Genomic DNA, 72,089 nt, shown 5'->3' on the forward strand with positions numbered 1-72,089 from the left:
CATTTAAAAAAAAAAAAAGAAAAGAAATCAAGCCTCAAATAAGCAAAATAAAGGAAATATTAGAGCATAAAGCAATGAAGAGAAAAAAATAAAGAAAATCAATGAAACAAGAAGATGACTTTTTTAAGTGAATCAATAAAATTGATAAATCGCTAACCACACTAATCAGAAATAAAAGGAAAAACAATTTACCAGTATCAGAAATGGGAGGTTACTTTCCTACTAATTCTACAGATATTGAGAAAGGGATAGGAAGGAAGTATGAAGAGTTTACATCACTAAATTCAATAACTTAGATAAAACAAGCAAACTACGACAGAGACCCAAAAGACACGGAGTAAGGAATGAGCTTACAGCACCATATCTGCCTTTTTTCCCTACTGAAGTATAGCTAACATACAATGTTTTATTAGTTTCAGGTATACAACATAGCAATGAGGCAAATTTAACCCTTACGTGATGCTCATAATGATAAGTCACAGTGATGAAAAGTATAGCATAGAGAAATAGTGAATGGCACTGTAATAATGTTATATGGTGACACATCTGTTTACAAAAAAAACAAAAACAAAAACGTTTCATGATCATATCCTGCCAATCTCCTGAAAGAGATAAATTGCCCTTGTCAGAATGAACCTACTGCTTTGTTACTACTTTGAAGACAATTTCAACAAATGGGATTCTATGTGATTATAACTCAATGATCATCTAACTTAGAGCAACGCTCATGAGATTAAATATTATTTTAAAAAATGAGACACTAAAATATGTCCGTGTTTCTATTTCAGTAATGAAGAACATGCCAATTTTTTTCTCAAACTATCTTTGAAGGAGAATTCCACTCTCGTCAAGAGGATTACAATGGTAATAGTGCCAGCAGCGTGAAATGTTCTGACTCTAAAAATGAACTTGATAGAAACAAGCATCTTTTCCCAGGTAGGAGGCAGAGTGTGGAAATATGAATTAAATGACCAGAGATTTAACTTTGGCTATTAATACTCAGCTTGCGAGGATCTGAGCCCTAAGGATGAATGCTCATGTTCAATGTGGGAAAGTCATGGGAAGACACAGATACTTGGGTACTTGGTGTTCTTTCCAAGCCCCACATTTAAACTCTGACGTTGCCCCGTTAGAAAATAACACAACTACATCATTCAGCCACTTAAGATCTGTGAAAGACTCATCCTGAACTGACCAGCCTTGGGAAAAATATACCCCCTATGTAAACTAGCTAAAAGTTGATTGCAGGAGACTCCCATAATATTAAAGGAATAGAACAGAATTAGGAGTCCATGGCCCAACTCAGGCCTCAAGATTATAGAGTTGAAAAAAACAATGAGAAAAGAGACAATGAGTCAAAGATGAACAAGAAGGGAGCTTCAGTTGAGTAATTAGATTAGTATCCTTATTTTACATATATATATAGTAATATATAATATAGTATTATATATTATAAATAGCATAGTATATATAGTATATATATTATTATTTACTATCCTTACTTGATAAAAAAAAAGCTTTTGGGGACAAATTTGCAAAGATTACCAATTGTGATCTCTGCCAAAGGTAAGACCAAATATATCTATATCTATATCTATATCTATATCTATATCTATATCTATATCTATATCTATATATCTACAACTATAGATAGATATAGATATCTAGATAGATATGGATATCTAGGTATATAGATATATCTTCACCTAATTTACACCTAAAATGAGTATAGATCCTTATAAATATAAATGATCTGGTTCAGATGAGAACCTAGATTTAATTACATGGGGACCTTTTCAAGCCAGAGATAAAAGAAGTAAAAGTAAAAAATGAAACAGAGTTCAGCTGAATGTGAGATGGAAATCAGAAGAGAACAGAAAAACCAAGAAGAGGGAAACAGTTGTGAAATATATTATGTGGTCCCACAAGTTTTGAGTGTTTTATTAAAACTGATGTTTGCATTATTAGGTTTTATTACCTTTTTCTTTTTTGTTCATCTTAGTGAAGAAAACTGGTAAAAGAAATGATATGAAGAGTGTTTATGTAGACTTCCAAAGTACAAAGAGGAACTCAGCTGTGTTTTATGCAAAACATTCAAGGGATAACATTTTCCTTATCTTTGGTATTGGTAGCAAATAAAACTTGTGAGCAAGAGAAAGTTCAAATAATAGTGTTCAAAACTTATCACATCCATGAGTTGACTTCTATATTTTAAATTTGACTGTATGAAACATAATACCTGTATTACACATTCAACAGTTTTAAAAAATATTGAAATAGTTATTTAGATTGCCATCTGTTATTCATATGAACAGCTTATTTTTTATTCCACAGTTACTTTCACTTGTTTTTACGTAAGTTTTTTTTTACATTTATTTACTTTTGAGAGACAGAGAAGAAGTGGGGGAGGGGCAGAGTGAGAATGAGACACAGAATCGAAAGCAGGCTCCAGGCCCTGAGCTGTCAGCACAGAGTCTGACGCAGGCCTCGAACTCACAAACTATGAGATCATGACCTGAGCCCAAATCGGACACTTAACTGACTGAGCCACCCAGGCACCCCAAAATTACTTTTATTAATGTGACTTAATACATAGTAAGAAATTATCTTAAGGAATCTGTATTATATTGCACACAATTATGCAAATGTATGATTATGCTTCGAAGGTTAATCCAATGAAGATAGACATGTTGCATTGAAAGTTAATGCAATGATATCTTAACATATACCTGTTTATACTATAGAATAAAATTCTGAAATTCAGTTTTTTAAAGCATTGTACATGAGTAGTAAGAGCAAGAAATGTAGGGAGACGGAGGGAAATAAAGAGAACATAAACATAAGAGTCACGTAGCTGCTTATATATTGGAGTCCCATATAATTTAAAATGCATTTAAATGAAGAATGGCCTTCCAGACATCCTATTTATTCAGAGTTGTGGGTCTTGAAACCTATCCTTTTGCAAGACTCAGAATGAGCTGCAAATGTAGCATCCCAGGAGAGGGATCCTTCTATTGCCTTAGGATTCCACTGAAGACTGACATCAAACATAATTGGGTTCTTTCATCTCTAACTTTAGAAAGTGGTCAAATTTTCCTCATATGCGCCTTGAGAGAGGTTGACCTGTCTTTATGTATCTTTAATAGGAGAGTTACTTTGTGCAAAATACTACCCGCCAACTTTATAACTAAGCACCCAGAGAAGAATATGAAAGTTGTAATTAAATGAACACGACATATGATGATGGATGTTTGCTATGTTAGAAATTGCTTTTCAAATAAACCTTTAAACTAATTTTATTTTTCTATTGATGTTAATACCTAAAACAATATATACAGCTTAATTTTGAGAATAAAAATTCTATCTTTAATCCTACTCGGGATGGATAAATTTCAAGACCCATGGTTCTGAGACTTGTCCATTAAGGTAAATTTAGAATTTAAAAGTGAAGATGTCAAGAATTTTCAACTAGTGTTAACACTTCTTTGATTTGATTTTCCTACCCAGAGCAAGAACTGTACATATTCAATAATGTTTGGGTGCAAAATGGTGTATTTTCTAGGATTATTATGATAAATTTATGTAAACGATGCCTAAATTAATGATTTAAACCACAGGAAATGTATAAAACAAAGTGATATTTTACAAATAGCAATTCATAATGTATAAATATGTATGACTTTCAAACCTCAGTTAATAAAATAGGTCTATGAGGCTTCGAGTTTCTGTTAAAATAAAAAGCAAATGGAGTCAATCCTTGAAAATTCCCTGAGCAGACAAAACCAATTTAGGCACAAAAACAAAGCTTAATTTAGCTTCTTTTGCAAATACTAACTCCACCTGGGTCATTTCTTGCTTATGCCTCAAGAAACTATAAGCAAAACTTAAACAGTTTTCCAAAATTGATATGAGGTAACCACTAACCAATTCCCTATCACTTAATAAAATTCTAATATTGTAACCAATCACTGTGAAGAATAAGCAGTCACTGTCTCCCCTCTATATAAGCCTCTTTATAAAAAATTGGCCTCTTGGGCCTCATTGTATGTTTTGTTTGTTTGAACGCTCCCAGTTCATGAGCCGCCTTTTTGGTGTGTGCACCACAAACCTCTACTAATTTGCTATTAAACTTCAATACTTCTTTAGTTTCAAATCTGCTATTTCTGAAATTTCGACGTTTCCATACCACATAGAAGGACCTTGGAAATCTCCAGTTCATCGTAACAACAACAACAAAAAGCTGAACAGGCAGAAACATTTTTGATCCATCACAGAGTGGAAGACACAGGATAAACTTCTGCCCGCAAGATTAGAGAGAAAGACTGGCAAATACAAGGAGTCTCAACTTACCAGAGCAGAAACTCACGACCAGAAACCGCATCAGGAACCCATGCCGGAGATGAACTGTAATTCACAAATTGTAGAACATTCAGTGTGGACAAGTCTAAGAGTTAAAATCTCTGGGGGAGTCACTCATAGCGTTCCCACAATATTGTGAGATTTACCTCCATGAGCATAACCAGGTTTTCACAGTAAATATCGGAGGAAAACTCCCGAAGGCTTTGGCAGAGGAAGGGGAAAATGAACCATTTCGAAACACAGCCCCTTCTTCTGAATAAGTCCTGCACTCAGGTGAATTAGTTAACCAGGGCCTCACCTGCTGAGTTATTATCAGAGCCTAACTCACCTGGGGAAGGGAAAGACCAAATTTCAGCTCCCTCTAGCCCATTTAAGTAGGGAGAAAATAAATAAAAAAAAACACTTGTTAAGTTCACAGCCCAGAGGCATAGGCTCCCTAAAAGAATGAGACTTAATTACAGCTCATAGAATGCTTTCTTTCTCCCCACATCTCATATCACATTACTAAAGATCAATTTTGGACAATTTCCATACCCCATGCCAAGAAAAAATTACAAGGCATACCAAAAGGCAAAAAAAAAAAAAAAAAAAAAGGAACTTGATGAGATACAGCAAGCATCAAAACCAGACATGGCAAGGGTAATTATAATTACCACTCCAGGAATTTAAAACAGCAGAAGGTTCTAACGCCACAAGTAGACTGCATGCAAGACAGATGGGCAATGTAAGTAGAGAGATGGTGATTTAAATAAAGAACAAAAATAAAAAAAAAATGCTAGAAATCAAAACCACTGTAACAGACATACAGACTGTCTTTTATGATTATTAGTAATCTGGACACGGCTGAAGAAAAATACTCTGCACCTAGAGAATGTATCAATAGAGTCCTCAAAACCTGAAAAACAAAGAGAACAAACAGTGAAAAAAAAAAGAAAAGAAAAAAGAAAACAGACTATCCGGGAGCTGTGGGAAAACTACAAAAGGTGTACTATGTATAACGGGAACACCCATAGGAGAAAAAGGAAGAGGCCAAATAAATACACAAAATAAGAAAGACTGAAAAATACGAGGGTTCACATCTACCATATTCATTACCATTTTCCATTTGTTGTCTCTTGTACCTGTTTTTGTCTCCCACACTTTTTTCTGTCTTTGTGATTTTAACTATTTTTTAAGATTAACATCAGATATCAAACTAGACGTACAGTAATCTCAGGGAACACCAAACATAATAAATGCCCCACACTCACACACAGACACGAAACCACACACTCATCACAGCATATTTTCAAAACAAAGAAAAAATGTTGAAAGAAGCCCGAGAGTCGGGGGGCGGTGGGGGAAGTAGGGGAACACATTGCCTATAGAGGACCAAATATAAGAATGATATCTGAATCTCCTCAGAAACCATCTAAGCCAAAATAGAGTGGAGTAAAATATGTAAATTTTGAGAGAATTTGTTTTTTTTTTTAAATTTTTTTTTCAACGTTTATTTATTTTTGGGACAGAGAGAGACAGAGCATGAATGGGGGAGGGGCAGAGAGAGAGGGAGACACAGAATCGGAAACAGGCTCCAGGCTCTGAGCCATCAGCCCAGAGCCTGACGCGGGGCTCGAACTCACGGACCGCGAGGTTGTGACCTGAGCTGAAGTTGGACGCTTAACAGACTGAGCTACCCAGGCGCCCCGAGAATTTGTTTTTTAATATTTAAATGTTGAGAGAACAAAACCAACCAACCTAGAAATCTCTACCCAATAAAAACATCCACATGAGGGATAAATAAGGACACTTTCAGACACATGCAAATCGGGGGACTTGTTCTCAGTAGATCTGCCTTGCAAAAAAAATGTTAAAATAAGTTTTCTAGAGAGAAGGGAAATACTATGATCAAAAACTCAGATCTACATAGAGTGCCAAAGAAGGAATAAATAAAAATATAAAGTAAATAAATAAAAATAAATAAATAAAATAAAAAATAAATAAAGTAAAATAAAAACTTATTTTTATCATAACTGATCTAATAGATAACAGTTTGTTCAAAATAATAATATCACCAGCACATCAATTATATATACTTATCTATATGTCATATACATACGATGCTTATTTATGCTTATATATAAGCAAAATAAATGGTAGCAATGATAGAAAGAATAGGCTGGGGAGAATTAGGATAATTTTGTTAGTATAAGATACACTATCTATAAAGTGATAGAGTATTATTTGAAAGAGGACTTGCATTAATTGTGGATGTATATTGCAAACTCCAAGGTAGGTACCACAAAAAGTAAACAAATAGGGGCGCCTGGGTGGCGCAGTCGGTTAAGCGTCCGACTTCAGCCAGGTCACGATCTCGCGGTCCCTGAGTTCGAGCCCCGCGTCAGGCTCTGGGCTGACGGCTCAGAGCCTGGAGCCTGTTTCCGATTCTGTGTCTCCCTCTCTCTCTGCCCCTCCCCCGTTCATGCTCTGTCTCTCTCTGTCCCAAAAATAAATAAACGTTGAAAAAAAATTAAAAAAAAAAGTAAACAAATAAAAAAAAAGTATCCTATATGCTAAAAGAGGAGAAAAAAACATAATCTTAAAAAAAGTAGTTAAAACAAAGACAGAAAAAGTGTGGAAGACAAAAATAGGAACAAAAGACAACAAATAGAAAACAGTAACAAATGTGGTAGATATGAATCCAACTATATCAACAATCATTGTGAATGTCAATTGTCTAAATGGGCCAATTATTTTTTGAATGCACCAATTAAAAGACAAATTATCAGAGTGGATCAAAAGAGAAACCTAATTGTATGTTGTCTATAAGAAGCCCAATTTATTTTTTTATTTTTTTTTATATATGAAATTTATTGTCAAATTGGTTTCCATACAACACCCAGTGCTCATCCCAAAAGGTGCCCTCCTCAGTACCCATCACCCACCCTCTCCTCCCTCCCACCCCCCATCAACCCTTAGTTTGTTCTCAGTTCTCAACAGTCTCTTATGCTTTGGCTCTCTCCCACTCTAACCTCTTTTTTTTTTTTTTTGTTCCCCTCCCCCATGGGTTTCTCTTAAGTAAGAAGCCCAATTTAAAGATAAAGACATGCAGAGATTAAAAGTAAATGCAAGGAGAAAAATATTTTGTGCCAGCAGTAATCAAAAGAAAGCTGGAGTGGCTATATTGTTTTTAGACATGGCAATACAAGTTTTCAGGAATAAAGAAGGTACTACATAAAGGGGCCAGTTCTCTAAGAAGACATAACAATTCTGACTTTGTATGTGCCCTACCAGCAGAGAATCAAATTATGTGAGTCAAGGGGACCATGTCTTCATAATCCAACTTTGACCGACCATTGGGCATTAGGCTCCTATCCTGGAAGGTGCAGGTTTTTGGTCTATGCACCTCCCTCAAACTAAAGGCCATTATTCCCAGGAAAGGGCTCAGTTTTGAGTTGTCAGCCAGCAACATCAGCAGCTGGGTCACTGAAGGACCGAGTCCTGAAGGAGGAATCGTGCCTCCCTGCAGCCAACTCTATACGTATTCTTGATAAAGTAGTAGAACACATTCCTAAAGTAACTTCTCTATCAATATACAATGGTAATTTTCATGAGAAATTGGACTGTGGTCAAAGATAAAGAATTTGTTATTAAAATTAGATTTATTGATATGGCCGTTTTCTAGCTAGGTGTTCATTTGGACAGAAGGTAATAGCAGAAGGTCATCATTTCCTATTCTTCATTGAAATAAGATGCCACTTACGCAGGATGGCGAATGTGTATATAGGCGGAGCACCACCCTCAGCAGGAGGCAGGTGAAGCACCTTGGGGTGTGTGCTCTGCTGAGATTATTGCGAGTACTAATATTCTGGCACCGCTGTAGAAGCCTGTTAAAATGTTGTATTTGTCTTCTTTTTGAAAGCCGCAGCAGCACAGAACCCGCCGTGCACCGTAACTTGCCCCACCTTTAGTGCGACCATCAATAATTCTGTGTCCCAATAAATGTGGACAACTTCATTATATCATGAAGTATATTTTGCAGACATACCTGGGTTTTCAATTTTTTGAAAATTACTCAAACGTGTGCTGTTATAATATGAAATCATTTTCATTTCTGAAGTGTTTGTTATTTACATAAAATCAAATCTCTTGCTTTCAGATCCAAAGTAAATTAGTAGTTGTTTTTTACTTCATGTATATTTCAATGGAAATCAAATCTGTTGTCTTCATTTTACTGGTTATCTATTACTGTGTAACAAACAACCACAAAACTTAGTTACTTAAAAGCATAACTTTTTTTTTAATTTTTTATATCCTATACTTCCTTGGATCAATGATCTAACCCAAAGAATCGGATAATCAAATAAGACTTACAAATCTATGTGTTAATTGAACATGAGATTATTGTCTTTACTTTATTAGTGAATAAAGCACTAAAGTATTTACTTTACTTCAGAAATGAAGAAAGTCAGACAAAGCAGAGAGCAGCCTGGGTCATCAAGAACTGTTAACCTGATCAGTTGTTACCACCTTGGAGATGCATTTTCTAGTTAGAATAATAGATCTTGTTTCCAGGTGTTTCCTTGTGGCTGGTAACCTCACACAGCAGAAGGAGCAGTTACGTAATGAAGCATTCCAATTCCTATCTGGAGGAATTCTTTGTTTTACATGATGTTCTCTGAGATCTGTGCCTCATAAATCCTTAGATCCTAATTTATCTGCTATAAATAATTTAACCAGGATTATCTGTCTAAGGATTTTCCATATTTAGCCATTTTTCCTCTTATCAAATACCTTCTTTTCTTTCCAACTGTACATTATCCTCCTAGTACTGGGAGCGAATGGATCACAAGCCAACTACTTTAAACACTTCTTTTTTGAAATTATTTTTTTAATGTTTATTTATTTTTGAGAGAGACACAGAAACAGGGACAGAAATGGAGTGTGAGCAGGGGTGGAGCAGAGAGAGAGGGAGACAAAATCTGAAGCAGGATCCAGGCTCTGAGATGTCAGCACAGAGCCTGATGTGGGGCTCGAACCCACCAATTGTGAGATCATGAGCTGAGCTGAAGTCGGACCCCCAACTGACTGAGTCACCCAAGAGCCCCACAAGCCAACTACTTGAAATCTTTGTCTAGATTCAGGGGATCCAGTGCCTAGCATGGGTATCAAGCCACTTCTGTTATATTCTATCGGTCAAAACAATCACAGAGGACTCAACATTCAAGGAGAGGAAAAATTGACCTTGCCACTCAATGAGAGAAATGTCAATGAGTGACTTTAATTCACCATATTTATAATAAAAATGGGATGGAGTTAGCAATTTAAATGAAATTCTGATGAATAATCTTTGCTATACTAAACTTTGCTGGGGTGTTTTAAGTACATGTTTTAGATTAATGTTAGATGAGATATCTTTTAGGGCGATAATCTTTACAAGTAGGCATTGTAAATATTATAATTTTTAGATTCACTCTCAGGAAAGGCAAAATGTATTGTTTTTATACATTCTTTCATTTATCTGTTCATTTATTAAAAGAGTATTTTATGAGCAGCTACTTTATAACAGGAATTATGCTGAGCAGTGAAATGCATTCTATAATGAACAGAACACTGTACTTGTTGTCTGATAGCCTATCATAGGGAAGCCATTGAGCCAATGACATTCGTTATTCTATGTGATGTTTATCAGAACAGAGAAAAACACAAGATTTAAATAGGCAGGAGTAATATCTAACCTGACTTCTTTTTAAAAATTATTTTCAATGGGATTGGCTCAATTAACAGGTTTCCAATTTAAAGGGGCTGGAGCAACAAGAATATAGGATGAAACATTCATAACATACTTTATTCAGAACTGATTCAGAAGGATGAAAATACAGTGGCACACAGGTGAATGCAGACATCTATCTGAAACTGGAGAAATAAAAGATGGCAAGCCATGAAGACACAATTTGTAGTAATAGTAAAGAAGTTAGCGTTGGATGTCTAAGTCAACAAGGACTCCTAGAAGCACAGAAGCAGAGGAATGACTCCATCAAAGCTATGTTGTGCGAAACTTCCCCGGAGCTTTATCTTGGAGAATGGATAGTTGAGAGAGATGAATTGAGGTAAAAACAAAATGGAGACATTTGGCAGGTATTTTCTTACAACTCTGGTGAAAAGCAATAAATATCTGAATGGAGATGATTCTTGGGAGATACACACTTGAACATATATGAAAGATATTAAGAAGATAGACTTGACAGCTTCTGAGCGTTTCATTATTGATTAGGTGTAATGAGGAGGGAGAAGATGATTTTGAGAATTTGGGCTGGGACTCTAGGTTATTTTGTGATGGCTCATTCAGTTTAACATTTCTGGCAATACGTTTTATGATATTATATTTATTTTAGAGCTATTGGCACTGAAGTGCTGGTATAACATCTTGCAAGAGATTGTATAAATTATTTAGGCTATAGGGCAAACACTTGGTTGGAAGATACAGAAGAGCTATCAGCTATACAGAAGATGCAGACTGAATGGGCAGAAGTGGAAAAGAATGCATGGAAACTAAAGTCAGAGAAGGAAAGGACGATCAGATGCTGAGTCCCTGAAGACACTGATATTGGGGGATATGCTATGCCCCCAAAGGGCAGTAAGAACAATGTCTACAATGGTAGGATGCAAAATGGAGATATGTAGCACCAAGGAAATAAAGGAAGAAAGCATTTCAAATGTATACATTTTTTTCTTTTTGAATTAAAATTACTTAAAAACACTTAAATACTCATTGAAAAACTGGTAAGAGGAGCAAAAAGGTAATTAAGTAAGTGGAGGAATTTGTATCATGGCTAAACCCTTGGACAGAAAAAACAGCATCCCCTACTGGGTAAGACAAACAGGCTTAGGGGTGGAGCAGCTATTCTCATGTGGAAAATACCATATGGTGCTTTAAAATGTTTGTAAGAACCTTACCTGATAGGAATATTGCATAGGTAGCCAAAGAACGTAATATAGAGCATAAAGATGGAGGAAGAGTTATTTCCCCAGCGATTTAAGTAAGCAATGCTGGTGTCTATATAATTTGAGCAAAAGACACATTTCTACAGGCGCACCCACAAACTCAGACTTTTCCTTTGTTTTTGCTGTTTACCTCATTGAAATCAGAATATAATCATGTTTTAGAAAATTGCTTTTATTAGTAAGAAGAGATTATTGGTATATTCTACATTTTTATCTCCTTTTTTAAATTAGCTAAAATATGGATATAAAATCCTCTAAGTCAGCCATTTTCCTATTGCTCAGAATATTCAAATTATCACTTTTATAAATAAAATTGAACTGGTTAGAATCTTACATATACTTTGCACATATGTGTGGGCATTACTCTAGGGTAAATTCCTGAAAGCAATATTATGCAAATAGTAAGAAAGTTATATACCTATTAATACAACTATCAACACAGCAATAGTGTATCCAGGTATACATATACCCCTTCAAAAATAATGTATATATTTGGCGCTCCTGGGGCGCACAGTAAGTTGAGCGTCCGACTTCGGGTCAGGTCATGATCTTGCGGTTCATGAGTTCAAGCCCCGCGTGGGGCTCTGTGCTGACAGCTCAGTCTGGAGCCTGCTTTGGATTGTGTGTGTGTCTCTCTCTCTTCCCCTCCCTTACTCACACTCTGTCTCTCTCTCAAAAAATAAACATTAAAACATAATAACATATATTAAAAAATAATGTGTATATTAAAAATGGGGAACTCATTATTACATATCTCCATTCTCACAAGAATGGAATGATAAGGAACAAAATAGCTATGCATGGTTTAGATTTAGAGGAGAAGCAGGAGGGCGGGAGGGATGCTCATTCTCAGGTCGATGTCTTGAACTTTACCTGATTTAAGTCAAGGTACAGGAACTTGTCCAATCTTTGCTGTGACAAAAAATCACGATATTAATAAACAATGACACAAACACAAAGGAAAAAAACATGAGATGATTTGGATGTAATCACTCTTAAATTAAGCTTGAAATGAATCACAACTCAATTTAGACATGGAGTAGAGAGCTTCTCCTTAGGCTGCAGGTATACCTTGTAATTTTGAACAAAATTATTTTCTACTCACCTCGCATCTAACAGAGTTGAAAATTAAGTGAATTTCAAGTGAAGTCAGGTGAAGTCATTCCATATTCATGATTCAATGTCTACCAGACAGAAATAGGATTATTTAAATTAGGATTTTGAAGAGCGTAATGGGGAACTATATTAATGATTTGTGAAAAGTGGTCCAACAGTCTGAAAATGACACGAGTAAATAATGTCTAGTCAAAATTTGGTTCTCGTATGGATACTGCTATAGAAAATTATATTGACTTAAAATATAACCTGTGCTTAAAGAAAAGATTCGAGAAATGTAAAAGAAAGGTAATTAACCCATGCCAGCCAATTTATTTTAATTGCATTCATCTTTTCCAGTTTATAAATAAGTGCTTCTAAGATGCTTCTTTCATTTTAAATTAAAATCTTTGAGCATGCAGTATTATAAGGCATCCACTTTGCATTATTAACAGCTCAGTGACTTTATTTAATTTTTTTTCCTATTTTAAATGTATGGGAAGAAAGCATGAAACATTATACATGAAAAAAGTCATGGAAATACATTTATTGAGAGCTATCTCTCATATATACATGTATATCCCAAAGCAATTAAGTTTACACTTATATAATAAATGAAAGGTCAATAACATTAGTTCCAATATTTCATCAATCATCACTTCTCTTTTAACAGAAAACTACAAGATTTAACTCCTTTATTTCTGTTATGTGAAAATGAATCTTCTGGATTGACCTCATTTTATGTATTATCTGTTAAATTTTAGTGCAGTTTAAGAAAAATGGATCCAACACTTCATGTGAAATTTTATATATTTACATAATTTACATCCAATGAGGTCTTTATAAAGCCATTATTGAGAATTTGGAAAATACAAGTACTAGTATTTCCATTATGCAGCATCATTATGAAAACATCAGTTTGATGTTTTCCTTTCCAGGCTATATTTCTGAGAGTGTATGTGTTTGTGTAGGCATATAACTAATTAAATGAAATTGCATTCATTTTGAACAAATAATTTATGTACAATGCTGTTACTTGGAATTATATTCATTATATTTTTGCATCCTGTCAAATGTTGACTTGAAAGCATGCTTTTTTTCAACGTTTATTTATTTTTTTGGGACAGAGAGAGACAGAGCATGAACGGGGGAGGGGCAGAGAGAGAGGGAGACACAGAATTGGAAACAGGCTCCAGGCTCTGAGCCATCAGCCCAGAGCCTGACGCGGGGCTCGAACTCAAGGACCGCGAGATCGTGACCTGGCTGAAGTCGGACGCTTAACCGACTGCGCCACCCAGGCGCCCCTTGAAAACATGCTTTTAATAATTACATAGTATTGAAACACACGTGCAGGTCATAGAATATAGCATAACTAGATTGTAAATATTGTAGTTGTTCAGAAAAACTAGTAACAATCTAGATATTATGGAAACAAAGTGGTATAGTTGTGAGGGCAGAGATAACTCTAGGCTTGGAGAATTACACCTTTGCCAGTTAAAGTATTTACATTTTAAATTTAAATTTAGTGTTTACATTTAAAGTATTCACTTTTGAATAGCATGTTTTATTTTTACTAGGAATGATATTATTCATTGGAAATTATCTGTGTGCTTATCTTTCTTTTTTTTAACGTTTACTTATTTTTGATATGGAGACAGAGTGCAAGTGAGGAAAGGGCAGAGAGAGAGGGAGACCCAGAATCTGAAGCAGGCTCCAGGCTCTGAGCTGTCAGCAGAGAGCCCGATGCGGGGATCGAACTCACTAACTGTGAGATCATGACTTCAGCTGAAGTCCTACACTTAACCCACTGAGCCACCCAGGAGCCCCTGTATGCCTATCTTTCTAGAAAAGTATGGGATCCCTTAATGATGGAAATGATGTCTACATGGTTATTTCTCAACCCAAAGCAGAGAATTCAGCACATAAATATCATTTATTCATTGACTTTTTCCCCAGCTTTATTGAGATATAATTGATATATAACACTGGGTAGGGGTGTGTGTGTGTGTGTTTAAGTTTATTGACTAATTTTGAGAGAGAGGGAGGGAGAGAGTGACAGTGTGAGTGGGGGAGGTGCAGAGAGTGATAAGGAGAGAGAAAATCCCAAGCAGTCTCCACTCTGGTAAGCTGGTAATGCAGAGACCTGAAGCAGGGCTTGAACTCACGAAACCATGAGATCATGACCTGAGCTGAAACCAAGAGTTGGACTCTTAACCAACTGAGTCACCCAGCCACCTCAAGACTGCATAGGTTTAAGGTGTACAACCTGTTGATTTAATACATTTATATATTGCAATATGATAATCACTGTAGATTTAGCTAACACCTCCATTCCCCTCTTATAATTATCATTTCATTTTTGTGTGTGTGCTAAGAACATTTAAAATCTATTCTCCTAGCTACTTTCAAATATATAATGCAGCATTGTCAACCAAATCATCATGCTGTGCATGAGATCCCCAACCTTGTTTATCTTATAACAGAAAGACTTTCAAAATAATTCATTGAATCATTTATAAATCAATAAGTGATTAAAGTAAGACTCTCATCCTGTGCACTCTTGATGCAACTTATGTGTTGTCTAATATTTATCTTGTGTTAGGATAAAAATATGAATGGATTTTATATGTACGTATTAAGGATCTTATACAACTTCCTGGCTGGATGTGGGCAATTTCCAGGCAAGAGCAGTGCATTTTTTTTTTTCCTGATGTGTAAGGTAGTACAATGAATTGTCTCATGGGTCTTCTATAATACTTTATTGGTCACATTCATTTATTTAGTTATAAATCAATTTTGCGGGTGCCTGAATGGATCAGTCGGTTACAGTGTCTGACTCTTGATTTCGGCTCAGGTCATGATCTCATGTTTCATGAGATTGAGCCCCGCATCAGGCTTGTGCTGAAAGTACAGAGCCTGCTTAGGATTCTCTCTCTCCCTCTCTCTCCCTGCCTCTTGCTGGCGTGCATGCTCATTCTTTCTCTCTGTCTCTCAAAATAAATTTTAAAAAATCCTTTAAAAATTAAATAAGTAAATAAAATCACTTTTATAAGGTAAATGTAGTAAAGGCTACAGACAGTGTGATAGAATATCATGTTTTAAAAGGTAAAAATCAAATAACTACTTTTACTTCACACTTTGCCACATTATCTAATCCTTCAAACGTTGTGTCTTCACCCATGAGAATATGATAAGTAATATGTATCTACTTTACTTCACAGTGATTTTGTGGGGATCAGACAAGAAAATATCAATGACTATAACCATAAAATGTAATTTAGTATATAAATGAGTTATTGCATTTATTTATTAAATTCAGTGTTCAGTTTATGAAGAAGTAACACTTAAAACACTTTAAAGTAGATGAACTTTAAACTCTTTGTAATTCACCAAGGAATTAGCTTAATTTTTCAAGTGCAATGGGTAGGTTTTTATTTCTATCTAGCAAATACAATTAAATTGTTACTTCTGCATAGTTTATGACATTGGATACGTTGTATGATTTACACTTACAGGCACAAATTTTTTATCCAAACTCATGACTTTGGAAAGGCTTTGGGAACAGAAAGATGTGTTTTTGTTTTTGTTTTTGTTTTATTTCTCGATATGTTTGATGCCCAAAATTACTTACAGTGGCATGAAGGAACTCCTAGATCTCAGCATTCCTTCCAAGAGCAAATGCCTGTGCTAATTACTGATAAGTAGTTTATTGTTGCTCTTACTTTCCTTAATTATTCTGTGAAAATCTAAAAATGTGATAATGTACAAAATGTATAAAAATACTTGCATGGATAAAATCAGATGACAAGATGGTAGCTGTCAACATCAATATGTAAGAAATGGTTTAAAACATTGTGCTGTTGAGAATTTCTCCGGTGTCTCTTTGCATTATATGAGATGCAGACGTCATGAGGTACAGCTTGAAGAATCAGAGCAAAGTTACTGAAGTTTATCGTGAGAGCAATGACCAAGAACCAAGGAAAAACAGAGAAACATTCAGTGAGGTGGCAATGAAGGTCTTGACATTGTGTTACCTGAGAGACCACTCAGTGAGGAAGTGAACATGTCACTTAGCAGACAGGGTGTCATGAAATTATATAGATTATACCATGATGTCTCAAACTTTGAAAGTGAGTGTGGGTATTCAGGAGTCTGAATATGGAAAGTTGAAAATAATCATAGGGTATAAAACCAAAATTTATTGTGAAAAACTTCTGATCATGAAACAGCTGAAAATTATATTGAAAAATTTATCATTGAATATGTTAAAAATCTTCATTAAATATATTACAGAATCCTTAGTCCTGGAAAAAAAAATGCAGATTTATAACACTAGTCAAACAACTCTGGCCTAAGATTGTATCCTCCAAAACATGTAATTATTTCTGAGTAAATATTATAAAATATTGAAGGATACTAAACACACTATAATTGTTGTTGGTATGCAAATACTGATGACGCATAAATTAAAAAGTCATAGTTCATGTAGCAAACGCCAACACCTGAAATACTTAAAAGTATATGCAATTTAGATAAGCATATTTATTTTAAAAAACAGAATCACAGGTAACAAGTAAAATATTTTCTGACCCTTTTAATAATTACATTGCATCAGTAGCACAAACTGATTATAGGCAAGATGGGTGCGAATAAAAGTGTAAAGTTTTATTTTCCTGGCAAAACATCTCCACACATTACTTTCCAGGTGTGAAAAATGTAGTATTTTCAGCACTGATGTAAATCTGAACACAACTTTGGGAGCAAGGATACTTATCTTCCGTGAATAACACATATAATCGTTCTGATTGATTGATTGATTGATTGCTTTATTGTGTGCTTGCTAACAATCAACAGATTTCTCAGACTCGAAAGTTCATGAAAGTGGTTAAGAATGCTGTTTACCCAGTTGCTAATAACAGTTTGGTAAGCCACCATTAGTAAATGCCTGGTGCAGACCTTGGCATGCAATGATGTCTGAAAATGAGCTTTAAAAGGAAGACTTTAAAACAATTTGGGTTGCTAATGAGAAAAATCACCTCACACTCTGCTATATGTATGTCAACATTTATCAGCTGAAAGTATAAAATAAGTTAGAGAGAGCTGACATCCTAGACATGATACACATTGACTGGGAGGCACTGCTCATGCATTTCTTGAGAGAGTGAAATTGCTGAAATAGGGTTGAACAGAAAGACCCGAGACTAGTAGTGATGGTGTGCATGACATTGTGAACTATTTGAAAAGAAATAGCTTTTGGCATGACAAAAATATGTGCTCATGCAATGTTTGGTCTTAGGCTGCTGAGACAGAAATTTCTGTGAATGAGATTAATGAGTCAGACCCCAGTGGAAGAGGTCTTTATAAAGACTAGATACCCTGGTCAGCTTCGGTAATTGAGCACCTGGTATCCTTCTCATCATCAAACGTTCAACTCTAACATGATGGTGATGACAACAGTGATTTACCTTTCTTTCAAATATCCTCAAACGCCCAGAGTAATTAACATTTATTGCACGTGTCAAGTATTTATCTTGGTCTACGACTTATTACATACTGCTCTTAGAAATAATATATGCTAGGGGCGCCTGGGTGGCGCAGTCGGTTAAGCGTCCGACTTCAGCCAGGTCACGATCTCGCGGTCCGGGAGTTCGAGCCCCGCGTCAGGCTCTGGGCTGATGGCTCGGAGCCTGGAGCCTGTTTCCGATTCTGTGTCTCCCTCTCTCTCTGCCCCTCCCCCGTTCATGCTCTGTCTCTCTCTGTCGCAAAAATAAATGTTGAAAAAAAAAAATTAAATAAAAAAAAAAAAGAAATAATATATGCTATTCTAATTATATAACCAGGCCCTGGGGCGCCTGGGTGGTGCAGTCGGTTAAGCGTCCGACTTCAGCCAGGTCACGATCTCGCGGTCCGGGAGTTCGAGCCCCGCGTCAGGCTCTGGGCTGATGGCCAGTTTCCGATTCTGTGTCTCCCTCTCTCTCTGCCCCTCCCCCGTTCATGCTCTGTCTCTCTCTGTCGCAAAAATAAATAAACGTTGAAAAAAAAAATAAAAAAAAAATAAAAAAAAAAAAATATAACCAGGCCCTGACAGGTTGCCAAATTTGTAACCAAGTGCAAGCTTGTTCTTCCCGCTGCACAATATGCTATTAAGAGGCAAGATGTTGGGGCAAGGAAAGTGCCTTTATTCGGAGAGTCAGCTAACTGAAGAGATGGAAACCTACTGTACCAAACAACTGTCTCCCCTTGACGTTAAATCCAAACTTTTTGTTGTTGTTGTTGTTATCAAAAGGGAAAGTGAGAAACGGGTGGAGTCAAAAGTTGGCTGAAGTCTGTAGACATCCCAGGAAGGTCCTGTAACTTATCTGTCCTTTGTCAGTTGATTTTTACCTGTACGTATCTGGTCGTGTAATTCCTGTGAATCTTAATCATAGCATAGTCATTTCTGCACATACTTCCTTATCTCCTCGGGTGTAGTAGATTTCAGGTTAAAAGTAGTTTTTGCAAATCTTAGCTGTAATGTGCCTGTAGGCTGGGATAAGAGGAAGTTGTAAGCTATAGGTCACAGCAATAGAAGCAATATGGGGTCAGACATGCTAAGTTTCTCCCCATTATAATTATGGTCTAAAATTATCCTACAATTAAAACAGAACTGCTACTCAACAAATAAAGGTTAAGTGAACTTTAATAGTATTAATAGTCTTTTGGAAATCATATTAACTGTAAATATTAATTTGTATGACGCTGAAAAATGCTCCAAACCCCACTTGAGTTGTCAGTAATGCATGAAATATGCACTGCATAAAGTTATTTAATTAAAAAATCTGAATGCTGAAAAACATCTGATCTCAAATATATTGGGAAAGTTTCACGGGCCAGTTTTAAATAATTAATTAACTTATGCAAAGTAAATATTTGCTCAATAGTTATTTCTCTCAAACACTTGACATAACTATATATATTTCACATGGCAAACATAAAAAAATAAAAGAATGATGCCCTAATATTGTTAACCGGTAATCTAAAATAAAATACTTTCCAAAATATTTATGTTATCATTCAATTTACTACTTATTATTTATTCACTCATAAATAGGTATCTTCTTTCTTACATTGTTCCTAAAACTAAAATCTTTTATTTATTTATTTTTTTAATGTTTATTGGTTTTTGAGAGAGACAGAGCTTGAGCGGGGGAGGGGCAGAGAGAGGGAGACACAGAATTCGAAGCAGGCTCCAGGCTCTGAGCTGTCAGCACAGAGCCCCACGTGGGGCTCGAGCTCACCGACAGTGAGATCATGACCTGAGCCGAAGTCGGATGCCCAACCGACTGAGCCACCCAGGCACCCCAAAACTAAAATCTTTTCAAACCAATAGATTATGAATGTTAAATTCCTATGATAGGCTCAACAGCAGTGGTTCAGTAGAAATAACAGTAGACTAAGAGTATTGAATAATTTTTTCGTCATATCTTAAGTATATCATTCATTCTCTGATTCATACTTGAGTATTAAGGTCATGAAGGAGTATAAGGCTATACATAGAATTTAGTCATATTCTAGAACCTATGAGTCCAAACGCTGTAAAATCATATAAGAATGTATGAATCATATAAAAATATATAAGAATAATGCATAATATATAAGAATATGTAACATACCACGAGACTATTATAAGAACATAATACTGTTTTGTCTTCTTCTTTTAATATTACTGCTTTAAGGGCACCTGAGTGACTCAGTCAGTTGATCATCTGACTCTTGATTTCTGCTCTGGTCATGATCCCAGGATTGTGGGATCGAGCCCTGCTTCAGACTCCAGAACAGAGCCCGTTTAGGATTCTCTTTCTCTCCCTTTGCTCCTCCCTTCCACTCTGTCTCTCTCTCTAAAATAAAACAAAACAAACAAAAAACAAAAAAAGGAATCAATCAATCAATACTGCTTTAATAATCTGTACCATGTCTCAATTTATATGTTTTTCAAAATCTCTCAAATTGTAGCATTATCAGAAACATATTTAACATTTGTTGTGAGGCTTTTGTTTAATAATTCTTAAATGACTGCAATAAGTAAGTAGAATTGTTAAATATATTTTTTATATTTTTATCTATCTTATTTCTTGAATTTCAGGAGATTTAATGAACAATTTTATATTAGAAGAAACTCTTTACCCTGGCTTAAGACTTCTGGTGACTCCTAGAAAGTGGTCTCTCCTCCACCACCCGAATTGAAAACATTATCTACACAGAAAATATTTTTTTTTTAACGTATATTTATTTTTGACAGAGAGAGACAGAGCGTGAACAGGGGAGGAGCAGAGAGAGAGGGAGACACAGAATCGGAAGCAGGCTCCGGGCTCTGAGCTGTCAGCACAGAGCCCGACGGGGCTCAAACTCACAGACTGTGAGATTATGACCCAAGCCGAAGTCAGACGCTTAACCAACCAAGCCACCCAGGCGCCCCAGAAAGTAATTTTTTAAATGCATCTTTATAAGATACTATGTCATTCCTATTATGTGTATAGCCTGTGAGGCAAAGAGAGGCAATAATTACACTAGAATTCCTGGCCTCAGGATCTTATCAACCTTAGAAAAATACCTGGATTTGACTGTAATATAATAAACGTTTGCTGTCACAAAAATATCAGAAAATATTTAGGGAAAATAATGACGCGAGAGTTGCATGTAAGATAATAAAGGAAGGAAGCAATTAAAACTACCTCTTTTAGTCCATACATCATCTAGAGCTTCTTGTTTATACAAAAAAGAGCCTAACATTTTGCGCCTCATAATTCTAAAAATTCCTTGAAACCTTCAGGAGACAGAGAAGCCACTATGAACTCAAGTAAACGCATTTCAAGCAGGTATTTGGAAGAGAAAAGAGAGAAATGCCATTTGAAAAACAGATTCAAATATATTGTCGTAAAAGAGTGAAGTCACACTATTCGATTAGAATAATAAAAGTGTGATGATAAAAAGTTGTAAATAGATCAAAAGAGTAAACATTAAATTCTCTTTCTATGTCTGTGTGTCTTTTTCTGTCTCTGCCTCTATCTCTCCTGCCTCACGATCTCTTCATTGATATAATACAGCAATTCCTAGCGACCATTCCCCAAAGTTTATTTAACTGTGAAACCACATTAATGGATTATATTTTTAATTTACTTTTTAAAAAAATTATTTAAATCCAATTTAGCTAATGTATAGTGTGATAGTGGTTTTAGGAGTAGGATTTAGTGATTCGTCCCTTATAGATAACACCCAGTGCTCATCCCAACTAGTGCCCTCCTTGATGTCATCACCCATTTAGCCCCTACCCCACCCAACACTCCCTCCAGCAACCCTCAGTTTGTTCTCTGTATTGAAGATTCTCTTGGGGCGCCTGGGTGGCGCAGTCAGTTAAGCATCCGACTTCAGCCAGGTCACGATCTCGCGGTCTGTGAATTCGAGCCCCGCATCAGGCTCTGGGCTGATGGCTCAGAGCCTGGAGCCTGTTTCCGATTCTGTGTCTCCCTCTCTCTCTGCCCCTCCCCCATTCATGCTCTGTCTCTCTCTGTCCCAAAAATAAATAAACGTTGAAAAAAAAAATTAAAAAAAAAAAAAAAGATTCTCTTGTGGTTTGCCTGCCTCTTTGTTTTTATCTTATTTTTCCTTCCCTTCCCCTATGTCCATCTGTTTTGTTTCTTAAAATTCCACGTATGAGTGAAGAAATAGGATAATTATCTTTCTCTGACTGACTTATTTGCTTCGCATAATACAGTCTAGTTCCATCCACATTGTTGCAAATGGAAGATTTAATTTTATTTTATCACCAAGCAATATATACATTATATATATACATATATACACACATATATGTGTGTGTACATATACATATATATGTATATGTACACACACATACATATATATGTATATATATATATATATATACACATATATATGCATATATACCCACACACACATACACACACACACACACACATAAACACATACATATACAATATCTTCTTTATCCATTCATCAGTCAACGGACATTGGGCTCTTTCCATAATTTGGCTATTCTTGATTGTGCTGCTATAAACATTGGGGTGCATGTGCCCCTTCAAAACAGCATTTTTGTATCCTTTGGATAAATACCTAACAGTGCAATTGCTGGGTTCTAGGGTAGCTCTGTTTTGAATTTTTTGGTATTAATTTACTTTTAAGTTATGATCCTTGATAATATTGATAGATATACATAAACAAGTATAGAAAGAACAAATCATGGGTCATTTTCCCAAATTCAGAAATGTATTAATACTATAAAATCAATCATGTACATTATATATTCAATAATATGTATAAATTATTAATTATCCAAAAATTATATATATATAAATGAATATGATTTCATTTAGCTTCTTATATTTCATTTTATGTTGCCCTAAAAAAATAAGACAATAATCCACTGGTACACAGAAGTATACCTATCCAGAGTTTTAACAGCTGGCATGATTGTGTCCATATCTGTTTTGAAGTATGCCTCTGTACTAATTGACTGGTAAATGTTGTATATGTACCTGAAATCTTACAGCAAATAAATTGTCTAAAGTTGTCTACTTCAGATTTTATCAAAAATTGCCTCATTCATTACATCCATGATAACCACTTTTTTTTTTTTTGTAATCACACATACACATACACACTGTATTCTACTTATTTGCTTCCTCCAAATTCTTTTTCCCCAAAAAGTCCCAAAGTGTTTCAAACTCAAGTGGTTATCTATCTTATATTCAAAATAATGCTATGGTGAACATAGCCACTTATATTATTTAGAATTAGCAAAGTTTCAAAATAGAAATCTCCTATTAATATCTTTTGGTCTTCACATCTTCATATATATATATGTGTGTGTGTGTGTGTGTGTGTGTGTGTTTGCATTGTGTATACAAATGCTAAAGCAAAGTAATAAATACAATATTTCAAGAATTATTCCTACCTTTAGCAAGTTATTTTCATTTGCTGCTTGAATACAATAAGTGTGTTATAAATAATGTATTTTAAAGAGTTCAAGGAAGTTTTCATCATCTAATTTGAGTTCCTGATGACATATCTTTTTATAATCTAAATTCTCATCCAAATAAGGACAACGTGATAGAAAATGCAAAAAAAAAAATGTACACGTGTAATCATTTCTGCAAATCTTTATAGAATGTGGTGTTTTATTACTCTTGAAGACAAATAAAAATTTTACATGAAATTCTATTCAAAATAGCACTATTTAATTTAAGACTTTAATCATTTACCCCTGGAGGTCAAAAAATGGTAGTTAGCCAATTGTTTCTGTCACCAGCAATTTTATTCCTATGATTATGAGTAGTTGTGACACATTCATCCAGTATTGATTAGACTATGAAATGTCATTATGAAGTGGAGTTAATAATCTATAGAGGGTTTTTTTTTTTTTTAATCAAAGTGGAAAATTCAGAGGTGTTAAAGAAATAGAAGCACAGGATGTGAAAACAGTGTTTCGTAGTCAATGGGCATAATTTGGGTCGTTTTTATCTATATTTTTATATGTGAAGTGTCAAATGTCTGTTCAATTAAAAATAAACGAAATATACTTATATTAAAAGATGTTTTATATCTATCTAATCAATACAAATATGTTTTACTTGAACATTAAGCATTTTAATTTTACTGGATCTTCTGTGGGTGTGTGTGTTTCAATGTCTTCAGTTGAATAAAATAGTCTACTTGCATAATAATATCATATGTATCATATGCAGCAAGACCTCATATGATTCTAACAGTATTTGTAGAGTATGGAAAATATTTTGATATCTACATGGAAAATATGTACATTGATTATGACAGTAGGTAGGATTCTCAATTTTAATTAACACAAATTTATTGTTAAAATACTTAATATGAAAGTATTCATGTTGTCACAAAGGCTAAGCAAATAAAATGAAGAAAAAAACAACTAGGGTGTATACTTTTAAAATAACTTAGTAACAATATCTTATCCCTGAGATAAAATGTATCATGCATTTCTGTGTACGATTTCCACGTGAGTAGAGGTAAAGTGTTCAACTCTAAAAAGTTGCAAGGGATTTCTCTTTCTGACAGCCACAGTTTGGCTAGATAGTTTGAAAAGACTTTAGAAGGCAAAAAAAAAAAAAAAACAAAAACAAAAAACATGTTATATAAATTATCATTACCTTTATTTTTAAATGTTATTTAAGCTCACAGGAAATGAGGAATTTCCCAAAGGCAAGATAACAACAACAAACATAACTAAGAGACAAAAACAAATGGGAGAGCAAAATGTAGAACTAGGCTTCCTCACTGGGACCAAATGTCCATCCTAGGCAGATGATCGCTGTTAAGACCTATGCCGAAGGATGAGAAGTTTGACTTTGAGTCACTATAAGATGGGTAGGCAATTAAAATTGAGGCATAAAGGTTATTTGTTATAAATAAAAGAGAGATCTGAAAAAAAAAAATTAAAAAAACAACCTTTCAGAGAAAGACTCCAAGAATAAAATGTGCTTTTCTTTATTTTTTAATGTGTGATAGAAAGGCAATAATTACGTTTCCTGATAAAACCTAAGGTGAAAATTTAAAAGAATGCTCTCCAAATGTACAGGTAAATTATGGCATATTCATAGGATGGAATATTATACAGCCATGATCAAAAACAAATTGTCGATCTACACAGCACCATGATTGAATGGTATAAATCTTAAAAGAATAGGAGGTTATGATTTGTATCATACAGTTTTAGGGAATTTGAGCAATGTCAGACCATATTAGTGTTATTAATAGTCAGAAGAAGGGTTATCCTGGAAGTAGATAATGATTGGAAAGTTTCTGTTATGGGGCTCCTGGGTGGTTCAGTCAGTTAAGCATCCAATTTTCTCTCAGGTCATTATCTCACAGTTTGTGATTTTGAGTCCCATGTTGGGCTCTGTGCTGACAGCTCAGAGCCTGGAGCCCTGCCAGGATTCTGTATTTCCCTCTCTCTCTCCCCCTCCCCTACACACACTCTGTCTCTCTGTCTCTCTGTCTCGCTCTCAAAAAAATAAATAAACATTAAAAAAAGCTTCTGCTATGCTAAAAATATTACATTTCATTATTTGGATGCTGGCTGCCCAGGAAAGTTTAATTTAGGAAAATCCATCCGCATATACATTCATGATCTGCACACATTTCAGTACATATATAACTATTCTCTAAAGCTTTTGATTAAATAAAAAGGGAAGACTTCAATATAAATTATGGTGTAAAGGATTATATGTATTTGGTATGACACTACTGGATTCATTGATCATGGCTATATTTCCATTTATGGACTTCTACCATCCACTCTGCTCAATGGGCTGCAGAGGTTTGATTTCAGATTCACAATCAAATTTCTAACACAAAACAGGCATTCCCCTGCTGTAAGTTGACTTAGTATTTCCCAAGAATTTATTATAGGAAACAATGCAGCATTCAAAGTAACAGTATAACATAATTTTGAGACCCCCCCCAGGTGCAAATTTCAACTCTCTAACTTAACAGTTTGACGTGTGGTTGTGATAAATGAGGTAGAGTATTTGTCCACACTTATCAGTGATGGCTTGCCAGTTTTAAGCTGGTCAGAATGTACCCATTCATATAGCTTGAGCCAGGAGCTCACTTGATCACTCTTAATTTGATGAAACTGTCTTCCTGTCAAGGGTCACTGCTTGAGCATGGCCAGTTTCCTTGAAAATAGCTCCCTCTTGTGTCCTTATCTAAGTTAACAGGTTCTTATCATACCCAAGGTGACCCTCTAGAAAAATCCTTTCCATGTCCAGTCGATACCATTCCAGTTTCCAAAACTCTGAGAATATCCTACTACTTTGGGGTCAGTGATAGCTGGCTGAGTCATCAAAAGTGCCGAGTACGTTTGGTGATGGTGAAATTCAAGTAAATTATATGCATCAAGTGATGTGTCACATGGGCAATTGTCAACTGACCATATTTAGAGATATATTTCAAGGTGCACTTGAGTCGACATGCAAAAAATTAAAATTAAAGTTAAAATAAAAAATTAAAAAAACACACTTCCCATAATTGTCTTTTCTGAAATTCCAGAAAAAAATCATCACTCATCTGTAGCCATTATATTACATCAATACTTACCCTCTTGGACATTATTCTTGTTTCTTCAACAGCTACTTGTATAATGATCTATGTATACTTGTGGTCTAAAAACAATGCAGAAACTGATGGAAGAGAGGCAGAAACAATGGTTTTGCCTTTTTACCGATGCAGTTGTCCAAAAAGAATGTCATCTTGGTTCATAGCCATATCATGTAACAGATGCTAACAGCATAAACCATACAGTCTAATTCTAAGATAGTATTTCTGTTAAGCCAAAAAATGGTACAGAAATGATAAATTCACCCGCTGTTAATGAGTAGTATCTCAAGAAATTCTGGTTGATATATTTTCTCCAAATGATATATTTTTCTCCCCAAAGTGGTTTGGGGATAAATATTATAATTGAGCTTCAGGTAGATTCTCCTTACCTTTCTATTTAATGTTTATTTATTTTTGAGAGAGAGAGAGAGAACAGAGTAGGGAAGAGAAACAGGGAGACAGGAAGTCTCAAGTGGGATTATTATTTATTTATTTACTTATTTATTTATTTGCTGTCAGCGTGGAGCCCTACACAGGGCTCGGACCAACAAAACCATGAGATCATGACCTGAGCTGAAATTAAGAGTCGGATGCTTTATCAACTGAGCCACCCAGGTGCCCCTAGACTCTCCTTTTTTTATGAAAAAGAAATCTTGGACTTCTCCCGACTTTGAACATAACTCAGCACCACATCCAAAAGAAATGGAAAAAAAATCGTTATCTTGCTTTGTGAAATGAAGTCAGATAAGAAGTGATGTTTTCCTTTTCTGGGTTCCTTTACCATCTGTATGCATCTTTTCAGTTGGCTACAATTTCTTTCTACCTCCACCCCTGTGTACTATACATTAACTCAGATTTTGTATCCCGGGTTGTGATACTGAACACTCATGGGGATAACCTTAGCATAGCTGCCATTGTGCATATTTTCAGTAAGAAGCAATCAGTTTTATAATGTAATGGATTTCTGAATAACAAACTGAATAAAATTATCAACATTTGTTATTTTAAAGATGTGTAGTATTGGACATGTATTCTTTTTAGATTTATGAAAAAAGAAGATGAAGGAGATGGAGGAGGAGGATGAGGGGAAGAAGAAGAAGAAGAAGAAGAAGAAGAAGAAGAAGAAGAAGAAGAAGAAGAAGAAGAAAGAAGAAGAAGAAGAAAGGGAAAGGAAAGGAAAGGAAATAGGAAGATAGTACAAAGAGTTCCCATACCCCATACCCAAAGTCTCCTATTATCTTACATTGGAAGAGGGCATTTGTCACCATTACCCAATATCGATGCATTATTATTAACGAAAATTCATTCTTTGTTCAAAAACTATTTACTTAGCTTTTACTCACTTACTTTTTTCAATTCTAAGGTACCATCAATAATACTATATTGAATTTAATAGTTATGTCTCCTTAAGATACTTTCAGACATAATGGTGACAAAGACTTTTCTTGTTTTCATTGACCTTGATGTTTTCAAGAAAACTTGTAAGCTATTTGGTAGAATAGGCCTCCATAGGAATTTTTCTGATATTTTTCTCATGAATAGACTGGAGTTTTGGATTTGGGGGAGGAAAACTATAGAAGTAAAATGCCATTGTCATTGCAACAAGGTACATATTAGAAACATGACTTTGAAAACTCAAGAGGAGCACTAGGGTGGCTCAGTCGGTTAAGCATCCAACTCTAGATTTCGGCTCAGGTCATAATCTCAAGGTCATGAGATTGAGCCCCAGGTTGGGATCTGTGCTGGGCTTCCAGCCTGCTTGAGATTCTCACTCTCCTTCCCTCACTGTCCCCCCACTTTCATGTGTGCATGCACTCTCTCTCTGTCTCTCAAAAAACCAAACCAAAATAACAACAGCAACATAAAAGAAAAAGAAAAAAAAAAAAAAAACAGAAAGAAACATGGTTCAACATTGCTAATATTAACCCTGATAACCTAGTATTTTTGTCATGTTTCTTCACTGTTATACTAATCTTTTTCCCCCCACCCCCTTTCCATTCTATACACTTTGGAATAGAGTCCTTATGGACAGCTCACACCTAAGGCATGATTCACCTCCTTAGGGGTGAAGAATCTACAGGAATTAGTTATAAATTTTCGATATAAAAAAATTGTCTATTTTATACCACTTATTTATTGGATCATGCAATCATAACACTATGGACCTCTGGATGTATATTTTATAAGGATTATAATCCAATTGTATTTTATTTTGTTGCTTAGATTTTCTAGTTTTAACTAGTGGGAACTCTTTTGTTGGTTTTGTGTCTCTTTGACATACTGTCATCATTGTTTCTTTTACCTCAATAGGCTCTTCCTCACTTTGGCAATGCAAAGTGCTCCAAGGTCATTTTATTTATCTCCTGCCAATGTCCTAGAATCAGCATTTCTCCAAGGACACTGTCTGATTTCTTTTATTGGAGGATCATACTAGAAACCAATATCTGTTGCTAAGTGTGTTCATTAAACCTGGGGTATCATTACTTCTAGATTTTCTCAGCCAACAGGGCAAGGGAATGTATTCATATGCACCACGCCATGTATATACACTTTATATCTATCTATGCATTTATCTATGTGTGTGTGTATATATACACACACATATGTATACATACATATATATTAGACATTCAGATACATAATAGAAATAACAGATGTAGATATCTCAACATATATAGAGAAATACAGACAAATATAATTAATATAAACTTAAATCCATATGATGTTTCAAAATTTATCACTACATAGATCATTGTAGTCTTCTATTCTTTTTTTTTATTTTAAGTATTTATTTTAATTTCTGTAGCCTTCTTGCCTTGCTCCAGAGAAGCCTTGGTTCTCTGAGAATTCTTACATCAACAGTAAGAAATATGGCTCCAACTATCTGCCATCCATTTACTTAATTGTTCAATTTCTGTACACATGTACAGTGATATCAGAATTATTAAACCATATCTCCATGGAGAACAACTTTATTAACTAGAGAAAAATTCTTACATGTAGTTGCTTTAGGCTTTAGCATGACAGACTTCACTGTTTTTCAAAGCTACTTACTTCAATAGTTTTCTCTCTCTCCACTTTTCATAAAGTTGCTTCATAGATTTATAATTTAATTAAATTCTCTTATCACATTTTGATTCCATCGTGGGATGACCTGACCTCCTGAATGATTTTTGCTATTTTGTATATATTAAAGTTTATTCTTTATGCTATAAAGTTTAATGAGTATTGATAAATACACCATGTTTCCACTATTGTGACATTATACAGGGTAATTTCACTGTCCTAAATAGTCCCCTGTGCATTATCTATTCCCATACACCCCTTCTTCAAATCTTGCCAAGTATGATTTATTTCTTACCTTTATCGTTTTTCCTTTTTCTTTAATCTCATATAAACAGCGTCCCACAGTATGTTGACTTTCAGACTGGTTTTTTCACTTAACAATACACATTTAAGCTTCATCCATGTCTTTTTATAGCTTGATAGCTCATTTATTTTTATTGCTGAATAATATTCCATTTTATGGTTCTACCACAGTTAGTTAATTCATTCATCTATTGAAGGACATCTTTGTTGCTTCCAGTTTTTGACAGTTATGAATAGAGTTGCTATAATCATTTGCATACAAGTTTATGTTGACATAAGTTTTCAAATTAGTATAGATATAGGTGCAGAATTGCTGGGTAATCTGGTAAGACTATATTCTGCTTTGTCAAAATGTGCAATCCCATTTTGCATTTCCACCAGTAATTGATGAGTATGCCTCTTGTTCTGCATTTTCATCATAAATGTTTATTGTCACTTTTGGGGTTTGATATATCCTAGTAGGGTATAGTATTATCTCATTGTGGTTTTAATTTGCATTTCATAACAAGTAATGAGCATAGTTTCATATGCTTATGTGCCATCTGTATATTTTCTTTGATGAGGTGTATGTTTAGAATTTGTCCCACCATTTAACTGGAATGTTTGCTCCCTTAATGTTGTTTTTTGTTTGTTTGTTTTTGTTGTTGTTTTTTTTTTAGTTTATTTATTTATTTTGAGAGAGGAGGAGGGGCAGAGAGAGAGGGAAAGAGAGAATTCCAATCAGGCTGGACATTCATCATGGAATCCAATACGAGCTCCATGCCACAAATCATGAAATAATGACCTGAGTCAAGATCAAGAGTCAGATACTTAACCAACTGAGTCACCTAGGTTGGCTATTCAACCTACTGTTGAATTTTAAGAGTTATTTGTATATTTGTACACAAGAGTTATTTGTATATATTTGGAGTCCTTTGTGAAATATGGGTTTTAAAAATATTTTCTCGTAGTGTATGGCTTGTTTATTCACTCTTTAATAGAGTCTGTTGTGAAGCAGAAGTTTTTAATTTTAGTACATTCCAACTAAACAATTTTTTTCATATACCTGCTTTTAATATTGTACCTAAAACCTCATCAGAAAGCCTAAGGATATGTAAAATTTCTTCCATGCTTTTATAAAAGTTTATAATTTTGCGTTTTACGTCTTTGATCTATTTTGAGTTCAAACTTGTGTAACTTGTAAGATATCTACATAGGTTAATTTGTTTTGGATGTACAATTGTTCCAATACTATTTGTTGAAAATGTTAGGGGATTATCAACCAATTTTACACCATTAAGTACAATGTTAGCTGTAAATATTTATAGATGTATGTGTATATGTGTGTGTGTATATATATATATATATATATATATATATATATATACATCCAGTTGTGTAATTTCCTCTCTATTCCCAGTTTGCTGAATGTATGTTGGATTTTGCCACAAGGTTTTTCTGCACCAATTGATATGATCATTCGATTTTTATTGTTTAACTGTCAATATGGTTGATAAGTGTGGTTAACTTCTAAATGTTGAACCATCTTTCCATGCCTAAAATGAAATCATACTTTGCGGGGCGCCTGGGTGGCTCAGTCGGCTAAGCGTCCGACTTCGGCTCAGGTCATGATCTCACGGTCCGTGAGTTCGAGCCCTGCGTCGGGCTCCAGGCTGACAGCTCGGAGCCTGGAGCCTGCTTCAAATTCTATGTCTCCCTCTCTCTCTGCTCCTCCCCTGCTCACGCTCGGTCTCTCTCTCCTTCAAAAATAAATAAAAACATTTAAAAAAAATTTAAAAAAAAAAAAAAAAAAAAGAAATGATACTTTGCCAAGATGCATATTTCTCTCAATTTATTGTCATATTACATTTACTTAATATCTTATTAGGATTTTTTTTGTCTATGTTCCTGATAGCTACTGCTCTGCAGGTTCTTTTCTTATAATTGTCTTTTCTAAAAAATTACTGAGTCAGAGTAGAGAAAGTGCCTTTGATAAAACCCAATCTAAGAAGTTTTCTGAATGGAGGTACTTAGGCTAGAGATGCTGATATGTGTCTGAGCATAGCTGGCCTGAGGGATGTGACAGCAACTTCTCCTGGAAACTGCAGTTAACTTGCTGTGCACCAAGACTGGTGTGGATGGAAGAGCTTTTCTCCCTCCCTCTACCTCATGAGGTCTCCCAGGCAAAATCTTGTCATGTCCTCTGATAGACCTGAAAGGTCACTTACAGGATTTGAAGTAAAACCAGACTCCTCCTTAGCTTCAATCCTTGGTCTCTCAGAAGCCTTAGTAACTAATATGGCTTACCTACCATGGACTCAAATAAATGGAACATTCAGGTGCTCTAAAAATAACTGTGAATTTGCACGAGGCAGATTATTATCAAAATTGTCCCAAGCAGCCTGACAATGCTTGCCTAGAGGAGTAAACATAGCTAGGAGCTCCAAACACTGCCAATCAGGAAAAGATGTCCCAAAGGTCACTCGCTTTCTGTCCAAGTTTCATAGAGGACTAGTGTATTTTGTCAGTTTCATTGATCCAGATTTAATAGTAGGAGTTGGCAATCAAATAGATTGTTCCAGAATCATTTGTTGAAAATTTAAGGGGATTATCATCCAGTTTCTTACCACTACATAATGGAATCTTACCATCAAGTATCTCAAGTGTCAGAATCAGTTATTCCCCAGATTTATCTATAGGAGTGAGCCCTCTGTTTCTGCCATATTAATTAATCATCATCATCTACTGCGAAGGTGACTTTACGGTTTTAAATTCTTTCTTGGCTTATTTCTCTGAGAAGAAATACATCATGACATCATCACTATAATGAATCAGTTTTATTTTGATACTGACTACATTGAACTCTGGCTTCTGGATTCAATATACTAGACACTTTAGATACTCTACCTGAATGGTGATGGTGATGTATTTTGTAGCAATCTCTATAAATAAGTGATTTTTGCTTTGTTTCCTTTCAGTGTTAAAATGGAATAGGAAACATTCACCATGTCTGTGGGACTTCCTGCATAGCTTTCATCATGTATGATAATGTAGAAGATAAAATGCATGAATTTATTTTAGCCACAAAAATCAATAGTTATTCCTCATGAGCTCTAGTATAAGAGACACTCAAGATACAAGTAAAGAAATTTGGTGGGCATCCACACCCTTTCTCCCAAAATTTCCGTAAAGGTGAGATTTCTCATCTTTGCAAACTATGGTACTATTTAGTATTCCTGATGAAGGAGAGTTCAGGAATTTTAAGGATCACCGTATAGCATGACCGATGAAAACTGGGGAAAATGCACACTTACCCAAGATCCAACCATAAGAAATAGTTGGCAAAGGTTTCTACACCTTGCACTCATCCAATCATGTGTTTCTGAGTAAGTGATGCCACCACAGGGTCTCCTGTTTTCTCGTTTTCCACTTTGTTATTTCGTTTTAACACTAGTGTCCTCCACTGTAGTATCACTTTAGCCACCAAGATCTACATTTGACTTGCTGAGAACCCCTTCCCATTCCCCATGAAAACAAACAAGCAAACACAGTGGAAAAAATTCAACTCTGCTCTGTTGAAATACATTTTCCTAATATTTGAATATTTTGAGGAGAAACATGACCTCCCAGCCCTCCTTATTTCCACCCCTGCCTTTCCCTCAGCTTCGTCTCCCATCCGTTTTCTTCTCAGTTAGTCTACACAACTTTTCCATCAACCTTCAGTTTACTAAAGATTCACTGGTTTCTCCTCTCAGGTTTCTTTTGCAAAGAATATTTTCCTCCTCTGCCACCTCCCCTAGCTAGCCCAAACGCAACTTTTAAGTACTGAATAGAGCTTAAACACCTCCATTAGGGAAAATTCTCATGATAAACTTTACTTAGGTCCCCTGTTGTCCATTCTTATAAGAGACTGTACACAAATTCCTCACACATCAAAACTGTTATTATTTACTCAGTATTTGTCTTTGTGCCCTGATTAGATATTAAAATTTATTATTAGACATGATGCTTTTCTTGATCATTGCTTTTATATTACAAAGGATTCAGTGAAGAGTAGGTTCTTAAATATGTGTTAAGTAAATGTATAACTTATTATTTTTTCATCTGGCATATTGCTAGGGCTCCCAGGATAAAATACCACAGACTAGGTGCCACAATAACAAAAATTCATTTACTCACAATTTTGGAGTCTAGAAGTCCAAGATCACGGAATTGGCAGGCTTGGGTTTTCCTAAAGCCATTCTCCTTGCCCTGCAGATAGCTTCCTTCTTGCTGTGTCCTCACATAGTCTTTCCTCTGTGCCTGTGTGCATCCTTCGTGTCTCTTGGTGTCCAAATATCCTCTTATCAGGGCACCAGTCAGATTGGAATAAGGTCCTTCCTAGCAACATCAATTTGAATTAGTCACCTCTTTTTTTTTTTTTTTTTTAATTTTTTTTTTCAACGTTTTTTATTTATTTTTGGGACAGAGAGAAACAGAGCATGAACGGGGGAGGGGCAGAGAGAGAGGGAGACACAGCATCGGAAACAGGCTCCAGGCTCCGAGCCATCAGCCCAGAGCCTGACGCGGGGCTCGAACTCACGGACCGCGAGATCGTGACCTGGCTGAAGTCGGAGGCTTAACCGACTGCGCCACCCAGGCGCCCCTGAATTAGTCACCTCTTTAAAAGCCTTATGACCAAATCCCAAATACAGTCATGTTGTGAGGCACTAGGTGTTAGGATTTCAACATATGAATCAGTGACGTTGAGTGGGCAAACTGTAATCCATAGTGTCTGGGAAATGGAATCAAATATAGTTGACAAAATTCACATAGCTTTTTGTTTTGTTTTGTTTTGTATTGTATTGTCTGTTTCTCTTGAGGGTGAGTTCTCAAGGACAATGATAGTGCTTATTCCTTCCTGTCTCCACCTAATAGCCAGGCACTTAGTAGAGAATGGGGGAAAAATGTTCCTTAAGTTTAACTGCATTAAACTGAATGAAAGGTAAGGACACAAATGAGCTAATGTACCACAGAACAATAGAAGTTTACTTAACATATAAAAATTCTTAATGGATTCATTATATACAATTCTCATAGAACCTGAGACGGAAAACAGCAACTTCTCTGATTGTCTTTGCAGTCCTTAAAATTTCCCGTTCACCTTCTTACACAATTTTAACGTGCTGTTGAATCTATAACCATTCCAAGTTAACCGGTCTGGATATTTTCAATGTTGTACTATTAGATTTACTAGCTTGGATTCTGCTGTGAAGTAATGAGAACAAATGAAAAACACCAGAATTGCCACAAAGAAGTAATCAAACCAGCTTCTCTCTCTCTCCCTCTCTCTCTCTCTCTCTCTCTCAAGATGAATCAAGTCTTGGTGCACCTGGATGGCTTAGTCATTTAAGCATCTGACTTGGGCTTAGATCATGATCTGATGGTTTGTGAGTTTGAGCCCCACATCGGGCTCTGTGCTGACAGCTCAGAGCCTGGATCCTGCTTCAGATTCTGTGTCTCCCTCTCTCTCTCCCCCCCTCTCTCTGCTCATGTTTTGTTTCTCTCTCTCTCTCAAAAGTAAACATTAAAAAAAATTTTTAAAAAGATGAATCAAGTCTTAGGCAATTCATCATATGTTTGCTTAGCAATACTAACCTTGAAATTCTCATTAGCATAAACAGATCATTTTATTATTTCTTTCAAATCATGAATATATATTTATACCAAACTCTTTCAACTGTATGGAAAATCATTAAACTATACCTAGTATGTGTGGGTTTTATCTATTAGCACTCTTTATACAACTTCAAGATATTTAACTTGTAGCTACACATACAGGATGAAATTAAATCAGGCTTTCTGGAACATTTACGTCTCCCAGAAGTGGAAAGATATTTGATCATTTTTGGAATATGAAATTATGATGAAAGTTGATGTGATATGATTTTCTGTAAGTATTTGTAGCCTGAATAAGTGAACCCCAAACATTTGCTCTTCCATATAAATCAGTCAACAAGTATCTTTCATATATTGAATTTTTTCATTAAATGCAAAACTTTTTGCTGCCTGCATTTTTCTATTTGAAACTTTGAGACCTACAAACCCTATGTTTATTTTTTTCCACAATATTTGTATCTATGTGTCTTTCATAATAATTGAGATGATTATTTTTTGTTCATTTATGGGGTGATTAGTAATTTGGTTGTGTGTGTGGGGGGGAGTGTGTATGCCAAGATTGGTTGACATTTTTTAACTGTTTTATCATGTCTGTTGAAGCGACTTTTTTGACCCAGAGTGGTTGCCTGATAGTTGTCAATATAAATGATGAAAAGGGACCCAAGGACAGAACAGTGTCACATAGGGGATGACAATTGTGAACAATGTTATAAAAGGACAGGTAAAGAATTCTCTGGAAACATATAAAAAGATAGTAGGTACTAAAGCAACCATTAGAATAAGAAGGAATAGAAAGTCCTCAGCTCAGTGAGGCTCCCCTGCCCTCTATGGGCCTCAGTTCCTGGTTCCTCAGGGAACAACCTGCCACAAGCAAAGAGCCCCAGCTATCACTTCATAAGTGTGGCTTGAGTGGAGTATTATGGCCTTGCGGTACCTGTCACGGACAGGAAATTGGTACTTAATGTATATTATCCAGTTTTACATTCTTTGTGGTGGTAGAGCTAGTCAGGCACCACTTTTTCTTTACTACATTGAAAAATTTTACTTCATTTTATTTTTAAAAAGCTTAAGATACATTTGCCTAATGAAAAATGATGCTAAGCAACTCTCCGTCTTATACATTATTCAAGCATTCTCTTCTGATATTTATCTATGCAAGTTTTTATCATTCTTTCACAGAAAGGTTTAAGCCATGAGGTTGTCATTTCTCCATTTTCAACTCTCTGTACCTTAACACACCGCCATTTTTTTCCACTTGGCTTGAACTCTTGATTCAAACTAAACTAGTCAAACACAGGGCCCCCTTGCTCCACCAGGGTCTTGTCTCCTACTTGAGAGATAATATCACTAAGTGTTTGCTATTGTGTGTCATATGCTATTAATTCCCTTTCCTAAAGGAATCTTTGCTTACAAACACAACCAATTCAGATAAGCAATCTCAGATTTCCAGTTTTAAGGGTCTGTTACCTAATGTTGTTGTTAAATATCTCGTTAATCAGTATTCAATCCAGGGAAAATGAACTGTCTATGTATTTTATCAGGAAGAGTTAAGTAGAAGAATTTAGGTTAATAGTCTTAGGAATGGCAGTATATTCGTTTACTGGGGCTGCCATAATAAATACCACAGTCTGGGTGGCTTAAACAGAGATTTATTTTCTCATAATTCCTGAGGCTAGAAGTCAAAGATCAAGGTTCTGGCAGGGTAGGTTTCTTCTGAGGTCTCTTTCCTCAGTTTACAAATGGCAGGCCTCTTGGGGACCCAGGGTGGTTTGGCCAGTTGAGCATCCAACTTCAGTTCAGGTCATACTCGAGCAATTCATGAGTTCAAGCCCCTCATCAGGCTCTCTTTTGTCATCACAGAGCTCTTCCAATCCTCTGTGCCCCTCTCTATCTCATTGCCCCTCTCCAGCTCATGAGCGCACACCCTCTCTCTCTCTCTCTCTCTCTCTCTCTCTAAAATGAATAAATGTTTAAAAAACTGGCAGTCCTCTTTTTGCCTCTTCATAAGATTGTCCCTCTGTGCATGTGTGTTCCTGGTACATCTCATTATATAATAATCTCCTCTTCTCTTTAGGACACCAGTTAGATTGCATTAGGGCCCACCCTAATGTCCTCATTTTAAATTCATTATCTCTTCCAAGACCCTATCTCCAAATATAGTCACAATCTGAGGTACTGGGGGGGGTCAGGACGTTACCATATAAATTTGGAGGGGATGCAATTCAGCCTCTAACAGGTAGGATAGACCAAGTTTCTAGGTTGTTCTTCCAGAAACGACATCCAAAACACCACAGAACTGATTCTCCAGAGATATTATTGCCTCCGCTACCATCTGAAAGATTGGGAACAGGAAGCCACACATGGAACCGCAGAATTCAAGTACACAGTGTCAAAACAGGCATCGAGGGATTGGGAAATAATTGAGAAGTGCTCTGCAATGTTTGCCTGCTACCCTACCCAGAACTGACTAAAATACTTTTAAGTCATCATGTCTTTATTAAATGTTTTTACCTTTTTAGCCTATTTCACATTCTGGTTGCTTCCATTTTCTTGATTCTTTGAGAACAGATGGGCAGGTGTTGTACTTTAGTTTTGTTCAAATATTGTCATTAATTTTGTACACATCTTTCTTGCTTTATTACCATTTTTCTCATTGACAGTCACAGTCAGTCATCAATTGTTAGACTTTCCCTTTGAAATGTTCACTTTGCAATCATTTTAAGGAGCATGTTAAAAACTGTGCATTTGTAAAACAAATTTCCCATCCAGAAATAAAGCGGTTTTTGGCTCAGAACATTTTTCACTTTGTTTATTATATAGACATTTTGAAATCTGTAATCAAGTTTGATTTTGGTTTTAGAATGCTCCTCAGATTCACTGCCATTCATTCTGCAAGATAAACATCTTAGTTGGAATATTTGTGATAGACACATTCCAGTGGAAGTTTATACATAAGAAAGTGGGAGACGGAAACTGTAAAGAACATCTTTCAACAGGTTAACGTGAGTATGGAGAAATCATGGAAATTCAACAGTCGAATTTACATTTATAGATAATCCTTTCAGTCTTTTTTTTAAAACTAGGTTTCCTATAAAAAACTGGATATGGTAACTCCCAAAATATGAAAAATCGAGGATTTAACTCAGTGTTTTTCTAAAAGCACTTTTTATTGCATTGTTTACTTGATGGGATTCCATATTAATTATATTTCTCACCAAGTTGGTGGAGACTCAATAGGAAAAACTGATGAATTTTGGGTAGAGAAAGCTAAATTGCCTTTGCATAGCTGATTGTGGGGTTAAAAACATTGGCCCAGCAGACATCTCTTTGCACCCCCATATTCCCTTTCCCTTGTCCTATATCATTATACCTGCAACCCAGAGAGAAGCAAGGTCCACCTAAATGAGCAGGTTCTTGACTTTGATCTGCTCATATTCTTTAAGGCTCAGTTCTCTCTGTTGAAAGGTCAAGAGCTTTTCTTCTTTTCTTTTCTTCTTTATGCTTTTCAAGCAAATGTATATAAAATATACACCAAAGGGGCGCCTGGGTGGCTCAGTCAGTTAGGTATCCTATTTCAGCTCAGGTCATGAGTTCAAACTCACTGCTTATGAGTTCGAGCCCCGCATCGGGCTCTGTGCTGACAGCTCAGAGCCTGGAGTCTGCTTCAGATTCTGTCTCCATCTCTCTGGCCCTCCCCTGCTCATGCTCTCTCTCTGTCTCAAATATGAAAATTAAACTTAAACAACTAAAAAAAAATATAAGCCCATCTCTAGGCTTTATGGCAAATCAGTATATTTGCTTACTTCATTTTACTTTTTTTATATTCTATTTCCTTTTTTTCCCCAAGTACATAAGATGTTATGTACTTGGATATTCTCTTTATTTTGTGTTTGGTGACCAACTGAAGGATGGCAAGGTCTTGCATGAAATGTTTACAAAGCTTAGCATTGATACCTGCAGAAAGGTGCAGAAGAGATGCCTTCCAGATAATATTTAAACATTCATTATGCCTTGGAGCACCTTACAGAAGGACAGATTATGCTCCAGGAAGAGTTACTTTCTTTTATGTATTTATTTTAATTCCTGTTAGTTAACATACACGGTTACATTCATTTCAGGTGTGCAATATAGTAATTTAACACTTCCATACATCACCATGTGCTCATCAAAAGTGCCCTCATTAAGCCCATCACCTATTTAACCCATTCCCTTACCCACCTTCCCTCTGGTAACCATAAGTTTGCTCTAATTTCTGTATTTCTTATCAAATTCATATTGAAACACAATCATTACCAAATAGAGCGGAAAAATGACTATGTGACAGGACAAGAATTTGGAGATTCGCATATCAGTTGGGGATAACTGGCTTTAGAATTGGTGAAATACTTTCCCTAATAATTAGTATTTTTTTAGTATACTAATAGGAAATTAACAGGAAAATGGAGCTAATTCTTGAGTGTAGATAAGAAACTGAATATCAAAAGGAGCGATCAGCTATATTTTAAGTAATATGTTCTTACTCTTACAGGACCATTTCCCTGAAAAACTGTACAAAAGAGTCATCTGAAATTCTTGGGAAAAGGATTGCATAATATAATAAATATTTGCCTTATTTGATCAGTTGGAACTCTCACCCTTTTTTAGCAAGTCTTCTGTGTTTCGAGTCTTGGTGAAATCTGAAAGTAGGAAAAGTCTTCCTCTCACTTGTATTAACTAGTTTTCAAACATAGTCATAATAGACCATCTATCCCAATATTTACATCTTGGTGTGGTTTCTTCACATGTTGAATTAGGCAGGCCCTGCAACTGACCAAAGTGGCAGAGGCAACATCGTGCCCGTTCTGTGATATGGCGTATGAAGCCATAAGGGTTTCTACTTGTGCACTGTTAGGAGTGCTATTAAGTAAAAATTACAGCAACACTGCTGGGAAGTACCCACGAAGAGAAGATCTAGACACAGTGAAACAGGCTTGAGACAGACTCAGGTCTTCAGTGTTTTGTGGAGCCTGTCTACCAGCTCCACAGCAGGGCATCAGATACAGAGGGAAGCCATCTTGAAGCAACCATCTGACTGCAGACACAAAAGAGACTCAATAGTGAGAGCATGAGGACACCCAGCTGGGCCCCAGTCAAACCACAGAATTATAAGAAAAAATGTAATTACGGTTTTGATTAAGCCACGAGGGAAGTTTCTAGGGAATAAGCAACACAACAGTAGGTAACTGCAAAACCACACACAGGCAGCTATGGTATAGGCACATGACCACACCATCGTTTGTTGTGCCCTGGGAGAAATCCGTCATTGTTTCACTGGTTTATTGAACCTGACAGCAGTGAAAATTTGGTTCATATTTAGGTATGGGACTCCAGTAGCTCACAACAAACAGTGGCGAAGGAAATATCTGTATTATTACCGGGAGACACCTGAAGCATTATAGTAGAAAGTGCATTAAGAGCACTTCTTGCAGGATTTTTTTTTTGTCACTTTCACTTAAAGGACAGTACAAATTAAGACTTACAAGGGTCTTAGCTTCATCGAGTGAATTAGCAAACCAACCTGAAAGCACAAACTTTCCCACCGAAATAATGAGAGTATTTAAATAAATATTACTGATAGTGAAAATGTGTGATAGTGGATTCTGTATTGACAGATTCCAGGGGTGTTTCACGAAAAAAGAAAAGTCATAACTAGATGTGCAGACATCGAGATACAGTGCAGTAGGTCTAACAGCTTGTTTTGATTAGTACTTAAGCTGATAGACTAAGAGGTGGCCTCCATTGCTCCACATACTATTTTAAGTGGCAATGTGAAAAATTCTTTGGCGAAACTTAGATAAAGACACTGTAAGGCTTTTGGGGCTATTACTTCTGGAGCGACATTTTCTTGTGTTACATATAGGCAATATTACTACTCAAAAGACACTTTCTGCTGAGAAAGTTTACAGTCTAGAGGAGCATAAGGAGACATGACAATGAAATGTAATATGGAGAGGCCATCTTGGAACAGAAACATAAAAAAAAGGACATTAATAAAAATTAACAACATACAAATCATGTAAGGATCCTAGCTAGTACAATATCTGGTCACCGGTTGTCACAAATGTTCCATTTTAATATGAGATGGTAACAAGAGGAAACAGGGTCTTGAATACCGAATAAGGAGGGTGCCTGGGTGGCTCAGTTGGTTGAGCAACTGATTTAGGCTCAGGTCATGTTCCCACGGTTCATGGGTTCAAGCCCTGCATCAGTGCCTCTGCTGTCAGTGTGGAGCCCTCTTCGGATCCTCTGTTCCCCTTCTCTCTGCCTCTCCCCTGCTTGCACTCTCTCTCTGTCTCTCTCAAATTAAGTAAATAAAGTTAAAAGAAAAAAAAAATAGAATATGTGCTTCAATAAAGCACATACTAAATTTCCTTGAAGAGACCAATGCAAATATCAGAAATCAGTGATTTAATCTTCCCTTTATCTTTCCCTACAGTGCATTTCAGTTCATGGTAGCTTGGCACTAAAACAAAAGGATCAGATCAGACCATAGAATTGAGAAAATGGGTCTGAAATAGTGCTAACTCCTGAGGGCTTAGTTAAGTATCTTGACACTGGGGGAGAGGTGATGTTTATAGCAGACAGATTACATAGACAGTTTTGTCTACATAGACCCAGCGTCTGGATCCTTTTTGACAAACCTCAAGAAATAGATAAAAAAGAACATAAAAACATTATAGAAAATATCCCGAAATGAGACACAACACATAAGAAAGAAAACAAACACTACCGAAACTAGAGTGAGGTAAGAAGTAAGTCTGAGCAACAGAACAGTTTGTAAACATCAAGAAGTAAGAGTAATTGAGGTTATAAACTCACCAGGGTCTATATGTTTGTCTAAAATAAACAAACTGGATCCAATTTATAATAGAGGTTGACATACCATAGATACACACATGCACACAACACACACAGTTTTTAAAATGTAATTAACAATTGTAGCTTTCGTAAAATCAAAACACTTAACCCAGATAGTGTTATAGGCATATTTTGGAACATGACTATTTCTGGCCTTTATTTTCTGTATTGAGCACACACACAGACACACACACACATACATATTTATGTATGTATATAAATATATATATATATATATATATATATATATATAAATTATTATGAAGCAGTATTTTAAAATGCAACATTGTAAGAAAGAGAGTATACTTTCAACTGGCCAGAGCTTTGGATTCTGTTAGAAGTCTTAAAGCACTGAGTGGGCTAAACTTAAGGTAAGAATGAATAGGTCATAAGGAGAAACCACTTGGAACCATGTAGAAGATGCATTCATGGTCCTCATTACATGTCCTGAATCCCATATCTCTCACTCAGCTGGTTTAAGATGCTAATCTTTTGGATTGATAACATCTTTCTAGTAATTGCTGTCATCAAATATTTTCTTTGATTATAAAACAATGAAGGGAAAATTTAATAAAACAAAACAAAAAAAAACTTTAAAAATTTAAGAATACTGCAACTTTGGAAATTAATAAAAATACTTTTCATAATATATGAGTCAATTAAATCATAATGAAGATTTGAAAATCTATGAAACTGGAATGCCTAGGTGGTTCAATCAGTTAACCATCTGACTCTTGGTTTTGGGTCAGATCATAATCTCACAGTTCATGAGTTTGAGCCCCACATGGCCCCTGTGCTGACAGTAGGGAGCCTGCTTGGGATTCTCTGTCTCTCTCTTTCTCTCTCTCTCTCTCTCTCTCAGTCTACCTCCCTTGCTCACATTCTCTGTCTCTCTGTCTCTCAAAATAAATAAATAAATAAACTTGAAAAAATTGAAAAAAAAATAAAAAAAAGAAAATCTATGGAACTAAGCAACAGTGACATTTCAGACATCAAACTGTACAGAATTAAGTCAAAACACGTTCATGATGCTCATATCTTATATTCTGCCTGAGACAGTGTAATAATAACACCTTCAATATCAAACTTACACATTGAAAAAATAGATTATATCTAAATCACTTAAAAGAGAAGATATAAAGTTTAATAGATATTAGTAAATGAGAGAAAGAACTTTTACATCTGTGAAGTTAAAGTTGATTTAAATTATTTTGTGTGGAGTAATAGACAAATTTTGTCAAAAAAAAACACGGAAAGGGTAAACAACTCTTAAAAATGTAAAGAAAATTAAAACGGCGTTTACATCAGAAATTAACATATGACAGAAAATTGTGAATTACTGCAATCCTATTCACTTAAAAACTTATTTTAAATCATCATTTTAGACAAATATCTAGAAAATATCACTTACTAACTTTGACCCAGAACTTCATTTAAACTTGAGTATTCCTAGAAAGTTTTTAAAATGTAGTCAACAATAGTAACTTTCATTAAATCAAAACACTTAACCCAGACAGTGTTACGGGCATATTTTGTAACATGACTGACTCTGGCCTTTTTTTTTTTTCTTTCTGTACTTTACATTTTGAATTTGTATTCTGTAAAATTGCTAATCAAATCATTATGGGAGCACCTGGGTAGTTCAGTCACTTGTGTCCAAGTCTTGGGTTCGGCTCAGGTCGTGATCTCGTGGTTTTGTGGGTTTGAGTCCTGTGAAGGGCTTTGTACTGACAATGCTGAGCCTGCTTGGGATTTTCTGTCTCCCTCTCTCTGCCCTGCCCATTCTGGTGCTATCTCTGCCTCTCTCGAAATAAATAAATAAACTTAAAAAATCATATATGAGGGGCGCCTGGGTGGCTCAGTCGGTTAAGCGTCCGACTTTAGCTCAGGTCATGATCTCACAGTTCGTGTGTTCGAGCCCCGCATCAGGCTATATGCTGACAGCTTAGAGCCTGGAGCCTGCTTCACATTCTATGTCTTCCTCTCTCTCTGCTCCTCCCCCGCTCATGCTCTGTCTCTCCTTCAAAAATAAATTTAAAAAAAAAATTAAAAAAAATCATATATGAACAATTCACAGAATGTGAAGAGATATATGATTCCATTTTTATGACTTTATGGAGTAGTTAAAACTAATCTGTGGTAAAAATAAAAATGGAAGAGTGGTTACCTTTGAGGAAGCAGAATCAAGAAGTTTCTGAGAAAGGGGGCGCCAGAGTGGCTAATTCGGTTAAGGGTCTGACTTTGGCTCAGGCCATGATCTCAAGGTTTGCGACTTTGAGTCCCCCATGGGGCTCTGGACTGACAGTTCAGGGCCTGGAACCCACTTGAGATTCTGTGTCTCCCTCTGTCGGCCCCTCTGTTGCTTGCACTCTGTCTTTCGGATCGTCTCAAAAATAAACAAACATTAAAAAAAACTTAATAAAAATTTTTTTATAAAAAGAAGTTTCTGAGAAAGGACTTGAGGCAGCTTTCTGAAGAGATGGTAATGAAAATTTATCTTTAGTAGAAATTTCAGTTATACAGTATTTGCATTACTCAAAAATCTCATGACTGGTACACCCAAGATTTGCACATATCACTGCACGTAAGTTTTACCTAAAAAAAGTCATACAAGTAATATTGAATTCTAGCAGCTGACATGCTTGGTGAACTCTTTAAGGTCGAAGTAGATTTATGTCTGCAATTTATTGTGAAACGCCTCAGAAAAATAAGATAGATTAGCAAATGAACAGAAGTGTGAGTAGACATATATGTTAATTTGAGAATCTAGAGGATAGGTATATGAGTGTATCCTTTCACTTGTACAATTAAAATTTTTCATAATAAAATATGAAACTGAAAAAAAAGGGCAGATCTTATCTTTCCATGTACTGTTAGAATTAGACTGTTTAGGGGCACTTGGGTGGTTCGTGGGTTAAGTGCCGACTTTGGCTCAGGTCATGATCTCACGGTTTGTGAGTTCGAGCCCGGTATCCGCCTCTGTGCTGACAGCTCAGAACCTGGAGCCTGGAGCCTGCTTCAGATTCTGGGTCTCCCTTTCTCTCTGCCCCTCCCCTGCTCATGCCCTGTCTCTTTCTGTCTCTCAAAAATAAATAAACATTAAAAAAATGTTTTAAAGAATGAAGACTGTTTATAAGAAATAGCACGATAATTCCAATGCTTGATCCTTTTTAAATATCTACAGCAAAGGACTGTGTTCCAAACTGAACATGTGTGGAGACCATATTAAATTGACCAATCTTTACAAGGACTTACTGGTAAAATCTCTGTATTTCTAGCTAGTTACCTAATTACTGAGAGAGAGGGCAGTTTTTTCCCCTACTTGGAAAATAGTTATTTTTCCACTTGTGACATTACATATCAATCAAAATACATAAATAACTTAAAAAATTCAGAAAATTCAAAATTTAGGCAATCAGTTTTCATTAAGGGGCCATAGGCTACTTACTTTTAGAGGTTTTTCAAGACTAAATGAGTTCCCTCCTCACTACCATGCCTTTCACAGACAATGTCAAATAACGTTTTACTTATTTATCTGTTGGGTTTTTTTTCCCCCTCTTAGCCTTTAGAGAAATGTATCACCTTAACTTGTTTTCTTTTCCTCAAGCAGTAGTGGAAAATTATCTGGCTGATCTACTAGATTTCTCTCTGTAATTTGTAACCTCTTTTCACTGCTTCCTCCTTGTTATTTTTTGAATACAATTAGAAAAATGAGGCAGGATTCATAGAATAAATATAATAGTCAGTTAACATAAGCATGTAAAAACAAGCCAGAAAATCCTCTATAGCACAGATGAAATTAAATATCTGATCCAGGAGTTTGTGGAGAGAAAAATTAGATGAGTCCCAATTAAACCTAGCACCAGGCTTAGTAGACTTAGTGTTTATTTTTCATTAGACATTGGAAGAGCACACTCTTGGGAGTAGAGTGTTTTAAAGGAAAATTCTTGGCTTCGTGTTAATTAAAAATCAGAACTAACCTCAGACTGAGTAAAGAAATAGCAATTGCTTTTTTTACCACAGACAAAGCACCAGCTAGAGGTTCATGGCATTTAATTGCTATGTGTGAACTTGAAGTTAATAGTATTCCATTCTAATAATTTATCACCCTGCACTAGAAAAGCCTCATCACTATTTGTTACCTACTGGGTTTGAGTATTAAAATGTTTTTTCAGGTGACAAATTTCTCTTTGTATTTTGTCTTCCTTTTATTAATTTTAAATAAAATAATACAACACCTTTTTTCTTAAACATGAAGATTCAAACTTACATAAACAAGTTCTTTCCAAAATTGTCAACTTGTGTATTTTAAATTATCACATTTTTATATGGAAATCTTTGCCATTAAAATACTAAAGTCCATTGCAATACATTTACATTAGTAAAATAATGTTGATTCATTCTTTACTGGAAATAATGTGGTTGCATTGCAAACTTTGAAAAGAGGAAAAGACAGCTTTAGTGTAAAAATATTTTGTTATGTAATTTTCAAATAATTTTGTAAGAGTCACCTAAGTATACTATATAGAGAATACATTTCCAATCCCAAAACAGAACGTTTACAGAACTTTGATCCAATGTATCTTAATATGCTAAATACTTTAGATTAAGAGTTAAATGTTTTTTAAAAATTATCACACACACACAACTTTCAAAATATAAACCTATCTCTATTCATGGAATAAAGCAATGGTTGAATGAAACAGAATCACCTCTAGTATGTAGTTGCCTGTTTCAGAAACAAAACAATTTCAAAGGCGCACACTGAAATAAATTCTATAAAATGTATCCCAGAAAAGATAACTGACTTTTTAGACTAGAGGTTTAAAAAACTAGACTTGTGGGGCGCCTGGGTGGCGCAGTCGGTTAAGCGTCCGACTTCAGCCAGGTCACGATCTCGCGGTCTGTGAGTTCGAGCCCCGCGTCAGGCTCTGGGCTGATGGCTCAGAGCCTGGAGCCTGTTTCGGATTCTGTGTCTCCCTCTCTCTCTGCCCCTCCCCCGTTCATGCTCTGTCTCTCTCTGTCCCAAAAATAAATAAACGTTGAAAAAAAAAGTAAATAAAATAAAAAACTAGACTTGTTACAGATGTCATATTTACTGAAGTATTACTTTAATTAAATAAATAATATGGAAAACATGTATTAAAAATACAGAAATATTAGAACAGTGAGTATAAAGTCCTACGTTAAGACTCAGATTTTAAGGCCAAAATATAAAAATGTGCCTATGCTTCAAAACAGCAAAATTTGCAACAATTTTTTTGTTGATTTTTGGTGAAGAAGTAGTAAAAGTTGAAGTTTGTAAGCACAATAAGATTGTTGAAAATGCTAAAATAAAAATTAATTTTACTCTAAGTATAATGTACAATCATTGCGTCGATTTATACAATACCAAAAAATATGTAAAATAATAAAAATAAAAATAACACCCACAAATTCCCAAGGGATAGGGAGGAATGTTAAAATAGTAAGAAATAATCGTTGCATTAATTTATGTCTTTTTTTTTTTTTTAGTGTTTATTTACTTTTGAGACAGAAAGAAGCAGAGCACGAGCAAGGGAGGGGCAGAGAGAGAGGGAGACACAGAATCCAAAGCAGGCTCCAGGCTCTGAGCTGGCAGCACAGTACCCGATGCGGGACTCGAACCCATGAACTGTGAGATCATGACCTGAGCCGAAGTTGGACATTCAACCGACCGAGCCACCCAGGTGCCCCTCATCGCATTAATTTATACAGTACCAAAGAATGTGTAAAATAATAAAAATGAAAATCAACCCCACAAATCTCCAAGGGCTAAGAAGGAATGTTAAAAGAGTGAAACACTTTAAAGATCTCAGTTGTGTTCCATTTAGAGGAACAGGGATTAACAAGAAAGATTTAAGAGATTATAGTACCTAACAGAATGCATGCTTCTTCAATGAAATGTGGGTAAGTACTGAAACTCAATTTTTATAATATAATTTTGCCATATATAATGCAGGTCAAGTTTCAGTCTGGTACCATTTTGCATACTCTCATCTAAATTTAAAATGAATATAAGAGGCCAACAACCCAGAAGGACATTAGCCTATGCAGGCACAATAGTTCCCAGACAAATATATGTAATTGCCTTTTAAATATGCGAAAGTATGGTCAGATTTCTTCTCAGACCAGAACTCTAAATCACAATTACAATGAGATATCTTTTCACAGTTTACTGGTTGGCAAAATCTGTACATTTGCAAACTGTGTATTATGGTGAGGCTGTGAAGAAATTGCCAATTGTTGAAAATACAAATAGTTCCATTTCTATAGAAGAAAAACACTTATAATCTTATAAAGTTCCTGACTTTCAAGTTTGGGATTTTAGCAAACCAGCTCCTGAAGCAAGAATGAAATGCTATTTGTCATTTGGTAAATACAAACGCAGGACACCAAGAATGAAGAGAAAGGAGAAAGGTAGAGAGAAGGAGAAAGAGGGGGAGGTCAATGCAATACCAGGATAGACTCTCCCTGTGCAGAGTCAGGAAGAGCCCTACTATTCCTCCTAGAAGAATGTCTTCAATTCTCACTCATGAACTATATCTCAAATCAGTCCACAAGATGTAGAAAAAAAGAGAGGGCTTATCAATGTGGCTCTTTCCTCTCTCCTAATTCTCATAAGTAAGATTCATTCTTTACAGAGGCAACTCTCCCGTCATTTAACCCCTTTGCTCAACAAGCCACAAGGCATTTCCACCTCCTTTAGTGTTTCCTTCTGCAAACAAAAACTCTGGGGCATCTTCTGGCTTTCTTGGCTGTAGGTAAGACACGGGGTTCAGCGCTGGTGGGCAACCAGAGTCCATCAGCTGTGAAATCAGCTAAGGCAGAGAACGAAGCTAAGGGTTTTAATGAAGGAAATATGAATCTGAAGAGGCACATTAAAAATTGTTGATAATATACACTACTTGTGCCTCTCAGGTCCCATTATTTGTCAACATTATAACTAACTAGCTTCCACGGTTAAACATAAGGTCACTATCTTTTTTAAGTATACTCTTTCCGGACAGGTTAGATATGCATCCAGTCAGTCACAAAATCTCTTTCAGGGTGGTCGTAATTCACAATCCCCTTGGAAAACTTAAAGGTAATCGGGAAACAGAAGCACAGCCTTTGCTGCCTCAGCTGGTCCCAAGACTATAGTGGATATTCTTCATCCTTCCCACACGAAACCACTCTACATTTCCTTTACCCTTTACTAACACTTTGTCTGGTTTAGTTTGTTTCTTGGTGGAGAGACTGAGGGCTTTCAATCTCCAAAGGGACTAAACTCTTGACTTCCTATGACAGTTTACTACTTGACTAGGAAACACTGAAAGACCCAATTCTCTGGATTCCAGAGTAATCCTTCTTGTCCTTTTTAAACACTAGTAACCTTAGTTTTTCATGGTAATGAGGATTGAATATTATAAACAGCAAACTATTTTTTTTCTTTGCCTGCTTTTGTCTACCATCACACGGAACCCAACTTAGCCAAATGTTGCACATCTTCCAGATCAAGGAAGCGCTTACTATATCCTCTGATGAAGTGTTCCCTGCCTGCCATGAACAGTTCTTGTATCCCTGCAGACCCCAAGTTCTTAAGAATGGGAAGCCCAAATGCCATAAATGGATAACTGGTTTTGATAGTGAGATAAATTGATAATTCTTACACTGGTTGAGTGAACCATGTATAATATCTATTGGAGACACAATATAACATATTGATTTCTTAGTTCAATGCATCTGTAGTACTGAGTAATATTCCAACACTTGGATGTACCACAGTTTATTTACCCATTCACCTACTGAAGGACAGTTTGGTTGCTTCCAAACTTTGACAATTATGGGTAATACTGCTACAAACTTTCAAGGGCAGTTTTTTGCATGCACATAAGTTTTCAACTCCTTTAGGTAAACACCAAGGAGAATGATTGCTAGATTGTATGGCAAGATTATTTAGTTTTATAAGAAACCATCAAACTGCCAACCAAAGTGGTTGTGCCATTTTGAATTCTCAGCAGCAATAATGAGAGTTGTTTTGCTTCATATCTTCAACAGCACCTTGATGCCGTTGGTATTCTGGACTTAGGTCATTCTAATAGGTGTGTGGTGGCATCTCATTGTTATTTTAATTTGCATTTCCATGATGATGTATGATGTGCAACATCTCAGATATTTTAAAAAAATACAATGATATAGATATCACAGAAATGTGATTTCAACGTTTTTTTATTTATTTTATTTTTTTACATTTATTTATTTTTGAGAGATAGAGAGAGACAGAACACAAGTTGGGGAGGGGCAGAGAGAGAGGGAGACACCGAATCCGAAGCAGGCTCCAGGTTCCAAGCTGTCAGCACAGAGCCCGACACTGGACTCCAACTCACAAACAGTGAGATCATGACCTGAGCGAAGTCAGACACTTAACGGACTGAGCCATCCACGTGCCCCTCAATGTTTTTTTAAAAGCCCCCCTTTTTTTGGGCGGGGGGATTGTAATTGATAAAAACCCATGAATCTTAATTGGTTCATAAAATGGATCTTACACCTAGATACAGTCACAAAGAATACACGAAATCTACAAAATAAACCCACAATTGTTGGACAGCCCTGGCAGCTTATAAAAGAAAAGTGGATTCCTCTCTTATGAGGAAGGATCTATATAAATCATATGCAAAAGCAATTAATATAAAGCCACCTGACTTGTTTTTCAAGCCAATAACTAATGCATATGACATGGTTTGATTCATAAAAAGCCATTAAAAGTGCTACAGAATGTTTACTAGATTCCAAATATAAATACATCGTCTTTTTAATTTTAGCATCATGAACATAAATATTGATTACAACATAAGCTTTAGCACATGAAGAATTACTTTTAGCTTATTATAGAATGTATCTATATGAAATAAAATATCTGATGATACCAGAAAAATAAAAAAATACCTATACTTGATTCAAATATTGATAAAAATCACGATGTTAAACAAAAATAAATAAATTTAATTTCACATACCACAAAATATTTTTAAATTCATCATTGTTTATAATTTTATGATTTAGAGTTGTTGCATAAATAATAAAACTGCAATCCTTATCTATCAATATTTAAATTCTTTTTGCTACACATGGATTTCAGGTCAAAATACCTCAAATATTTGAGTGCATTCAATCAGTACAGGAATGTGCATAAATCTCTCTAAGGAGATAAATTTAAAATTAATTTATGGCAACTCAAAAGAGAGACTACACAAAATCAAAATGAACCTGGAAGCACTGCTGATCCAAAATGATAGATTATAATACATCTAGCTGACAGTGCAGAATCCAAATCATCATGAATAAATATATTCTAAGGAGAGCCTTGAACAGCTTAATAAAACCCTGTAAATCACTCCTCAACTCCACCTACTGTGCTAGCAACGGCACAGATACACATTGGTAGATGTGATCGAGCTTAACTTCTGATGATGAGAAAAAGATTAAATAAGATTTGAGACCATAGTACTTAGATTTCTTTGTGAAACATTTTGGAGCCAACTTATATTAATACATAATTATTTCTTCTCTTTATAATAAGGTACATGTGAATTTTCACATTCAGTTGTTTTTTTAGTTTGAAAGTACTTTCATCAGAATTTTTTAGGTATGTGTGTGTGCACAATCTATGGATAACCTGCATGTTTATTCCATATGAGTTTGATGAGATAATTTTGGAGGCCTGGAGATGATGATCCTAAAACAGTGTTGAGCACCAAGGAAGATTTAGACAAACGTGCACATTTGTGGAATAAATGTTTGAATTAATGACTTAATAAATCCATCAATATAAAAAAGCAGAAATTATTTTGCAGAGAATTTTTCAACCCTAATTTTTTTAAAGCACATGTTATTCAGAAACCTCAAATAAGGTCCATAAATACCTAGTTTTGTTTCCATTTCTTTCTCCTTTTAAATCCACTATTTTAAACGGGCTTCTCCGAGATCACCTAGAATATAGGCAGCCCTGAGGTATCATCCTCATTCTTTTTTTAACCAGAATAGTTTAATTTGTAACAAAATTCTATTTGGTCCCCTTAAAATATTCCATTTTAAAAATAGTTTCCCCCTTTCAGCACTAAAAAGAAATGGGTATCAGGTCGTGAAAATGAGGCAGGAGCGAAGGTAAACTTGCGAGACAAGCTGACCAAAGTAAAGCCATTTTGGTTTTAGGCTGACCCTTAACCTTAAAGCCAGCAAGTCTTAAAGAGAGTCACAAGATCTGACTCACAGAAGACACAAGACTCCATTCCTCCTGGTAGTAAAAGCCAAAAAGTCTGGACATTGTTAAAATCGTTCCCTGTGGGTAATTTCACAATCCTGAAACAAAATATAAAATAACCACCCAATGCAAATGGTAAACCCAAAGATAGAGCAAGCCCCTTTCTACATGGTTAATTTTAAAAACTTATAAAATCCTTCATTACAGACAAAGGGAGGATGGGTACTCTTCCCCATCTAGGAGGAGAGACCATTACTTTCTGAAGTAGCTCCTTTCTTACTTCTGTACTTAAGGAACCTTTGTCCCTTTCTCCAAATGGCTTGCTCTTGAATTCTTTCTAGTGCAAAACCAAGAACGCTCTTAGCCAGGAGCCTGAGGCCCTCCCTCTCAGGGCCTTGCCCATCCTCTGGCATCAAAAACACATGGAAGGGGGTGCTTGAGTAGCTCAGTTGGTTAAGCGTCCTACTTCAGGTCATGTATGATCTCATGGTTCATGGGTTTGAACCCTCTGTGGGTCTCTGTGCTGACAGCTCAGAGCCTGGAGCCTGCTTCAGATTCTGTGTCTCCTCTCTACGCCCATCCCCTGCTCAATCTTTGTCTCTCTCTCAAAAATATATATAAAAAAAATTAAAACAAAATTTAATTAAAAAAAAAAAGACATGGAGGGATCTTAAATGCATTTTAAGTGAAGGAAGCCATTCTGAAAAGGCTACCTTCCAATTACATTCTGGGAAAGTCAAAACCATGAGAACAGTAAAAGATTTGTGATTGTCAGGGGTTAGGGCAGAGGGAGGCATGGATAGGCAGAACACAGGGGTTTTTAGGGCAGTGAATATTGTCTGTAGGATACCATAATGACGGATACATGTCAAACCCATAGAATTTATGGGTTTGCCCATATTTATTTATTCATACCCATAGAATGTACACCAAAAGGGAACCCTAATGAACACCATGGACTTTGGGTGATTATGATGTATTATGTAGGTTCATCAGTTGTAACAAATTATGCCACCCTGGTGAGTTATGTTGATTAATGTCTCTTCCTTCGTGATCTTCTAAAACAGCTCCAGGCTTGGAGAAAGCAATTAGCGCATCCACTCAGCAGAACCTGCAGCTGCATCTGGCTCAGAGCTCAGCCCTGCAAGGCTACTCTTGGACAGGGTGAGAAGCAAACCTTCTGTCCCATTTCTTTGCAGATGTGGCTGTGGGATCTCACATACTGTGAGAGGGCCAGGGCTAAGGGCCCTCGCTGCTCCCTTCTTTGGTTCCACTAGAAAACAATAGTGCTTGATGTCTCATCAAGACCCCCTAAGAAGTGTTATATTGATGAGGGGAAAGGCTATGGATGCCTCCCTACAGTAGGTGTAGAGTCTCTATATCTTACTCTTACCTTTCCTGTGAACCTAAAACTTCTCTAAATAATAAAGTCTACTGAAAATAACAATACAGAAAAGTTTCCTTTATTAAAAAATAGTATCATTGGGTTTTGAATTTACTTTTAACGTGTATTTTATCATCCTTTTCCCAATTTATTATTTCTTTATTCTAGATTTATTCTGGTATAGGCTTTCTGCTGCTTTTTACAGTAAAATCCACTTAATATTCAAGAAGACATATTTTTTTTTTGGTCATCTCTTGTCTTAGAACATTCAGTAGATCGTTTTTAAAATGAGTATTTACTTGCAATAAACCTCAGGCATACTGTGTGCTTTCATTTGTAATGTTCATTTTATTAACAGATGGTTAATATTTTCTCCTTTTTGTCTTGGGAGAAGATAATAGTTCCAATTTTTTTTTTTTTTTTTTTTTTTTTTTTTTTTTACCTCCAGACATGAATCACATTGTGAATTTTCATTATACACTACAGACATAATTTGCATTGTCTCTTTAGTTCTCCTCATTGCGTACTTAGGTGAATTTCAGTTTTGTTTTGTTTTGTTTTGTTTTGTTTTAATCAGATGAAGATATTGAGTGAACATGTTTTTATCCACTGCAGAGCCAATACCTCTCTATTCATCACAAATATTCGTGTTCCAGAGACCTCGGTCATCCATCTGTCCCCTTATCTTTTCAATTCTGATGTCATCCGGACTGATTTCCTCTACCCAATTTGTTTCAACACTTTCTCTGAGCTGATAAAATGCACACCTGTATTTCTAATCAGTTCTTTTGTTTTTCTGAAGTTCTGAAACCACACCTAAATGCCTAAATATATTTCAGTTGGGATGTCTTACAAACACAATTTCAGCATGCCAAAAATTAACATCATTTTTCATCTATGAACTTTTTTTCATTTTTGAGGTCTTGTGTGAAGTCAATTAATATTTGTGTCTTTGCCCTCCTTCTAGGTGTGAACTGACTGAACAAAAGTGCCACTTCTTACTGAAACTACCGGGAATTCCTGACTTTGCCTTGGATCTTTTGACTACCCTCCCCATTTTCAAAACTCCAGAAACTGATGTGTCTAAGTCATAATAACTTCTCAGTAGTTAACATGCTTTCCTAAAAGGATATTAAATTATTTTGAATGTAGTTTGACTTTCCTGGATTCACTCAGGAAGTTTTGCCCTTCACTGCAAACTTTATGCAACTAGATCTTTGCTAACTGCTCCTACTATATGAAATGCATTAATGCTCTCCTAGTAACATCTTCTCTATTAAGTTGCATGCTTACTTTCTGACATTTCTTTACATTTACCCAATGTTAAAGTCTTCCTTCTCTTGGATATATTTTCTAACTCTTCTTTCCTATGTCCTGTGTCATATGAAACAGAGAAAATAGTACTAGGAGAACACTAGTTTATTTCATATCATAAGAGCACTTGGTGAAAATATAGTTGTGTAGGATTTAATACTGATGCCAATTGTAATCGTAACTGGTATTATTTTTTTCTGCCACTACCTGGAAGGTGGATGATACGTTTTTAATTCCTGGATTCTTAGCATTTAGCCCAAAGTGTTGAGCCATATTAGATTTCTAGTAAGTGAGTCTAATAACAAAATACACACATTTGTAATCTGTTAATAATACATAGATAATATTTTCAAACAACTAGTAACTTATTTTACATTGTTCTTTAAATTTTAAGTAAGCTAAACATGCGAAGCATGTAGATTGCAGAATTTGTAGTAAATCTTTCAGATGGCGGTGCATCTATACCTATAAAAACTCACCTCCCCGAAATAAACAAATTATGTCTAGTGACTAGAATGTGTGTTTTGGCTCAAAAATTATGATGAGCAAATCATAGTATATTGTGATAACTAAAAGGATAAAGCTAGATACATGGTTTTATATTTAACTTGTTTTAATAAAATATAACTATTTCATCAATAGGAGATCAGACTTTTCTCATTACAGAAGAAGATAAAACCTTTGAGACTGAAGCTTGTAACTCCTACGCATGACATAAAAGTCTTCAGTACGCATCTGGCTATGATTTGATTCAATAAACTTGATGTGGCTAGCAAATGAACAAATAAACCAGATACTTGAAATAAGGTTACAACAGCTGGAATTGCATTAATCAAAGTTATGATGATGACTGAATCCAAATATTACTTTTCTGGTCCTTAAAGTGGAGAAGACACTAGATTGATTGCCTTTGATACAGGGAAGCTTGGAAGCATAACAAAAATTATATCCAGAGAGCAGGATGTGAGAATTTGGAGTAGGCACACTGAGTGACAGGAATCAATACAAAATGGTTTGTTTGTTTTTTTTTATCCAATCACTTGTTGATTAGCTCTCAATCCAGCTGAGGCAGATGGGTAATTTAAGGAAAAACTGGAGACATCGTGTATTTTTACACAATACCTATAACCCACAACACCATGCCAGGTGTTCACATTTAAGACGATATTAGTGTTTTAATGTTTATTGACTATATATGTATTCAACACATTAAAAATACTTGGACTGTATTTTATTTTAATGTTTTTAGGAATACATTTTAAAAACATATACGTCAGATTTTTTTCCTTGAGTTTAAAATAGTTTTAGCATATTATATTTGTCCCTAGCAGTTTTAACAATTATTATTCAAAGTTTATCCAGAAAATATGCATTGTTGTCTTCTCTCTTTCACCATCTCAAATTTGGTGATGTCAAGGAGCATCAAGGCAACTAATATGGGAGCCTAATTTAAGAGAAAAAAAAAATTAGGAAGAAAGAAGCGGAGAGAAAGAGTCAGATTCCATTATGTGACTTCGTGATTCATTCCTTCAAGAGCAAAAGGAGGTGAGACCAGGGTAAGGAATAAAGGGAGATATTATAGTCATATATATATATATATATATATATATATATATATATATATATATATATTTATATATATATATATTTATATATATATATATATATAAATATATATGTATATATTTTACATTGTGTTTGTATTCCATCACTATTGACAGGCAGAAAGGCGGCAGCAATAGTATCTAAAGGATAGAATGGTCACTTCAAGCCAACTTGCAGAGCTTGACATGCATGGGAGCGGGTAAGAGGGGCAGGCCTACTGATCAGTTCACATGCATTTTTCTCCTTACCTTTAGTATATTTCAGTTCAAAAGAACTTTTGAAAAGAGCAGTCCCTCTAGCAGAGGGCAGGGAGAGTTTATTCTGGTATTCACAGATTCGAGAAAAAAAGCAGGAAGTGGCTGAGACAGACTTTAACATCAGAGCATCTGAACCTAGGCTAAGATCCAGGGAAACATTCTCTAAATTGTCAGTCGGTGCACTAATTAGAACCTGAACTCCATTCCTTACATAGAACCAACAAGAGAGCATCTAGCCCCCAGAGGATTAGGGATTTAATGGTTAAAGATACCAAGCTGCCATGTGATTTCACTCATACGTGGGATTTAAAAAACAAAACAAATGAGCATAGAGGGGGGGAAAAGAGAGAGAGAGGCAAACCAAGAAGCTGAACCTTAAGGAGAGAAAAAACTGAGGGTTATGAGAGGGGAGGGGGTTGGAGGATGGTTGAAATAGTTGATGGGGATTAAGGAGGGTACTTGTGATGAGCAAACTGGGTTGTATGGAAGTGTCCAGTCACTAAATTGTATGCCTGACACTAATATTACAAAGTAGGTTAACTAACTGGAATTTAAATAAAAACTTAAAAAAGAAAACATACCAATTAATTCAGTTGACCTAAATGAAACACAACAAACTAAACAACCTATAACAAACAAAGCAGCTTCATACACCTGGGATAAGTAAGAATTCAAAATAAATCTTTATGTATTCTGAAAGAGTTTAATTACGTAAGTTAGAGAACAGAATCAGAAATCCAAAAGTTGAAGCAAAGAAAGTACTGGGTGAAAAAAGATAATGGTGAAATCTACAGAGAGGATGAGTGTGGGAGGTCAAATAATAGGTCAAAGAATTATTTTAGGATAAGAAGGGAAAAGAAATGCAATGTTCCTAAGAAAGCTTAAGGGACAGGGTATTTAGATTTAATATCCATATAATAAAAGGTCAAATGATATTGCAAAATATTAATGGCAGAGAGGAAATAATTGAAGAAACGACCAGAAATTGCCCATACTTAGAAAATATATTAGCCTTCACCATGAAAGAGCTAATGCATTTCTACTTAGTAATAATAAAAACATCACTGAGTCATACCACAGTGAAAATTAATAATAATAAAAAAAGAAAAAAACAGGAGAAAAATCATTAAGCTTCTGAACAAAAATCAGGTCATCCAAAGTAAACAGAATCAGACTGCAATAAGATCAATCCACAGCAATAATGGGTATGGCAATGGATTATACTTTCCGAAGTAATGAAGGAAAGTAACTTCAGTTTTATAACAAGCTAAATAACTATTTAAATATGAAACTAATAGGGGCGCCTGGGTGGCGCAGTCGGTTAAGCATCCGACTTCAGCCAGGTCACGATCTCGCGCTCCGTGAGTTCGAGCCCCGCGTCGGGCTCTGGGCTGATGGCTCGGAGCCTGGAGCCTGTTTCCGATTCTGTGTCTCCCTCTCTCTCTGCCCCTCCCCCGTTCATGCTCTGTCTCTCTCTGTCCCAAAAATAAATAAACGTTGAAAAAAAAATTTAAATATGAAAATAATATAAAAAATATTCTTAGTCACACAAAATTCTCTTAAAAAAAAAGTAAAAGCTTGGAAAAAAATTAGTCCTAAAGGAAATGCATTTACAAGGATGTAGTCATGAGGTAAGTAGATAAGTCAGTACTTTTTTGTTAATAAAAGTAAATTAAAATAAAAAGAATGTTTATCAACTCCACACATACACACATACTGACAAATTAAGACACTTAAATAGCGACTCTTCAAAACCTAGTCTCACCTCTCCCTTTAAAAGAACCCTGTGGGTGTGTGGCTGGTTCAATCGGTTAAGCGTCTGACTTTGGCTCAGGTCATGATCTCACAGTTCGTGGGTTCCAGCCCTGCGCCCAGATCTGTGCTGACAGCTCAGAGCCTGGAACCTGTCTTCAGATTGTGTCCCCCTCTTTCTCTGACCCTCCCCTGCTCTCTTGTGTGTGCGTTCTCTCTCTCTCTCTCTCTCTCAAAATAAATAAAACATAAAAAAAATAAAAATTTAAAAAAAATAATAAAAGAACCCTGGTATAGCATACAGATAACTAAAAAACACTTACCTATCTAAACTCAGCCATCTAGGGGTAGACTGGAAACCATGCACCCACAAGGATGGCGTAGTTGAAATCTGGAAAGCGTCTTGCCTGATATTATCACCAAACTACTCTGTCTTATTTACTTCAGTTTTACTACTCTGTTTAAGTGACCATACTGGATTTTTTTTTTTTCATTTTCAGCTAACTTTATTTCACAGAAACACGCAAATATGAGTGTATCTAGTGAAGAAAATAAGAAAGAAAAACAATATTTAAAAATAAACAGAAAATATGAAACCAAGTAACAGACATACACCCTAATTACAATACTGGACACAATAATAAATGTGTTAAATTGACACGCATACATACACACACACAGAAAGAGAAAAAGTCACAGGATCTGTAATTGACAAATAAAATAAAAGCAAAAAAAAATTTCTTAAAACCTACCAACATGAGCCAACAATTTATTTAATGCTCACATGTGGAAACACAGAATGGTGAAATATTTAGAGAACTGGAGAAAGATACAGCTGATGAAGATGACCAGAAGGAAATGAGAACAATTTTATTATCAAAAAATAAGATTTAAAGCAAGTTATCGTAATTTACAAAGACAGATACTTATAAATATATTCAAATATCATTCAATGTTTAATTTGTTTGTGCTTTGAAAACTTGAGGATATAAAGGTAAAAGTTTTAAAAAAAGGGACACTTGGGCCTGGGTGACTAAGTTGGTTGAGCATTCACTTCTTGATTTTGGTTTAGGTCATGATCTCAGGGTCAAGGATTCAGCCCTGCATTGGGCTCTGCACCAGCCATGGAGCCTGTGTAAGATTCTCTCTCTCTCTCTCTCTGTCTCTATCTCTCTGTCTCTCTCTCTCTCTCTCTCTCCCTCTGCCCCTCTCCCTGGCTTGCTGTCTCTTTCTCTCTCTTAAAAAAAAAAAAAAGTAATCATTCCCATTAAATTTTATGGCATTCTGGGGCACCTGGGGTGGCTCAGTCAGTTGAGCATCCCGCTTCAGCTCAGGTCATGATCTCATTGTGAGTTCGAGCCCCACATCGGGCTCTGTGCTGACAGCTCAGAGCCTGCAATCTACTTCGGATTCTGTAACTCCCTCTCTCTCTACCCCTTCCCCGCTCCTACTCTGTGTGTGTCTCTCTCTCTCAAAAATAAATAAACATAAAAAAAAACCTAGAAATTGTATGGCATTCTTACATATGTAATTAACATGTGGAATAGAAACTTGTACACTAGTCTTGTCCCAAGTTTTGTCCCAAGGACTTTGCTCCTGTAATTGTCCCTTCTCTGTTCCTCCTCTTCATTTCTTTCTTATTTAATAACTATCAAAGTAACACCACAAAGGATCGGTGCACACAGTGATGAGATCCCACTCAGAATCAATCCCCGCCTCTGTCTAGTGTAAATTTCAGAACTGAAGAGGCTGGAATGCTAAACAGTTTAGTTGCAAAGCCCCCTTGTGATGGTTTCAGATGGTCAGATAGGTTGTGCCAACCAGCTGCATCGTGTGAGATTGGGAAGCAGCACTGGAAAAGAGTATGTCTTCTTGCATTTTTAGCTATTGCTTTCAGGCAAGCAGAGTCACCGAAAAATTGGAAGCTTTGACAGCAGACTGCCCTATGTCATAATCTTAGTGACTTTATAGATAGAGGCAAATGGGAGAGTAGCCACAGTTGGCAGGATCCAGCTTTCCGAGTCTGGAGACTAGCTTTGTTGCTGTCAAATAGTGATTGATAAAGCGGTGATTGCTTTCTAACCATTAAATACCACCTGTCTTGGGGCGCCTGGGTGGCGCAGTCGGTTAAGCGTCCGACTTCAGCCAGGTCACGATCTCGCGGTCCGTGAGTTCGAGCCCCGCGTCAGGCTCTGGGCTGATGGCTCGGAGCCTGGAGCCTGTTTCCGATTCTGTGTCTCCCTCTCTCTCTGCCCCTCCCCTGTTCATGCTCTGTCTCTCTCTGTCCCAAAAATAAATAAACGTTGAAAAAAAAATTTAAAAAAAAAAATAAATAAATACCACCTGTCTTGAAGCCAGTAGTTCCAGCAAAGAATTTGTGGGTTCCCTGTATCAACTAGGGAACTATCCGGAAAGAATGTCCACCTCATATATTTCAAATAAGCAACCTTTAATGGATTACTAACAGAGGTGTGGGCATAGGTAAAAGATCGCTGAAGGGATGTTGAGGCACCGAGCAGGAGGCAACAAGGTGAATATAAAATGTTACTGGAGCCCAGAGACAGTTCAAACTGGAGGAAAACCCGTGGCAAGAGCTGACATCTTGGGGGGACACAGTTTCTGCCAGCAGTCCATACTATTGTGTTAGTATCCAGCTTGTTGTATTAAATCTGTTCAGTCTTGAAGAGTTGTGTGCTCTTTTCCTGTAGCAAAATCCTAAACCCTGCAAAATAAAGTTGTCCTGACTCCATATTCTTACTGTGTCATTACGGTGCAATTATTTATTGAAACTGAAAAGAAATTTACCCATAACCATCTCCATTTCTTTATTGGACTCTCACTCCGTAGAGGCTTTTATCCCCACCTCTTTGGACCAAGGCTTTGTCATGGTCATTAGTGGCTTTCATTTTGCCAGATATGTGGATCGATTTTCATTTCTCATCTCCCTTGATACTTGGTTTCTTCAATTGCCACAACACTCTGCCATTTTTTCCTCCCTCACTCATGACTTTAAAGATTCCATTACTCATTTTCAATATTCCAAATATTAAATATTTGAGATATTCCCAGTTTCAGTTCTCAGACCTCTTCTCTTCCTTATCTTTCCTCGCTCTTCAGCTGATCTCATTTGGTGCCATGATTTTAAACACAATCTTCACTCTGATGACTCAGAAATCTATTTCTTCAACCCTTCTTTTATATTTGGGCCTCGCATAGAAAGTTCTCTTCATCATGAACATTATTACATCTAATATTTGTTTCAGCTGTAACTGACCTGATGCAGATTGATCTTTCACAGTCGTACTAAGTAGAATTTCTACCTCTTAGCATTCAGGCAAAAATATTTGGAGTCATCCCCGGTCTCCTTCATACTTAGGAGAAAATCTGTTAAGAAATGCTGCTGGATCTATGTTTAAATACATCCAGACAGAAGCTCTTAATATCTCACTAAGTATACTGCTAGCACTTTGACCCAACTCATCATAATAACTTTGCTTGGGTTAGCAAGATAGTTTCTTATATTGTCTCCTCATATTTTAGAAATGTTCTCCTTACTGTATTTTCCACACAGAATTCAGAATGATCCTTTACAGTTGTAGGTTAGGTCATGCCATTCCTCCACAGCGAATATTCTAAATGGCTTATATCTCACTCAGAAGAGCTTCCCAAGTCATGGCACAGGCTAAAAGCCCTACATAATACGGCCAATTGTTTTCTCTCATTTGTCTCTCCCGTATCTCCCCCAGCCACGAGGGCCTCTTCCTCAAACACAAAACTTGGATTTATTTCAGGGACTTAGTGCTTGCTATTTTCTTTGCTGGGATATTCTCCTTCTAGAAATCTGATTTGCTTCCCCCCATTTTCCTCCATATCCTCTATAAAATAACATTTGCCTTTGATCTCCGCTCCTTAAACTGCCTGTATGGCCACTTTGTATATGTGTATTGTTTTATTGTATGCTTGTGTGTGTACATATATTTCTTTGCTGTATCTTTCTTCCAATACTAGAATGTGAACTACCGAGAGTAAGACATTTTGTCTAATTTAGTGCTCATAGTAGGGAGACTTCTAAGATGGCTCCCATTGAGTCCCATCTTTTTGTGTTCTTGCCCTTGTGCAATTTTCTTTCCTTAAGTGTAAATTGGACCTGGTGACTTGTTTTTAATGAATAGAATATGACCAAAGTGATTAGATGTTACTTCTGAGATTAGGTTACAAACCAATGTGACTTTCATATTTCTGCTCTCTCTCTCTCTCTCTCTCAGATCTTTAGATCCTTGTTCTTCTCCACACCATTGTTCTGTTGAAGGAAGCTGGAGAGGCCCATGGGGTGAGAAACAGAGAATAGACTCTGGATAATGACCAGAAAAGGACTGAGGGCTTTAGTCCAACAACCATTGAGGGACAGAATCCTGAATCGCATTAGGGAGTTTGAACTGGATCCTTCTTCAGTCATGTCCACAGAGGAGACCAAAGCCCTATTATTTCAATTTTAGCTTATAAGAGACACTGAAGCAGAGGGCCCAGCTGAGTCATCCTGGTATTCTGGACTGTCAGAAAGTGTGAGATATTAAATATTATTTTGATTCAGTTGAGGAGTAATTGTCATACAGAAGATAAATAATAGAGTGTTTTATTCCCTCCATAAAGGAAGCACTCAACAAATATTAAGATAGCTGCATGCAAATGTCATTTTTGGAGATCAAAAATGGTCAACTGCCAATAGTTTTGGCTTAATATATATTTGTTGAATGGAGTAATGAAGAGCTTGCAGAAATATAAACAGAGACTAAAAACAATGAAATTGCATAAAGCACTAATTATTTCAAAGCAGATAAGAGGGAACCAGCATAATTTAGTGGAAAAAATATATATATATAAGGTCAGGAAGCCCTTTTGAATTGTTACTTTGACACTTTCTGACAATGAGATATTTGGTAAACTATTCTCAACTAACTTTGTAAATAGAGAGTACCAACTATTTTGGAGGATTGTTGTAAAGATAAAGTGATAAAAACTAGGGAAAATAATATGCTTATTGCCTAACAGTGATTTTTCATAAGTGCTTATTCCCTTCCTAAGCATAGTGTTTATTTTACTAAGTACAGATTTGGAGGATGGGGGTCCTATATTTTGAGAAAGCTGAATAATAAAGAAACCAGCCAAATATTTGGCATAAGTAGCTTTGAGGCCTAAGTGATCTTGCTTTTAAAAATACAATCTAGTTTTAGCATTAATCATTTATAATTTTACTTGAAATATTTTTGTGGAGTCAAGATAACACTGTTAAGAGCCATTTAATCAATCAGATTTAAGGTAAATATTCCCAGATAGTATCATACTTCAAGAAGAAAATGATAATCATACTTTTGAATCAAAGTCATATATTTAGGTTCAGAACTAGAACTTTCAGTAACAGCTTCTATAAAATATTCAAAAGCAAGGAAATATTTGTCTTGAATGTCAAGGAAGAGGCACACATTTCAGAAGTAAATCTTGGTGATTTATGTCTAATGCTTTTTTTTCTATTTTTTTAAATTCAGATACATTACTAAGTTGAAACTTTTACAAATAATGAATGAAAGTGATGGAAGAAAAAGGAAAATCTCTTTGTATTTTAGAAAGCTGTGAGAGATATTTTCAGTTATTGTATTATATTACATTATTATATTCAGATATTACAGTTATTCAAGTAGAAAAAATAGTAATTTGAGGAATACTTTAATATGTTTGGAAACTTTGGAAATAGGCCTACACAGTAAATATATAATGTTTGATTTGAGGAAGAACTATGAACATTAACTAACTGCCAGTGGTCTCAACTTATATTCACAACTTTTTATTTAAACAGTTTGTTTTCCATTAAGAATATTTGTATAGCATGCTTTTCATTTTAAAATTATTTGAAATTCCAAAGTATTTTATTCAATTTGGATGGTTCCAGATATGTATTTTTCAGCAGATATCTAGTTATTTAAAATATAAAGAATTGGGGATCCTGAGTGGCTCAGCCGTTTGAGCATCTGACTCTTGATTTTGACTACGTCATGATCCCAAGGTTGTGGGATTGAGCCCCACATTAGGCTCCACATTCAGTGTGGAGCCTGCTTGGGACTCTCTCTCTCTCTCACTCTCTTTCTCTCCCTCTGCCCTCTCCCTTGCTTGCATACTCTCTCATTCTCTAAAATAAAATAAATACTAAAATAAAATAAAATAAATAGAATTATGATTTCACATAGATAAAAAGTGTTATTATGAAATTAAAATGCATATTGTGAATTGTGATCTAAATATATTAATATAGTATTGACACAGTTATGATATCAAAAATGGAAACAAAATGTGAATAAATTTGTATATGGCAGAATCATCTTAGAATGCTAGAAAATATCATCCTTATAGACTTTAACACTTTGGCATTTCTTGCTTTATTTAATTATACGAAACTTAAACCTGTTGATAAAATTTGTATTTTTATTTATGAAATGTGAGGTTGATTGCTGGTGATAAAATATAATTCCACTGCATCTTTTCTTGCTTTTTACCTTAGAATTTAGTAAAATTAAATAATCATATTTATTTCAATAATTTTATATAGTGCTCTTTAAATTATGAACATAATACATATTTATTAATTAAAATATGGAAAAATAGAAAGAGGTTGAAATTCATAATATTCCAAACATTTAAATAGAGTTGTGGCTGAATATTCTGGGACTATTAAAGGATACGCTTTACCTACAGTTTTGATAGCAACAATAAGTTTTTGGAGTTGAGAATTGTGGGCTTAGAAATCAAAGTGGACTCCAAAGTAAACAATGAGCTGTATGGCAGAGGAGCGAAATACCAAATATATAAAAATATGAATATATTGTATAAAAATATATGCACATATACCCATATATGTGTGTTTATATGTATATATATGTGTGTGTGCTTACACATGTATACACATGTATATACATGTACTTCTATGTGTAGATACATAGGACTTGACTCTTTCACTCGGGCTTGTCTGTAGACTTGAGATATTAGGTATCATGGGATCCATTTATATTTGCACAACCAAAATTACAGAAGAGATCATTTCTCATGGGATGAACACCAGACAAATGGGAATTGGTGACCAGCAAATGACTTCTTCTCATTTTCTTCCCCTGAAAGACCATCATGGCAAGCAAGTGTTCATAAAACCTATTGTAAGATTATTGTTGTTGTTGTTGTTTTAATTTTTTTATGTTTTTATTTATTTTTGAGACAGAGAGTGACAGAGCATAAGTAGGGGAGGGGCAGAGAGAGAGGGAGACACAGAATCTGAAGCAGGCTCCAGGCTCTGAGCTGTAAGCACAGAGCCTGACGCGGGGCTTGAACTCACAAGCCTCAGCCAAGGTCGGACGCCCAACCGACTGAGTCACCCAGGCGCCCCCTATTGTAAGATGGCTTTACAAAACTGTTACAAAATCCTAGAAAGCTCAATAACACACCATGGATTCCTTGTCTCACCTCTCTTTGTTAAATTGCTTTTTTTTTTTTCTTTTACTCCATTCCCTGGAATTATAGTTCCTAATAGAATGGTAGAATATATACAAACTTTTCCGTGTATATCTACTTGTTAGGGAAACATAGACGAAGATAGTTGGTTCCAGAAGTGTTCCTAAAATCAGACTCCCAGAATGGCATTATTTTACATTTATTTATTTTTGATAGAGAGAGACAGAGCACAAGTGGGGAGGGGGGAGGGACAGAGAGAGAAGGAGACACAGAATCCCAAGCAAGCTCCAGGCTCCAAGCTGTCAGCACAAAGCCCAAGGCAGGCTCAAAACCACAAACCGCAAGACCATGAACTGAACCGAAGTCCAAAGCTCAACCGACGGAGCCACCCAGGCGCACCACAGAATGGCATTTATGAAGTAGCTTACTTAGTTTCCTGATGGCAATAATCTGATTTTAGTTAACCCCTGGCTTGCAGTGGCATCATGATCATTAGCATTCTCAACTATTATTAGTTGAGATCAGGTATATCTGGCAAGTTGTATGTTGATATACACAGTAATTGTGGGGCTTCAAGATTATGGAGTCAATGATAATTACAAGTATATTATAAGAAACCTTGCCCAAACCAGTCTCACAAAGATTTTTTTTTTTTTTTATTTTCCCCCTAGGGTTTTTACAGTTTTAGCTCTTATATTCAGAACTCTGATCGATTTTGTGTTTTTTTTGTTTGTTTGTTTTATGATGTGACTACGGCCTGAAATTCATTGTTTTCCCATCCAGTTGCTATAGCAAAAACCCATTTAAGTATCTTCCATATTGAGCAAACTGCCTATCAGCAAATATGCAATATTTGGTGGCAGATATAAGCAAAGTAGTTGAGTCTATTAAGATCTATTAACTTCACAATTCAGGGAAAAAAAAATAGAAAAAGTAGGTAGATTCAGAAAAAAATTAGAAAACCTAGGTACAAAAGAAAATAAGAGCATTTAAAAAACAAGTGCCAAGCGTATATTAGTGAATTTTGTTACAGTACAAGCATTTGCTAAAGCTCCCTGGTGTTACGAGAAATATCTTTATGGCCTTCTCATTGCATACCAGGGTTGTGGGTTGGCTCACAATGCCACATTTATTTTATCTATCTTAACGTTCTAAGATGTAAGTTAAAGTGCACCCTTATTTGAGGTGCGTCATTCTTTTGGCAGAGAAAGTGAGCATGAAATCTGGCAAACATATGCAATGGCTTAAACCGTTGTTGTTCAGAACTGTCACATGCCATTCCTGCTTAAAGTTCATTGGTTAAAGTAAGTTAATGTCTAAGTTCCTCCCCCAGAGGAAAAACCCATCTACGGCGACAGCAATATATAAGAAAATAGAATCCTGCTTCCCAAAAGAAGGAGCAGAATAAATGGGTAAAATATTGAGAGAAAAAATAAAAACAAAGAAGAGGGGCAACTGGGTGGCTCAGTAGGTTAAGCATCCAGCTCTTGATTTTGGCTCAGGTCATGATCTCATAGTTGATGGATGAGTTGGAGCCCCACGTTGGGCTCTATGCTGAGGGCATGGAGCCTGCTTGAGGTCTTCCCTTCTCCTTTCTCTCTCTGCCCTTTCTCCCTCTTTCTCTCAAAATAAGTAAATAGAAATTTAAAAGAAAAACAAAGAATGCATTTAAGTTTGTACTTTTAAAATAATAGATATAGTTACTTCTGTGTATGTGTGGTATTCTCATCTACTTAATATCTCTACTTAATATCTTCTTTCAGCAAATTTCAAGTATGCAATATAGTATTATTAACTATACTTACCATGCTGTGCTTAGATCCCCAGAAATTACTCATCTGGTAACTGAAGGTGTGCCCTTTGTCAATATGTCAATAAAAGCTGGGAAGACAAAAAAACATGTATAGTTCTAGAGTTTGACGATAATACTACTTTTTCTCTTATAAACTCTATTTAATTCAAAAGATATTTATATCATCCACCTGTCTCCACTCTCCCCACAAAAAGGTGTTCATTAGGGCCTGAAAAATTGTCTAAATTCTCTTACCTGGATTATGTTGAGAAGTGTGTTGATTGAATGCTTACAGAATGTAGATGGTTCGAATGTGGATGGTAGAAGCAAATTTTTAACTAACGTAAAATGACTGGCACATAAAAGTGAAATGAAAACAATGTTATTTAACTTTTGTTTTATCTCCTAAGGTTAGGAACGGAAGGATTCCACAGCTTTCCCATGGAGACAGCTGACAACTGTCATCCCCAAGTATTGAAATTTGTAGCTAATATTTTATGTCCTTTTTCTTTCAAGATTCTGTCATGGGAGATAAGTAGAGTTATCTGCTTTCGTTGTGCAAAATATAAACATGACAGTAGGGTATCTAATAGTAAATTGCTTCAGTTTCTGCAAATTTGAATAAAGTACGTAGAGAAACGATAACCACATGGACTGTTAGTGCACATCTTTGTTGATCTAATATTCCAATAGAGCTACACGTGGTATCTATATAGGAATTCATTAGTATGACCAATGATTCAATTCAGGTCAGAGATCATGTGATTAAAATTAATTCTTAATAGGAGTGCTTGGAGTTTTTTTAATTTTATATACAAAATTGTCTTCATAGTAAACATTGTTTTCTCAACAATTATATTAAGCGCAGCAGAAAATACAGAATTAAAGTATTACTTTATAAATAACCAAGTTTCAAGCTCCAAAACTAAAGTTTGGTGACATTGCTGAAGATTTCACTATTTTCCCTTAAACTCTATTTATTAATTCTATCATGTGCTCATGATTTTATGGAAAGAATTGGAAATGATATATTTTCATCGTGTATAATTATGTTTTAAGTAAAACTTTTGAAGCGTATTTGTCAGTGTTTCAACAATAGGATGGCTGTGAAAGACTCTCCTCAGATGTCTGACTGTGGGTCCATGCTTCTGATAACATCACCATCTTCATGTCAAGGACATCCATCCCAGACTGCTTGCAACCAATGACAGAAGATGGTAGATACAGGAGAGCCAAAACACTCCTGACTCTAAAGTCATTGTTCGATATTTGCATGGGCTTGGCCAAAGCTTCCTCAGATTTAAATGGCAGTCTGAGACATTTCCTGTTCAACTCTCCTTATTTCTCTGTCTCATTTTTCAGGTTTAATCCCTGCATATGTGTCTGAGGCTTTTCCTTGCCTACTCCTGCTTCAGCTCTTCTACCTTTTACAGGTATATCCCCCAAAACAAACAAACAAACAAAACCATCACATCCAATTCCCACTGAGAGAACTGAACTTATTCAGGTAGCAGCAATGGTTCCAGAAAAGAAGGTAGCAGATGGTATTTGGAGACTGATATACTTACTGCCAGTCAAGAAAAGGAGATGCCATCTTCAGTGGTGGGTGAGATATGGATTGTTGCTAGCACAAGGTAGGGTCCTAATTGCTCATTATTTCACTATGGTGACCAGGAAAAAAATGGTCTAGTGCAGGGGCCTGCCTTTGCAGTTGCAATGATTGAGGCTTTTGAAAGATTTGAGGGGAATCAGTGCCTTCAAGGAATGAGGCATTAACTGATTCTTGATGAGCTGTATTGATGCCCTGCAGAGAAATGATAATAAGCTAAGGTAATTTTTGGTAAAATCTGGGACCCTGAAATACACGGTGAAGACATTTAGATACATTATCTAAATAGATGCTTTTGAAGAAATTGTCTCAGCTGGATTCTCTGAATCCTCAAGTTCATCGAGGGAAGGCACCACTTTTCTCTAGTGAAAGCTAGCACTTTATCCATGTTAGAACACACCATAGTGTCCTCTCCCACAAGGACAACAGGCTACAACCTTCCCTCAAGAATTCCATTTCTTCTCCCTCGGGTCATAGGCTGATAACTAATATTAAATCGAAACATGGTTCAACTGGAATGTGTTGAGCCTAATAAAGAAGCAAATATAAACTAAAGAGGCTGTAAAATTAACTTACAAGTACTGTCAGGAGTCAGGGAGTAACCTCCGGTTTGCCTTTTGGGAGTACTTGATGATTAGCCAGAATATAAGAGTGGATAAGGAAAAATTCTTCTGAGGACATAGGGATTTCACACTTAGACAAGGATACCAAGCATCCCAGGGAATAGAGCAAGCTCACTGCCCCAGAAGAATGAAGAAATTAATGTCCCATTAATTAATGTGTTGAGCAACACAGACATAGCTGAGCTGCCAAGACAGGATAAAGAAGCTTCAGGAAGAGAGGATGCTGAGTAGCATGGGAGGACCCGCAGTACCCACCAAGGCCATCAAAAACGCATTGATGAGACACCAGCAACGCAAAAAGTTAAGTAGTGGCTCTCCTTTGTAAGGCTCGTCGGTGATAGGAAAGGAGGTAGCAAAGCTGGCATAGCTAATATCTCTGGATATGATAGAGAGGACTAAAAATAAGAGGAATGAGCACTAATGTCAGAAAAACAGCCATGGTTCATGGCTTAAAGGTAGCAGTAGAGATAATTAATTGAGTGTGCTATTCCTACAGGCAAAAGTGGACAGGCAGCCACTAAGGCCCTGTTTAACATCTACAATAAGAAATTGGCACGAATGGAGGGACAGGACAATGAAGGTGGTCACTCCAGTAAAGAGCCATGATCCCTTGCTCAGTTCCCCCAGACTGTGCCAATTTTCAGATCTGTAGCCCATTTACTGGTGAGATAGCCAGATCGCTAGGAGGAAGGTTTATTCCGACATCATAGTCAGTGCATATGGTAATAATTTCTCCAGTTCTTCCCAAGGGAACTATGGACATTTACTTAAGTGACAGCAAATTGAGGAGAGAGCTGCGGTTTGATTCTCAAGCCTGTCTGCTGGTCGAACTCTCTCGCCATTCAGGGAGAACATTTGTTTCCGATGAAGGCCTTTAATGAGTTGGGTGTGGCCCATCCATATTGTGAAGGATGATTTGCTTTCCATAGTCTACTGATTTAAATGTTGACCTCATCTAAAAACTACCTTCACAGAAATATCTAGAATAAGATCTGGCCAAATATGTGGTTACCATGGCCTAGCCAAGTTTACACGTAAAATTGACAATCACGCCATGTAATATATTTTCTTTCTTCATTTTCTTCTTCTTTTCTTTCACCTCCTCCTTCTCTTTCTTCTTCATATCTTTGTGCCTTTGTCTGGAAAGGAGATTAAGAGGTGATGACAAGGAGAGTTATGTGCAAATCCTAGCCAACTGCATTTTTATGATAATCAATACAATTTAAGAAAACAGAAATCAGTTGCTGTCAACCAGGCTCACTAATCATGATAGAGAGGTTTTGTGTGAAATAAACATTTGATTCTCTGTTTCGCATTTGCTTATTCTTAATGCACCTCCCAGTTCACTTAATGGAATCCAGTTTTTACCAGCAACAATGATAAAAATGAAAAAAAAAAAAAAAAGAGCCTTAATCATAGTTTTCCTGACAGCAACATGTAAGAAAAATATTTTGTCTGATAAGTCTGAAACTTATTTAAAAGATACCAATCTTTACTTCTGTGATCTATGTTAAA

Source organism: Puma concolor, chromosome A1, assembly GCF_028749965.1.
Source record: "Puma concolor isolate L17-30 chromosome A1, mPumCon1.1.hap2, whole genome shotgun sequence".
NCBI lineage: Eukaryota > Metazoa > Chordata > Mammalia > Carnivora > Felidae > Puma > Puma concolor.